The sequence below is a fragment of the Halichoerus grypus genome, chromosome 9 (assembly GCF_964656455.1).
Source record: "Halichoerus grypus chromosome 9, mHalGry1.hap1.1, whole genome shotgun sequence".
Lineage (NCBI taxonomy): Eukaryota > Metazoa > Chordata > Mammalia > Carnivora > Phocidae > Halichoerus > Halichoerus grypus.
Window position 1 is genome coordinate 144,319,921 of NC_135720.1, and position 63,620 is coordinate 144,383,540.

At 46.9% G+C, this 63,620-nt stretch overlaps 2 long non-coding RNA genes and 7 other non-coding genes across 11 annotated transcripts; 1 reads left to right on the top strand and 8 right to left on the bottom strand.

Moving 5' to 3' along the window:
- Nucleotides 1-3,708: 3,708 nt before the first annotated feature.
- TRNAF-GAA (transfer RNA phenylalanine (anticodon GAA)) lies at nucleotides 3,709-3,781 on the bottom strand. Its single transcript has one exon. It is a non-coding gene; the product is annotated as a tRNA-Phe (tRNA).
- A 6,104-nt stretch (nucleotides 3,782-9,885) lies between these two features.
- Nucleotides 9,886-9,957, bottom strand: TRNAA-AGC (transfer RNA alanine (anticodon AGC)). Its single transcript has one exon. It is a non-coding gene; the product is annotated as a tRNA-Ala (tRNA).
- Nucleotides 9,958-18,472: 8,515 nt separating this feature from the next.
- Nucleotides 18,473-18,544, bottom strand: TRNAA-AGC (transfer RNA alanine (anticodon AGC)). The gene has a single exon. It is a non-coding gene; the product is annotated as a tRNA-Ala (tRNA).
- Nucleotides 18,545-26,278: 7,734 nt separating this feature from the next.
- TRNAA-AGC (transfer RNA alanine (anticodon AGC)) lies at nucleotides 26,279-26,350 on the bottom strand. Its single transcript has one exon. It is a non-coding gene; the product is annotated as a tRNA-Ala (tRNA).
- Nucleotides 26,351-36,962: 10,612 nt separating this feature from the next.
- Nucleotides 36,963-37,035, top strand: TRNAR-CCG (transfer RNA arginine (anticodon CCG)). Its single transcript has one exon. It is a non-coding gene; the product is annotated as a tRNA-Arg (tRNA).
- A 3,569-nt stretch (nucleotides 37,036-40,604) lies between these two features.
- On the bottom strand, nucleotides 40,605-40,706 carry LOC118554904 (U6 spliceosomal RNA). Its single transcript, XR_004926716.1, has one exon. It is a non-coding gene; the product is annotated as a U6 spliceosomal RNA (small nuclear RNA).
- Nucleotides 40,707-47,993: 7,287 nt separating this feature from the next.
- LOC118554903 (uncharacterized) lies at nucleotides 47,994-54,258 on the bottom strand. The gene is made up of 2 exons (XR_013441505.1): nucleotides 52,618-54,258; nucleotides 47,994-52,444 (listed from the first exon to the last, which is right to left on the bottom strand). It is a non-coding gene; the product is annotated as an uncharacterized LOC118554903 (long non-coding RNA).
- Nucleotides 54,259-57,470: 3,212 nt separating this feature from the next.
- LOC144379146 (uncharacterized) lies at nucleotides 57,471-59,821 on the bottom strand. 3 transcript variants are annotated; one of them, XR_013441508.1, is made up of 2 exons: nucleotides 58,688-59,821; nucleotides 57,471-57,830 (listed from the first exon to the last, which is right to left on the bottom strand). It is a non-coding gene; the product is annotated as an uncharacterized LOC144379146 (long non-coding RNA). The 3 variants fall into 3 exon arrangements; XR_013441506.1 differs by having other exon boundaries at nucleotides 58,641-59,821; XR_013441507.1 differs by having other exon boundaries at nucleotides 58,091-59,821.
- TRNAL-CAA (transfer RNA leucine (anticodon CAA)) lies at nucleotides 59,438-59,543 on the bottom strand. Its single transcript has 2 exons — nucleotides 59,506-59,543; nucleotides 59,438-59,483 (listed from the first exon to the last, which is right to left on the bottom strand). It is a non-coding gene; the product is annotated as a tRNA-Leu (tRNA).
- Nucleotides 59,822-63,620: the final 3,799 nt, after the last annotated feature.

Below are 63,620 nucleotides of genomic sequence, written 5' to 3' on the forward strand. Positions count from 1 at the left end.
TCAGGTATAGGGGCGCCTGGGTGGCTCAGTTGGTTAAGCGACTGCCTTCGGCTCAGGTCATGATCCTGGAGTCCCTGGATCGAGTCCCGCATCGGGCTCCCTGCTTGGCAGGGAGTCTGCTTTGTCCTCTGACCCTATCCCCTCTCATGTGTTCTCTCTCTCTCATTCTCTCTCTCTCAAATAAATAAATAAAATCTTTTAAAATAAAATAAATAAATAAATAAATTAGTTTCAGGTGTAAATATAGTGTTCAACCCTTCCATGTATTACTCAGTGCTCATCATAAGTGTCCTCTCTTAATCCCCATCACCTACTTTACCCATCCCCCACCCACCTCCCCTCTGGAAACCATTGCTTTGTTCTCTATAATTAAGAGTCTATTTGGTTTGTCTTTTTTCCCCTATGTTCATTTGTTTTATTTCTTAAATTTCACATGTGAGTGAAATCATATGGTATTTGTCTTCCTCTGACTGACTTATTTCGCTTAGCATAATACCCTCAGATCCATCCATGTTGTTGCAAATGGCAAGATTTCATTCTTTTTGATGACTTTGATGTATATTCCATATACAATGGAATATATTGGTATATATATATACCACATCTTCTTTATCCATTCATCTGTCATTGGACACTTGGGCAGCTTCCATAATTTGGCTATTGTAAATATGCTGCAATAAACGTAAGGGTGCATATATCCCTTCAAAGTAGTGTTTTCATATTCTTTGGGTAAATATCCAGTACTGTGATTACTGGATCATAGGGTAGTTCTATTTTTTATTTTTTGAGGAACCTCCATACTGTTTTCCAGAGTGGCTGCACCAGTTTGCATTCCCACCAACAGTGCATGAGGATTCCTTTTTCTCCACATCCTCGCCAACACCTGCTGTTTCTTGTGTTTTTGATTTTAGTCATTCTGACAGGTGTGAGGTGATATCTCATAGTGGTTTTGATTTGCATTTCCCTGATGATGAGTGATGTTGAGCATCTTTCCATGTGTCTGTTGACCATCTATATGTCTTTGGAGAAATGTCTGTTCATGTCTTCTGCCCATTTTTAATTGGATTATTTGGTTTCTCGGTGTTGAGTTATATAAGTTCTTTATATATTTTGCATACTAACCCTTTATCAGATAGGTCATTTGGAATTTTTAGAATAAAACCAAACACATTAGGTGATAGGTTTTACAGAAAGAGGGACTAGAGAAGTATCAGACATAAAACTGATGGGTGTTTGTGTGAGTGTGTGTAAATAATGAAGACAATTATCTTGACTGTTTGATGTTGTAAAATATCAGGTTTATGGTGCTTTACAATATTAGGAAAGTTTGCAGAAACATTGCTTGGTCTTAATGTTGTGTTGCACTTGGAGAAAACTGGGTATCTGTCTATTGGATTCTCAGGAATTCATAATAAGAAGGTATGCTTTCTTTTTCTGTTTGCCCCATGAACAAGATGGGAATTTTAAAAAAATTAAATGTCTGTAGCCATCTTCAGACTATGGATTCATTTAATACAGAATTATTCAGAGGCATTAAACATCTAAATTTAGAGACAGAATGCACTCATGCCACATATACTCAATTCAGAAAATCTGCAAATATATAAAGTATATGTTTATCCCATCACTGTCCAAAAGGGTAGCTGGTAGCCACACTGAGAATTAGACACTTGAAATACTGAGATGTGCTGTAAGTGTAAAATATACACCGAATCTCAAAGACTTAATTCGATATTTAAAATGTAAAATATATCACTAATAATTTTAAGATTGATTGTTGAATGATGTTTTAGACATCTCAAATTATTTAAATATATTTTAAATGAATATAACTTGTTTATTTTTAATATGATTACTGGAAAATGTAAAATTACAAAAGTGGCTCTCATTTATGGCTTTATTCTATTTCCATAGGACAGCTCTGGCTACAGAAGACATTATCTGTTTAGGTGCTCTTTTGGGAGAATCCTAGAGCCAGAGAATATGAAACATGGTCTTTCATACCATGAGAGGACTTGACAGAATGCATTCATATGAATGATCTCCTTTGGTCTTTACAGACATTCCCTTTCTATGTAGACATCACGGACCTCATTTTTAAGATACTGAGTGGAAGACTCATTATGTTTGGGAATTACCCTAGACCTCCCCCCTCAATAGAAGGTAAAGGAAGCATTCATGTGCTAGGCGGTAAAACACGCAGTGATGCTGTTTGTCTGATCAAATATTTTTTAATGAGACAGATTGCCATCTTCTGAGTTGAGGAGGGGTATGTGGCTAATGGACAAAGTGTGTAATTCCAAGCTCCTGTGAAGTCAGTGTCCCTGCCCTGATGTTGATTCTCATTTTGTACCAGTTTTCCACTTGCAACTTGAGGCAGTTCTTACCGTTGGAGTACTGCAGGTTATTTTCCTGACAGTGTCCAAAGTTGTCAGGGAAAAACAGATACTGTCGTGGCGCCCGGGTGGCTCAGTTGGTTAAGCATCTGACTCTTGGTTTTGGCTCAGGTCATGATCTCATGGGTCATGGTATCGTGCCCTGTGTTGGGCTCTGTGCTCAGCCAGAGTCTGCTTGAGGTTCTCTCTGTGTGTGTCTCCCTCTGCCCCTCCCCTCCTCAAAATAAATACATCTTAAAATTAAAAAAAAAAAAAAGATATTGTGAAGCCAAGACAGTAATTTGAAAAGATAACAGTTCAAAAAGACATAAGAATGACCTAACAAATACTTTCAAGAAGTTGAAGGAAAATATGGGGTATTTGTCTCTGTGTCTTGATGACTTTACTGTCCATATGCTTTCATTTTTCTGTATTCTGGGTTCCCTTGTGAATGCTCAACAGAGTAATGCTTACTGCAATGCTTATTTTCATTCTTCCCTGAATACCAAAACAGTAATAACTTAAGGTGTGCAAATTCTAGACAGGGGTGCAAGACTGAAGGAATGTCTTGTCAACAAGAAAACTCAGAATGTTCTTATAGCCATTTATTTATTTATTTATTTATTTATTTATTTGACAGAGAGAGACACAGCGAGAGAGGGATCACAAGCAGGGGGAGTGGGAGAGGGAGAAGCAGGCTTCCCGCCGAGCAGGGAGCCCGATGCGGGGCTCGATCCCAGGACCCCGGGATCATGACCTGAGCCGAAGGCAGACGCTTAACGACTGAGCCACCCAGGCGCCCCCAGAATGTTCTTATAGCCATTTAAAAGCTCAATGATGCTCAAGAGTGTCTCTGATTCCAGAAGTTTAATAATGGTGTGGACTCAAGATACAAACCCAGATTTTCTGATTGCAAAATTGTCCTTGCATACACCACACCCACATACATACACACACCACATACATCCTACTACATACACTGTAGGGGTTCCTTTTCTAGTTTTCAGGTTTCCCCCTTACAGTTCTCCTGATTAAAAACCACACACGCACACACACACCATCAAAACAGAAATGAATCGTAAGTGGAACAGCACGTAGCATATTGGAATTTCTTAGATTTTAAAACTTTAAATAAAATATTCACTATGTCAGTTAACATTTCATAGAAGACCTCAGTGAATAGACAACCAAGAGAGGGTGATAAAAATATGAATGTACACTCCATGATCGGATTTGCAAAAAGAAGTGAAAGTTGTAGGTATAGATACACTTTTTGGAACTAGGTCCAACCCTTGCGTAAAGGAGTGAGAGCTTTACCAAAGCAAAACCGAAGTGCCGAAACCCGGGATCGAACCAGGGACCTTTAGATCTTCAGTCTAACGCTCTCCCAACTGAGCTATTTCGGCTGGTGAAGAATAGCTTTTTTAGTCATTCTTTCAAATAGTGAAGTTTCCATTTGCAGGGCCAGGGTACTCTTCAATGTCCGTTCCTATTTTATTCAATGTCACCCATTCACTCACCCCAGAAACAGGGCTGCGCAGAAATCCGTGCGTGGAAGTGAGATCTTTGGAGACGCAGGTGGGTTAGCAGAGGAGGAGGGGCGAAGGGGGAGAAACAGGTACAAACAGCCTTCGGCTGTTGCACGACTCACGGCTCAGAAAATGAGAAGAGTTCAAGGTGAAACGATGGAGCGTCTTCTTCCGGTGGTTTCTCCGTCTTGCTCTTCAGCGACCGCGCCGCAGGGAACCGAGGATGCCTGGGCTCCGGGATGCGGTGACGGGCTTCTTGCTTAGGGCTGAAGAAACCCGGGACGAGCCTCCCGCTCCCCCCGCCCCTGCCGTCCCCTGCCGTCCCCTGCCCTCCCCTGGTCTTCCCCGCGCGGGCACTGCCCGCCGTCCGGGCGCAGGCCCAGGGCGCACACGACCCGCCGGCTGGCGCGGCCCCTCCCGCGACAGCGTGCCAACCGGGTCTGTAAACGGAGAAAAGGGCAGGATCGCCCGGGACGGACGGGGAGGTGCGTACGCGTGGTTTTGAGCCCTCCCGAGGAAAGGACGCACCACCACCAGCCACACCTCTCACAACACAAAGGCCCTCAGCCGCCTGGAAGCAGGAGCCCTATTTCCTGAGGGGTCTTCAAAGACACGGAGGTTGGCTGGCTGCCAGACCCACGGTCTCAAATCCCACTATTTCTTAAACCTCCAAACTGTATCCTCTGAAACGCTGCACGAGAAGTGCAGGAGGATGACGGGTCAGATAACAGTTTCTGCTGCGGAGACTTGTGCCCAATCAGCCCCAGCAAACTGCTTGGGGTCTGTTTTCTGCAAAGGCACCGGGAAGGGGCGCCCGGGGGGCTCAGTCGGTGAAGCGTCTGCCTTCAGCTCAGATCATGATCCCGGGGTCCTGGGGTTGAGCTCCAGGTGGGGCTCTCTGCTCAGTGGGGAATCTGCTCTTCCCCCGTGCTCATGCTCTCTCTCTCTCACTCTATTTAAGGTAAGTAAATAAAATCTCATATATATATATTTAAAAAGCACCAGGAAGATCTCTGGGTGGAACTTTCTCCTGTGTCTTCAACATCTTTCCCCTTCTTTTATTTTTCCTCTTCTTAGAAAGTTTTTCAAGCCCACTCCTCCTTAAGAAAGGAAGATGAAAATAAATAAATAAATAAATAAATAAATAAATCTTTTAAAAGGGGGGCACCTGGGTGGCTTAGTCGGTTAAGCGTCTGCCTTCGGCTCAAGTCATGATCCCAGGGTCCTGGGACCGAGCCCCACATCGGGCTCCCTGCTCAGCAGGGAGTCTGCTTCCCCCCCCCCCCGCCCTCCACTGTGCTCTCTCTTGCTATCTCTGTCTCTCTCTCAAATAAATAAATAAATCTTTAAAAAAAGAAAGGAAGATGAGCCACAGTCTGAGAAGATATTTCAATACTTTAAATTACAGAAGACTCTTATTTGGGATATGTGAAGAACTTCTACAAAACTCCAAGAAAGGATTAAAATCTCAAAAAGAAAGAGCAAATTAATATGAACTTCACAAAAGGGGATGCCCAAAATATCCAATAAGCAGTTTAAAAGGTGCTCAACATCTTTTGCTAACAGGCAAATTCAAATTTAAAATCAATGAGATAATACTTCTCTTCACCAGCGTCACCAGCAGCTTAGAAGAACTGACAACATCAAGTCGTCCTGAGGATGTGGAGCTACTCGAACTCTCAGGCACTGCTGATGAGCCTGCAGACTAGCACCCACGCTGGGAAACTATTTGGAAACTTTTTTTTAAAGATTTTATATTTGAGTAATCTCTACACCCAACGTTGGGGCTCAAACTCATAACCTCAAGATCTAGAGTTGGAGGGTCCATCAACTGAGCCAGCCAGGCACCCCTAGAAATAGTCACTAAAACTAAATATACATATAACTCTGACCCTGAGACTCCGCAACTGCATTTATGGCTAAGAGAAATGCATGAGTATTTCCTTTGTGAAGGGGAGTAGAACGTGCCACCCCAAAATATGCCACTTTGACGTATTATTTTAAATTAAATGTAAATGTATTTGAGAAATAGCCAGTGCAAGAAGGACGCTCTGATTCTCTTTGGTGTCCCTGAAAGCAGGAGATAAGTCTCATGTGAAAGGCACCCTCCCTGTACCAAGAGGGTGGAAGGCACCCTTAGTACCAGAGACAGGGAATTTAGGGTAGAGAAAGCTATATAAATAAACCTTGTTGCTTCTTCACCATTTACTACCCCAAGTCCAAGCCCCTTTGTCATGTAAATTCTTTACAAATGTATGATTCCATTGTCTAAAAGCTATAGAAGCTTCCTGCTTTGGTTATTTCTTTGAGTTTCATATTTTTATGGGGCCTTAATATATATAAAATTTGTTTTTCTCCTGTTAATTGATCTTATATGAATTTATTTTTTATAGTGCTGTTGCAGTTGCCCATGAATGCTAAAATTATATATTTTTTTCTGTTAGTGCATTACTAACATCTGCCACACCTATTTTAAACCACAGATCATTAGCATGAACCCAATTACTTGAGAAACTCAGAGAACTTGAATTAAGAATAAGAATTAAGAGTACAGATGTAGAATTTAGAAACATTCCCAATTATTTTAGAACATTAATTTCATTATTAGACCAGCCAAAGAACCTAGAAGGGAAGAAGGGAAAAAATTCCCCCCTACACTTGAAAAACATGTACAGGAATGCTTGGGGTAGAGTTAGACGCATCAGCCAAAAACTCGGAGCACTCCAAATGGACTTCAAACATAAAATGAATTAATAAAATGTGATGTAGAGTTTTCATACAATGGGATGCTTACAGAGCAATGAAAACAAACTACTGCTACTAGCAACAATATGGGTGAATTTAATTTTTTAAAAAATTGAGTGAAAGAATCCTCAAATGAATACATGTATGATTCTATTTATTTTATTTCAAAACACAAGAAAAACTACTCTATGATGGTAGAGGTCAGAAAGTGATACAGCTTGTGATGAGGACCCAGGAAGCTCCTGGGCGCTGAAAAATCTTGGATCTTATCTGGGGTGTTGGTTACATGGTGCGTGTATATGTTATACTATAGAGCTCATTCATTAAGGCTTGTGCATTTTACTTTACAAGAAAAGAAGAGCGGGGAAAGAAGGATGTCCTTGAAAACTCCCCGCCTCCAGGACATACTGTCTCATTACTGCTTTTCAAACTGTGGGCTCCACACTGGTGCCTAAGAACTGGTTTTATCCATCTGTGAGCCTTTGAAACTCTTACAACAATTCGACAGTGCCGGGACTTTAGGCTCCTTTGGTTAAATAAGGTAGAAACACTTTCAGGGGTTTTCAGAATTTCAGGAACAATTTTCTCTGGACCCCGGAAATGGCAACCGCGAGGGACCCACCTCCTGGGTGAGTTTTAATGAAACCCTGACTTTGTCTGGACAGGTTCTCAAATCCCCGTCTCCAGTGGAGGCTTTTTTGCCTTTAGCCCAAATTTGGTAAGGGGGTAAATTTGGATGTGAGGTTTTGGATGATTTTCTCCAAAACTGTTTTGATTCTTTTCCAGATTCTTCCTCCCCAGCACAGGAAACGACATTCGTCTACTGAGGGTCTGCCCCGAGCCGCGCACCACGCCCCAACCAGGCCGAGCCTCTGCCTGTGCGGGGAAGAGCTGAACTGGGACGAAGGAAATTAGAAAGTGATGTGGAAAATGTCAGTGCAGAGATTAAAGTGGGCGATAAGGATCCTGGGGGTGCGCTGGGCTGCAATGGAGTCTTCGGGTGCACACAGTGGTGCGGGGAGAGGGTGTGGTGTAGGGAGGGAGGAAGGGGAGGAGGGCAAGGAAAACATCCTCGGAAGGAATAGAATCTGCGGGCAGGTGAGGCTGGCGAAGCTGCGCTCCCATCTCTCCGCGTGTTCCTGCAGGGGTGAGGCCAGAGAAGCGCTCCTTTTCTCTCCAGGGAGGCGGGCTGGTCCCACCAGAGGATCTGGCCCATTTTGCCCGGGACTGTGGTGGCTTCGGAGCCTCACGGTTCTGGACAGGCTGCGCGCTCTGGGGACGCGTGAAGCTCGTTTGAAGCTCCCGAGCTGCGGAGACTGCGCGCTTTCTGCGCGTGGACGTGGTGGGCGCAGGTCGGGAGCAGGGCGGGACTGCGGGGATGGAGCACAAGCGAGATGCTGCAAGCGCTGGATTTGATAAGGTTTTAGCTGAAATGCAAAAGAGAAGAAAGTTCTCATTTGCTCCGCTTATTTCTAACTCCTAGAAAGAAGCTCATTGAATCCCACCTTTCTCCGGAAGAGACTGTTCCCGGCATTTGCGAGGCGCTCCTTTCCTTCTCCCATCCTGCTCCTGCCTCAGCAGAAGCCCGGCTCGCCCAACAGTCGGTGACGCCCGGGGCAGCCCCCCTCCTCGGGCCCAGCAGAGTCGTGCAGACGCAATACGGCGGAGTCAGGAGGATGGTTTGTGAGCTCCGGGTGCACAGGGAGGGAAGGGGGGACACGTTATGGAAGATACCCAGGTTTCTTGGCTTCTTTAGATGGAGAGGAGGCTGCTTTTCTGCTGTCTGGATGTTTAGTACCTTGATTGCTTCTTTCCTTTGGTGACTGAAAATAAGATTAGATTTGTAAAAGCAAGATGGTGTTGAGATGCTTGCATTGCGCCCTGTGGATTTCTGTTGAGGCCCTGTGATATCAGAATCCGAAACTCTGCAAAGAACTCTGATCTGGAGATAGGTTGCTCTGAAGTTTGGAAGGAAGGTGTTCCTGGAAAATCAGTGGATTGAGGTTGAAAAGATCTACGGTGTTGGGGAGGGCAAGAGCTCATACTTGATGGGGAGACAGAGAGATGAGTCATCCCCTGGACTGATCTTGGACACGGGCGTTCAGAACACTTGCCATTTCAGACCAGAGGCACCCATAGAACACCCAGAAAAGTATGTTTCTCTCGACCTGATTTCAGCCGAGGTGACTGCCGTCTTATCCTTGTTTATCATATTTTGCCGTGTAACGGCTTTTCTGTGAGTAAGCTCCAGAGCTGAGGGTCTCTGGTGGAAAAGGTGCATTAAGTCATCCACCACCGGCAGTGAAATCTAGTGAAGTCTTTCAGTGAAAGCTACTAAGCCCTCTGCAAGCTGGGTTAGAAAGAGATAGAATAACAATAAGAATACACCATAAGAGAGTGGAAGTGTTTAACCTTCTGATCCAGGATCAGATGATTTGTCCATCAGGCCACACAGACCCACATTTCCAGATGCTTTCAGATTCCGCACAACTGGGAATTGTGCGGTTGGGAGAACTGCTTGCCACTGTTGGAGGTGGTTAGTGAGGCTCTAACGGGATGCCCAGAGGCCAGCAAGGAGGAGGCCATGGCCGGTTGTGGGGAAGGTCAGAGGCCTGTCCTGGCAGCATCCACGAGAGGCCGGATCCCACCAGACAGGCCCATGGTGGCGGTGCCACGACAGGAAAGCCCTGGTCAAATAAGGAAGAAAACCACCAAAACCCCAACTAATGAATATTCCACCCCCTCGTGAACACCTGTCAGTAAAAGATAGAAGCCCAACCCCAGGGCGCACAGCCCTGTCTCCCTTGAGCTGCCGGCTCTCACATCTTGAGATGGTACTTTCACTTTTATAAACCTTCCTGCTGGTGTCGCTCATCCACCGTGTTGTGTCCACCCTTGAGTTCTTCACCATGAGGCCAAGAACCTTCGGCGACATCTTCTCAGTGGGCGGGGTCAGGGTCTCCGGGCCTGAGGTCTCCCGCTCTCCTAACAACGCTGCTGGATTCTGCAGCCTACGGGTGGTGGCCGGCGGAGGCCCACGTGCTCGAGACGCCGACAGTGCTCGTACAGATTGGGTGAATAGCAGGATTAACACAGAACTTCAGCAAAGGAGCAAAACTACCTCCTGTGTCCCAGGGAGGTGAAGAAAGAACAGCGGCAGCCAGGACAGCTCAAGTTTGACAAGCTGTTTGGGGCAGCAGATGTTAGAAGAGCAGGTGGAGAAGGGAAGCCAAAACTGGAGGTGCTGGGGATTGAACCCAGGGCCTCATGCATGCTAAGCATGCGCTCTACCACTGAGCTACACCCCCTTGCTCTTGCTTGGGCTTTGAAGACCTTTGACGACCCTCTTGTGACTACAGCTGTCTGAGTCTCAGGACTAAGCAAAGCAGAACCGCTTTATGTTCCGTTCCGTTATTTCTAAAGTCCCGACAGTATGTCCTTTCTGAGGCACGGCTACTCGGGGAGAAAGGTGCCTCAGTGGCAGAAAAAGGCACCGGTCGGCTTCCCGTCCAGTAGGACTGCCGGGACCACACTTCCATCCCACCGCCTGTGCGCATCCCCGGAGAACAGCCTCTTGCAATTTTTCTGAGCATCACTTTTAGTATTCTTTTAACTCTTGGATCCATCAATGTTTTACATAGTGAAACAAGTTAAATTGACCCAAGTGTGTGTACAGACACTCTAAAACTGAATGTAACAGAAACAAATCGAACACAACGTAACTACATTGAAAAGGAAAAGAACAGATCCAAGTAAATGTTTTACACAGCGCTTTGTTTTAATTGTAAAGACAGGGGGAAAAGGCAAACATCTTAACCTCTACGTAGCAGGGTTTTGGGGTTGGTTTTTTGTTTGTTTTTTTTTTTTTTGGTGTTTAAGGGTATAGCAATTCTGACATTTTGTGTGAATTTATTTTCATTTGTGTGTATTTTTGTGTGATTGGAAAAACGAACGCATATTTGGTGTTGGAAACTGAGGCCCTCTCTGTTAGAGAAGGAACTAAGTAAGGGTGGCCTGTTGGCTCTGGATGGGAATTAGAGGCATCAGTGTGAAATTATACATATATAAAACTGCCATTTCCCCCCAGACTTGTCTGCTAACAAGGCCTAGAAGAAATTATACCTCTGTAACAAACAGCAATGCTAGCCCAATATCTTGATTTTTAAATACCATCCCCCCCTAAAAGGAACCAGAGATACTTTTAGAAATCACTGACTCTAGGGCTGGACCAGGGAAAGTACAAGATGAACCTAAGGTATCTTTCTGTGCTAGAATGTCGGTGCTTAAAGATGATGGGGACAACTCAGAAGGACCCAGAAGTCAACTTGAAGGACCTCTCACTGGTCAAATTGGACATGCTTTGAGCATGAATAATGACAAGTGATTATAATCCTTGGATACTTAAATAAATAAATATGGAAGAAGGGAAATTTTTCCTTATGGTGGTGTGTGAAGTAATAATAGAAGTAATAATAAGTTAGGAAATCACCCCTTGGCTGCCATCAGAACAATGATAGATTCAGGCAAAATTGATAAATCAATGCTAAAAACATAGGTAAAAAGTTCATGAGGATCAGGATTTTATATAGTCTCAGAATATTTCCTTATATGTTACTTATTAATTACAAGGGGAAATGATCATTTTAGGGGGGAAAAACCTGCTGAACACAACCGTAACCAAGTGATCAAAGCAAACATCACTAATAATGGGAAAAACTGACATCACATGCCTCCTGGCGTGATGGAGGGAAACACCACTTCTGTGATATTCCTCCCAAATATTCACAACCTGAGTCTACTCTAATCACAACATAAATTGAAGAACATTCTACAAAATCACTGGCATGCGCTGTTCAGAAACATGTCGATCTCATGAAAAACAAGAAGCTTGAGAAGCCATTCCAGATTTAAAAAGACTAAAGAGTAACTAAATTCATATGTGATGCTACAATGGGCCCTAGTTTGAGACAGAAATTTCTATAAAGGATTTTGTTAGTAAAATTAGCTACAGTTAATATAGACTGTATATTAGATAATATTATTTTACCAGCGTTAAATTTTCTGAATTTGAAATTTGTGCCATGGTAAGGAAACGTCCTTGCTCTTAAGAAATGTATGCTGACATGAATAATAAAAAGATTATGATGGAAGTTTACAGTAAAAAGATGGTGGATAAAAAGACATAATGTCCAAAAATGGGTTTCAAATAGTTTAGAAAAATAATAATGTCTCTAGGTAGGTAGGCAGGCAGGCAGGTAGGTAGAGATGCCTGGGTGGCTCAGTCAGTTAAGTGTCTGCCTTTGGCTCAGGTCATGATCCCAGGGTCCTGGGATTGAGTCCCGTATCGGGCTCCCCGCTTAGCGGGGAGTATGCTTCTCCTTCTGCTTGTGCTTTTCCTCTCTCTCTCTGACAAATAAATAAATAAAATCTTTAAGAAAAAAAAAAGGTATCTATCTAGATAGGTGATAGATTTGTTGGTTATTGAGGGCGAGGTGCATAGTGCTCTGAAATGATCTCAACCTTTGGACAGGTGGTTCCCATCCTATTTAAAATATTGCTAAGCAGAGACAAGGATGCAAATTTGCCCATTTATAATATTAGAATTTAGCAGGTCTTTTGCTCTATTTCCCTTTCACACTCCTTTCACGCTAGGGACATCTGAAAGAGATTGAATTTCTTTCTCTGAGCTGGGAAGCAAAGAGGGGCTGCCATGGTTGGGAATGAAGACGGAGCACTCTTCCCTCTCTACCATCGGCCACGATGATGGGCACAGATAGTTTGGGATTGAAACCGTAACAGCCCTTGAGTGAGGCCTTCCGTGGACTAGAAATTTTGGGGAGTGCCTGGAAAATGCAGAGCAGGAGTACGGACAAGAAGTGGTAGAGGGAATGACTGTTCTTTCACTACAGTGGAAATGTCTTAGACATCTGTGAACTATTTGTCTTCTTGTTTTGGCAGCTAATAATTCCCATTTTGACACATACCAGAAGTTTCTTTTTTTTTCTTTTTTGCCATTTCTTCATAGGAGTGTGTTTGATGTTGACTGATATTTCTGGGTATACTTTTAAAAGAAAGAATGATAAAAGAAGGGAGTGATGAAAGGAAAGGAAACTGTAGAGGGTGAAATAGCCGTTCGCACATGCAGGCTAGCTGGGTGATTTAAAGCAGTTGGTTGGTTGGTTGGTTGGTTTTTTTTTTTTTTTTTTTTATTAAAATTTTTTTTTTTTTTTAAAGATTTTATTTATTTATTCATGAGAGACAGAGAGAGAGACAGAGGCAGAGGGAGAAGCAGGCTCCCCGCGGAGCAGGGAGCCCGATGCGGGACTCGATCCCAGGACCCTGGGATCATGACCTGAGCCGAAGGCAGACGCTTAACTGACTGAGCCACCCAGGCGTCCCTGGTTGGTTGGTTTTAATGTTCGGCAGACTCTGGCCTCTCAACAGCCATCATTTTGCAGTAGCATCCCCCCACCGAGTCACCTAGTGTCCTCTGCTTGTTGTTGGACCAAAGTTTTGGTGATGGAGAGAGGAGATGAGTAGAAAAGTCAAACGGAAGACTTTTGATTCCTCCTCCTAAAAACTTCACAGAAAAGAAAGGAAACTAAGGTACTTTTCCTCAGACCTCTTCTTTTCTTCTTCCCTTTTCTGTTTTTCCTTCTCTCAATAGTAGTGGAAAACAGAGGCCAGCAGGACGGGTTTGGGGGTATGGTGGCCCACTTGTTTTGAGGCTAGGGGTTCCCAGGCTGAATAACGGCCCCAAAGGTAGCAGGCCTCAGTCCCTGGCCCCTGCGTTCCCTTACAGGGACCAAGTGTCTTTGCAGCTGTGATTACACTGGGGGTCTCCAAGTGGGGATCTTGCCTTGGGTTGTGCGGTGGGCCCCCTGTAAGCACAGGTGTCCTTCAAGAGAGAGGCAGAGGGAGGTCTCCCATGCGCAGGGGAGGGGTCAGAGCGACCCTGGAGGCCGGGGTGGGGGGCATGCAGCCGCCAGGCAAGCCTGGGGGTCCACACGTTACACCTGCCCCAGGAAACCAATAGACCGCGTGAACGTCTATCTGCCGGCTGGCTTGAGGGCTTCGAGGCTCGAGGAGTCTAAACAGGGTAGCGTCAAAATGCACGTCTTGGGTGAAGTGTTTGAATTTCCGGGGCGCAGGCAGTGAATGAGTAAGGGAAGTAAGGCAGTAGGATGGTGCAGCCGGCACCGTTTAAAGGATGAGGAGCCAGCCGGGTGGAACCCGGGGCCTCCGCCGCTGAGCCGCACCCCGCACCTCCCGGATCGGCCTCACTGCCCCCCGGGGCTCCTCTCCCCCCTCCCCCGGGCTTGCCCTCGTCTTTGCAGCAGGAGGGAAGAAGGCGCAGTGCGTGTGACTCCCGGAGGACAGAGGGCCCCGGGGGCACGGATCCTTTAGCAAACCAAGCTTGAAAGGGACACAAAATATTGAAAACATTCGTTGGAAAAGTGACCAGCTTTTCCCTGGATAAAACACTTCTTGCTATTTGTTGTTCGCTCCACGGCGATGTTAAGGGCAAGATTCTGATGGGAAAACCCCAGGTGAGAATTCAAACCACAGGCAATTCGTTCAGCGATTCGTTACCACAGCTCTCCGTGTTTATTACAGCCTGAAGGCAGCTGAGAACGCTGGAGGGGTCGTCCAGGATAATCATGTTCAAGGCCAGAATCAAACAGCGGATTCAGGGATGGAAAGAAGTGTGGAATTTCGAAAGTAAGTTAAGTAGGTAGCTAGACAGGGATGGAGAGGCCTACCCGGTTTCCAGAGCCAGAAAGAGGGGGAGACTCGTGAAAGAGACCCTGCGGTTCTCTCAAGCAGAAAAGAGAGGTTTGTTCTCAATGCTGTTCTGTGGAGGATGGAGGGGAGATGGAGAGGAAGAGAGTGTGGTTTGGGGCATGTCACATTTAACATGTCCATCTACAGGGTCCCCCAGGGGAAGCAACACAGTGAACTCTACCCAGTGCCCAGACCTGAGTACTTGGGGGTGGGTGTGACCACGAGCCACAGGTTTAGGTAATAGAGAGGGAAAACTGAAAGTGTCCTGGAAGATCTAGAGTCAGGAACCCATTTTTTGATGGTTGCAAAAACAAAAACAAAAAAACCCAGTTCTTTCCAGACTGATCTTGGACCCTAGGATTCACGCTGGTTAGCACCATGGCCTGGAAACTTCCATGGAAGACCCCCAAAGACTCATTTCCTGGTACCAGCCTCCTAGTAGGTGTTCTTTCTTCTTCATTCATCTTATGTCTTTGCTATATTAGTAAGTACATCACTGAGTCTCTTAAAATTCAAAGGACCTCGTTGACTTGGCAGAATTTCTCTCTTGGTCGGCTCACGGGGCTGGTAGAATAGATAGGAGGAAACAGACGTGGCAGGTCTCACTGGAATTGAGTGCTAGAGAAGTGGTGTCCACAGAACTCTCCAAGCTCTTGTATGTGGGTGTGGGGGTGTGTGTGTGTGTGTGTGTGTGTAAGTGTTGGGAGGATGAGTGGAATATTATCTAGGCTGATGGTGTGAAAACACAATTGTGAAAGTTGCCAGTGTCATCGAGTAATTATCCCCTAAATTGCTCCTGGAGAAACCCAGATACCAGTTAGATTACTAGAAGTTCCTCACAAAAAGGTTTGGGTTTTTTTTTTTTTTCTATTTACCCAAAGGTACACTGAATGCCATAATTGTTTATTAATTTTCTCTGACAACATTCAGACTCTCTGCCTACAGCATGATTGAAATATCTGTTCACAGGGAAATAGTAGGATGAGTTTCAAATATGATTCTTCTTATGAAATAACCATTTATCTCCTACAGTAGAATTCATCCATACTCAGGAAACCTGAAGACATATGCAGTACATTTCTAATGCATCCAGGATCGGGGGAAAAAATTATAACTGGTTGGGTGCCATTTTGAAAAAGTTGACAGACCAAAAGGAGTGGATTTTTCACGTAAGGAGCTTTTATATTGTGCTCCAGAATTTTAATCCACACTTAGGACTTTTTTCCTTGGTGTTTACAATACCTTGTTAACATGGACAGGGAGGATTAGTTATATTGCTTTAGGTCTCCCACCTTGATTGAGTGAAGGAACTGTTTCTACACTAGGCAGTAAAGGTTTAAATAGTCTTTTTTCTCCAATTAAATGTGTCTTTGAAAAAAACAAAGCACTGCCTTTTGAGTTAGAGTGACTGCATGGCCTGAGGAATCATGTCTGCTCCCACCTTACTGTGCAGCCCGTGGTCCTGCCCCCTGTGTCTTCGCGCATGTTCCCAGGGGGTCCCAATGGGCACATCTTCTTTCCTCTAAGAGTTTCTTTTTTTTTTAAGATTTTTTTTAAATGAATTTATTTGACAGAGAGATAGAGAGCACAAGTAGGCAGAGTGGCAGGCAAAGGGAGAGGGAGAAGCAGGCTCTCTGCTGAGCAGGGAGCCCAATGCGGGGCTCGATCCCAGGACCCTGGGATCATGATCTGAGCCAAAGGCAGCCGCCCAACCAACTGAGCCACCCAGGCGCCCCTCCTCTAAGAGTTTCTTAATCTTTAATTTCTCCCTGAGAAAGCTAAGCAAAAGATAAGCTTGTTGAAAAATGGAACACCCAAATAAAACATGGTTGAATTTCCAGAATTCATCTACAATGTACTTTAATTTTTTTTTTTAAGATTTTATTTATTTGGGGGCGCCTGGGTGGCTCAGTCGTTAAGCGTCTGCCTCCGGCTCAGGTCATGATCCCAGGGTCCTGGGATTGAGCCCGGTATCAGGCTCCCTGCTCAGCAGGAAGCCTGCTTCTCCCTCTCCCACTCCCCCTGCTTGTGTTCCCTCTCTCACTGTGTCTCTCTCTGTCAAATAAATAAATAAAATCTTTTAAAAAAAATAATCTTAAACCCACCTTTAAAAAAAAAAAGATTTTATTTATTTGACAGAGAGAGACGCAGCGAGAGAGGGAACACAAGTAGGGGGAGTGGGAGAGGGAGAAGCAGGCTCCCTGTGGAGCAGGGAGCCCGATGCGGGGGGGCCGATCCCAGGACCCCGGGATCACGACCCGAGCCGAAGGCAGACACTCTTATTCTGAGTCAAAGTTCGACACAACTTGTTCTCAAAGAAGCACTTAAGTCAGCACATGTTAGTTGTTTTATTGGCACATAATTTAAAAAAATTTCCATCTGATATTTCCTATAGCTTTCTCACACTAAGCCCTTGGCTTTTTCACCATATCCTCTTCCCCTTTAAATTGCAGAGGTGGGTTTCCATGGAGAAGTCTATGGTTGGAAGGAAGGAAAAAAATTTTCTTTCTATTTGGGCCTGAGCCCTAATAGAATCTAGAAAAGCAACGGTGATAATTCATGACATTCTTTCTCATATTTTGTCTTTTTTCTTTTTGCAACTGGATGAATTCCCATAGTTGGAGCATGTGAATAATTTCTCCTGACATGGTGGGTATAAGTGGCAGAAAGATATTGTGAAATTGTACTTTGAAAACAAGAAAAGGGAAAGAAAATATGTCAGCAGAACAGAGAGTGAACTATTGCTCCCATTAAAGAAAGTCTGGCTCTGGAGCACTCGTTGTGAATCTTTTATGGAAAAGTAAATCCCAAAGCCGGGACATCTTAACTGGGGAAAGAATTTCCCTTGGAACTTATTTTGTCCTTTGAAAATTCCCTAATCACTTCACAGGGAAAGAGGGGTTCGACATGACCTTTGTTCAGGGAACCAGGGTCTTCCCAATGGCTGCACAGTCCTTCAGCCCACACTTCCATCATGGTTGCCAACGGTTTTCAATCTTCAAAATCTGTCCTAGGGCTACGTACACAAAAGCGGGCTGATACCAAAGTTCCCAAAAATTTGATGAGGAAGAGGCAGTTGAGTATGGAAGTGATTACAAAATATTATCCTACTTAAAATGTCGCTGAGCAGAAACAAAGATACAAACTTCCCAGTTCATACTGGAAGTTAGTACAGTCTTGATTGCAAAACTTGCAAATTTTTATTAAAAATAAAAAGGAACTTCACATCAAATTCAGTTATGTATGTTGATTCAAAAATATTAATAAATACTATATTACTATAGGAGAGAACAAGGTCAATTATTAGGACACGGAAATGGCCCAACAATAGAAGGACATTTTTGCAATTGTTTTTCCTACATTGGAAGAGGAAATTGGAAAAAATTAAAATACAGGCATGTAAGATACACCCTCCCGAGCCGTCCCAGTGCCCAAACCAGTGCTTCTGAAAGGTTAATGTGCAAAGCAATCACTTAGGGATCAGGTTCTAGTGCAAAGGTCTGGGCTGGAGCTGACACCCTGCATTTCCAAGCAGCTCTCGGGCGCCGCCCATCCTGGGCCCGGGACCCCAGCAGACAGGGCGCACCCGCGTCGGCTAAAAGCACCCCTGTAAATCCCCTAAGCCAGGGGGTGAACTGCAGCTCTCGGGGAGGGGTTCGGCACACCCGAACTGGAGGTCAGTCTTGGGCCGTTGGGCTCTTGAGCAGACGCCCCCCGCGGCTCGCGCGCGACTGCGGAGTGACCGTGGCCACCGCGGCCGGGAAGCAAAGGAACCGGGAAGGTGGTCTGGGAGCCCGTGCGCTTCTCTCCTTAAGCCTCTCCGTCCTCACCTTCCTTTCCCGCTCTGCGAATAACCCTGCAAAATGGAGCCGAGGCGACAGCCCCCGCGCTGTTCCCGAGCCCGTCCTCCCGGCCACCTGTCCCCCTCGCCTGCGCGGCCCCTCGGCGTGGCCGAGCCCCGGGGAACCAGACGCGGCAGCACTGAGACCAGCGGCAGAGAGGACGGAGCAGGACCGCGAGGAAGCCCGGGAGCAAAAGTGGAGGTGCCGGGGATTGAACCCGGGGCCTCGTGCATGCTAAGCACGCGCTCTACCACTGAGCTACACCCCCGCGGGCAGGCCGCCTGCCCCGAGCCTATTAAAGGGGAGCGCAGGCGCTCTGGGCGGCTCTCGCCAGACACGGCCCCGGGCCCGGCCCCCCACCTCCGCCCGCTCTTTCTGGAACCTCCGATCCAGGGCCGGAACCCACGTTCTAGACCCGAGGCCCGGTGTCCCGGATGTGTCCGCGCCGGGTCGCCTCCCCGCCGCCAGCGGACCGGGGATCAAGCCTCCTCGGGTCTCCTTGCTCTCCTTTTCCCGCTTTCCGGGCTGCGGGAAAGCCGCGAAGCATAATGTGGGGACCCCGCCTGAGCCCCAGGGCAGAGGGGCGACCGCGGAGCGCAGGTGCCCCGGGCGGGGGGCCGGTTCCCCTCCCGGGGGGCGGCGGGGGGCGGCGCACCTGCCACCCACACCTGCGCCGCCCGCCCCCCGCGCGGAGCCCGCCCTTCGCAGCTCACCCCCCGCCGGCCGCCCGCTCAGGCCGCCGATGCCCTGACGCGCCTCCCAGCGCTGCTCTTAGAGCCACTGAGCAATAAACCGACCAAATGCCCGGCGGAGACGCTAGGAAATGAACAACGAAATACACCAGGGGAACCAAAATAAACTAAGAGAAGGAAGGGCTGCTAGAGACAAACGCAGAAAATAACGAGTTTTAAAAAGTGGAACTCATAAACAAAAAAGCTAGACATTTGAAAAGTCAACAAAATAGACAAACCTCTAGCTAACCTAATTAGGAGAAAGGAAAATAAGTGCAAATACATAAACTTGAACTGACCGGAGAAAGTAACTATCAAAAGAGCTTTTTAAAAAAGGGTGAGAAACATCATAGCACAACTCAGCAAATGATTTGAAAACTTAGATGAAGTGGGTTTTGTAAATATAGCTTATCCAAATTAATCCTTGTAGAGACAGGAGTAAACAGACCATTACTTTAGAAAAATAGAGAAAATAGTTGAATAGGCATGCCCCCCAAAAGGGTACCAGGCAAAAATACTTTCACAAGCAAATTCTACCAAACTGTTAAATATCAGAAAATCATGATGCTACTTAGATTATTCAAAGCATAGAAAAAGAAGAAAAATGTCCTATTCGTTACATAAAGTGAGCATAACATTTACCACAAACTTTCTCAGTTTGCACCAAAAATTAAAACTACAGGCCTATTTCACATAATACGGGATGTCCAACTGGGGTTTATTCCAGAAATGCAGAGATCACTCGTTATTAAGAAAGACATCGACAAAGATTCTCTTCTCCACCAAACTCTACTCAGGTTCCCCGGCACTCCTTTCCAACTAGGCCTGGACTCTCGGACTTCCATTTCATCTCTGCATGGTTCAGTTTTAGCAAGAATCCCATCCTCCATATCTGGTCACCCGAGATACCTAACTGGGTTCATCATCCTCTGCCCTCCCCCAGGTGATGTATGATCACCTTGGCCTGCTTCCAGCAAGGATCCTGTTAGGTCCATTTAGCCAGAATCCACCCTTCCCCCCTAATGTTTCCTCTTAGTAATATTCTATCCACCAAAGGACCCCACCCCACTCTTGGCTATAAATTGCTCCTCGCCAAATACTGTATTTGGAATTGGTCCCAGTTCTATACTGAGGCCTCTTTCCCCCTATTACAATATTCCTGAATGAAATCTATTTTTCCTGCTTTAGCTCCTATCCAGCTCTGGCTTATCTTTAGCAACATTAATATAGACCATTGACCACCATGTTGATAGAGGAAAGGAGAAAAAACATACATGATTATCTCTGTAGATTCAGAAAAAGCATTTGACAAAAGACAACATATATTTAATATTGCAGTGGGCTGCATAGTGTCCTCCAAAAATTCACATCCACTTGGCTTTATCTATGGGACCTTATTTAGAGGTCCTTATTTAGAAATATATGACCTAATTTAGAAATAGGGTCTTTGTAACCTTATTTAGAAATAGGGTGACTTTATTTGTGACCTTATTTAGAAATAGGGTCTTTGTAGATGCAATTAGTTAGGAGGAGATCATATTGAAATGTGGTGAGCCCTAAATCCACTGACTGATGTCCTTATAAGACGAGGAAAACATGTAGACACGGACACACAGAGGGAAGCAGGCCACACCACGATGCAGGCAGAGACTGGAAGTGGAACAGTGCCAGAAGCCTCCGGAAACTAAGATGAGGCAAAGAAGGAATCTTCCCTAGAGACTCAGCGGGAGCATAACCCTGCTGACACCTTGATTTTGGACTTCTGGCCTAGAGCACTCTGAGAGAATAAATTCATATTGTTTTAGGCCACCCAGTTTGTGGTAATTTGTGACAGTAGCCCTAATAAACTAACACAAATATTCCAAAAGCACTCAATAAAATAAGAATTGATGGACACTTCTCAGCATGATATTTTTGTCCCACTTTTTGGGTGTCATAATCCTCATGTATTCTACAACACCCCTCCCACTCCACTTCACATTGAATCTGTGGGGTTATGAGAAACAAAATAATGATATGGTATAGATAAGAGACATTGATAATAGGGAGAACAGAACTCCAAGGGCCTGGTTTTCTGGGTCTGAGCCTCATGTCTCTGGCCCTTTACTGAAAATCAGGAATGAGTTGGAAATAGTTTGATGGAGGAAGAGCAAACCATTGATTCTATATACTTTACTTGGTTCTATGCAGCTGTTTCAACCAAAAAATGAAAAAAAATTCATAGATGCCAGAAGTTTTGTTGCGTTACTCTTTGCTGGTAAATCAGTAAAAGGAGATTCTTTTTTTTTTAAATAATTTTTTAAAGATTTTATTTATTTATTAGAGCGTGAGACAGAGAAAGCACAAGTAGGGGGAGGGGCAGAGGGAGAGGGAGAAGCAGACTCCCCCCTGAGCAGGGAGCCCCATGCGGGACTCGCGGGGCTCAATCCAAGGACCCTTGGATCATGACCCCAGCCGAAGGCAGCCTCTCAACCGACTGAGCACCCTGAAATGAGGTTCTGATTTAAAACCCACCCAATCCTCTTTAGGCTAGTGGCCTGAAGCATGGCTTAAAGTAGATGAGGAACTGCTTTAATACGCTAGGTTCAGTCAGTAGAGCAGGTGACTCTTGATCTCAGGGTCATGAGTTCGAGCCCCATGTTGGGCATAGAGATTACTTTGAAAAATAATACAAACACAGTGATTCGAAGGGGTACATGCACCCCAATGTTTATAGCAGCAATGTCCACAATAAATTATGGAAAGAGCCCAGATGTCCATCGACAGATATATATATATATATATATAGTGGAATATTAGCCATCAAAAAGAGTGAAATCTTGCCATTTGCAAGGATGTGGATGGAACTAGAAGGTATGCTGAACGAAATAAGTCAATCAGAGAAAGACAAATACCATACGATTTCAGTCATATATGGAATTTAAGAAATAAAACAGATGAACATAGGGGAAAGGAAGGAAAAATAAAATAAGATGAAAACAGAGAGGGAGGCAAATCATAAGAGACTCTTAACTCTAGGGAACAAACTGAGGGTTGCTGGAGGGGAGGGGGGTGGGGGGATGGGGTACCCGGGTGATGGGCATTAAGGAGGGCACGGGATGTGATGAGCACTGGGTGTTACATTCAACTGATGAATCACTGACCTATACCTTTGAAACTAATAATACAGTATATGTTAACTAAATTTAATTTAAATAAAGAATTTTAAAAATTAAAAAAAAATTAAAAATCTTAAAAAAAAAACCCAAAAACCCAAACACTAGGTTCCTCTCCCTTCATTGTCCCAGAGACCAAAGCGGTCATCCTCACTTGGAGCTGGCTGCTTGTCTTAGGTTGGTGCATTCGCTCCCCTCGGCAGCTGACCTCTGGGCCGTAGCACCTGGTCCCCTTTCATGCCAGGATGGTGTATGTGGTGGTTCTCCCGAAGGAAAGCCTAGTACCCGTTAAACACAGTGCAGAAGAGAGGAGGGGGGCAATAGTGAGACAGAAAAATCTTCTCCTGATTCATGAGTTTTTGTGAGCTATGAAAAGACATGGATCATATGAGCAAGAATATTTAGAAGAAGAAGTTCTAAAATAGAATCCTGTTAGGGTCCAAGCCAGAGAGGATGTTGCTGTGCCCACTGCCAAGCTTTTCGAGGCAAAATGTCTAGTGCGGTCCGGCATGAGTGTATTTACAAGGCTGTGAAGCAGACGGAGGTGAGCAGAATTATCTGCTAATATGAGTATACTAATGAGCCTCCTTGATCTCTTTATCAGATAGAGAAAGGAGGATATCTCCTGACCGCCATGTGCTGACTGAAATGCCCCCTGAACAACTGTGATGTGTCGATGGTTCATATCTTTAAAAATTCAAGGTATACTTTTGTGCTGTAACTTCTTTAAATTCAGTAAAGGAAGCTACCTACCCCTTTGCCAACATCTACTCAGGTCACAGGACTGATAGTTCTAATGTGAGCAGGAGAACCTGCTAAAAGTTTAAGGGTTAATTAACATCTACACCGAGAGCACATGTGACTTCAGATTGTGATTCTGAAATGCTGTGATATGGGAACATGGAGATTTTTTTTAATTGAGATATAGTTAACACATGATATTACATTAGTTTCAGGTGGGCAAGAGAGTCTCCATACATTAGGCTATGCTCACCACAATGGAAACACAGATTTTTAACTGTCTTGGGAACCTCAATTTAAAATTGGAGGGGCACCTGGGTGGTTCATTGTTGAGAGTCTGACTCTTGATCTCAGCTCAGGTCTTGACCTCAGGGTCACGAGTTCAAGCCCTGTGTCGGGGTCCATGCTGGGCGTGGAGCCTACTTAAAAAAATTGGAAAATGTTAATGGTTTATTAGAGGAAAATCAACATCTGAAAAAAGTTCAATTATGGATATTGAAGCCTATTCTACAGTTAGACCTTTTGAAGCTTAAGAAAATGCCCTAGACACCTACCCTCGGTGTTGTAAAAACAGTTTCTCCATGTGACTTTGAGAATCCAGAAGGACATAATCAAAAACAACAATCTCCTGTTACAGAGTTACTGGCCATCTCAGAACGCTCATCCACAGCAAACGACTTTGAGGTTCCCACGATGGCCATTTGGTGGCGCCGGCATCACTCTCCAGGACGTGGAACTGCGTATTCCACGGTGAAAGTGCTCGTAAGGGCAATGACAAATTCCTCCAAACTTTTCAGTTATTGTTAGGAAAAGTTTATTCAAGAAGCTCTTTGGGTGGCTGAATCTTTTCTATCTCAATTTAACATAATACCTCCCCCTCAAAACAAAATTAAAGCTCTGATAAAATGCTTAAGTTTCTCCCATTAAAACATACAACTGAGAAACATACAAAAACTGGGAAAACAGTCCAAATTAAATTTATGGTTTTTTAAATCAACATTTTCAACTTTCCAGAAGAGCTTTCTTTATCCTAAAATTCTACCTTTAATCCTGTTTAAAGAGAAACTGAGGCATGTTAAAAATTTTTAAGAGTTTATTTGAGCAAAAACTGGTTCTCGGATCAGCTACTGGCGCACTGGCCTTCCCCCCGCGACACAAGGTCGGGGGACAGACCGGACACAGAGAAGCCGCAGAAGCAAAGAAGGGCAGTTATTTGGCTAGAAAGCCTCGTTGGCTGTGATTGGTTGTGCTTATTGTTTGTTTCCTCACCTTGAAGCATACCCAGGCTTCGTTTTAATCTACTTCTGCAGGCATCAGAGGCCCCTCCGTCCTCTGGCCTCCGGGTTTAGTTGATTTAAGAGTCCTAAGATGATATGACCACAAGATCCTCACAAACCCTTACTTACCATATAACATCGTTAGAGTTCAGATTGATTTCTTCCTCTGACAGGGTCTACCCTGTTACTGATGGAGTTCAGGACATGCTACTCCAAAAGATGCCACTTGGGTGTATTAGATATTTTAAGCTGAAGGAATCTGAGAAAACTGCAAAAGCAGAAATGTTGCTCTGACCTTCCCTATTGCCCTTCTTCCCTGAAGCAGGTCGTAAAAGGGGACCTGTGAGAGATGCCCTCCCTATGATGGAAAGGAGCTTCCTTCCTTCTAAAGACAAAGGGATGCCAAGAAGACCCCTAAAAAACAAACCTTGCTGAGTTCCCCCAATTTACTATAATTACCTCATACTCCCTAACCAATCCATTGTTTACAATTATACCCCTTAACCTATCATATTCCTCAATGTATTATTTTTATAATGTATTTATTTACAATTTATTTATTTGTATTTGTAATAATTTATTTTATAACTTATTTATTTTTGCAATTTATTACAATTTACTTCAATTTATTTATTTACAGTTTATTACAATTGACCTCATACTCCTTAACCTATCACAGCCCTCCATGGCTGCCCACACCGCCTCAACCCTGGCATGAAACACCCAGGGCTGTTTCTCTGGGGCTTCATTTCCTAGGGAAGGCTCTCACGTCACCGTGTCATGTAGAACTTCTATTAAATAAATGTCTATTGTTTTGTCCTGTTAATCTGTCTTTGTCGTTTTAATGTTAGACCCAGCCAAGGACCCTAAGAGGGTTGAGGAAGTCTTTTTCGTCCCCACGTAACCTTCTAATCTTGCAAGTATTGTCACAATCTAAGGGCAAGTGTACAGTCCTGTGTCCAGCAGGTATAAGGTGTATTTCCAAAAGAGACACTACCAGACACACACACATGAGTCAGGAAACTGGGTATTTGGGGGAAGACAGCCCATGAGGTTAACCTTAGAAATACATTGGAAAGGTCTGGTTAAACACAAATAGCCCCTTAAACTCTGGAGCATCCACTCGGTATCATGTTTACCCCTGGGCAACAGGTGCATAGCCCTGGGGCCTCTCCTGGCCATGTATCCTCCTATGGATATGCAGTCACACTCTATTTACTCGGGCCCCCAGAATTCTCTGCCAAAACAGCCCCATCGTCCCTCCTTCCAGGCCTCTTTTCTGAGGCCATCCTTGTGAGCGCAGCCCATGCCCTTAGCATCATGCTCCCAGGCCTCGCAGCGGGCCCTGGACTGGCTCCTTGCCAGGGGTGTGCTTGAAGCTTGGAAGTGTCTTGAGATGTTCACACACACAAGTACAAAGCCCTTCAAAACGTGGGACGGAGCCAGGAGCGGTAAGAAAAGGGAATGGGGCTGTATCTTTATTTTCTGATTTCTCTCCCTAATTTATCTTTCCAAATGAACCAAGCAGGTGTTTCCTCAAATCAGTCAGATAAGAAGGATCGAATCTATTTAACACAATAAAGAACCTTTATCTAGATCCGAAGCTTACTGTGTGCTTCAGAAGTTCCTGTAATGAAAGTCAGGAACAGCGCGTCAAAGCAGCGCACAGAAGGTGTAACCGCAGAGGGAGGGGTGGGGAGACAGATGAGGAGGGAGGACGGCGCGCGGTCCCCGGAGGAAGGTGGGGGGCTCCAGAGCAGAAAGCGGGGGCGGCGGAGGAGAATTTCCTGAGCGCCGCGCCCCTCTTCCCCTTTCTGCGCGTCTTGCTCTTCGCTAACACTGCGAGATGAAGCTCCGCGGCGCGCTAGTGAATTCGGTGCGGAGCGTGCTCTCGGGGTTGGGGGATCCGGAGCCGGAGGTGCCTGCAGACTTGGCACCCGGGGCCTGGAGCAGAGACGCGTGCGGTCTCGTTTTTCGTGTGAGTTCAAGGAACTGCAAGAGAACGAAAGAACGAGAAAAGAAGCGAGCGGCAGGTACGATTTAACAAATGATGAGGCGACCCGGCAGGGGTTCGAGCAAAAGTGAATGTTGCCAAAAGTGGAGGTGCCGGGGATTGAACCCGGGGCCTCGTGCATGCTAAGCACGCGCTCTACCACTGAGCTACACCCCCTGCGCTGGGGGAAGGCTCGGAAACGGCCCTATGGCTCCTCGCCGCCGGTGTCGGCCGCGTCCAGGCCAGCCCCGGGGCTCTGCGCCCTAGACTCTGGCTTGCGGCCGGACGCAGCGGCCACGACCGGCCCCGTCTGGTCCGCAGACCCCCCTCCGGTCGCCACCTGCCGGGAACGCGCGGCCCGGCGCGCAGGGCGAGGTCTGGGCGGGGGCCTCTCTGCCGGGAAGGGCGGCCGGAGGGGAACTGCGGGGGGGCCCGGGGCGGCCGCGCGCGGAGCACCCGCGGGGGGCGCAGCTGCCGCGGCCAGACGCGGACGGCGGGAACCCGGGCGCCGCGGGAAAGGAGCCGCCCCCGGGCGCGGCGGCCGCTGCAGCGCCCTCTCCCGGCCGGAGCCCACCGAGCGCGGAAGGCAGGCGGCCGTGCGGGGGGCTGGTCTGCAGAGCGGGCGCCTTGGCGGGCGGTTCCGGGGGGCCAGGCCGCGGGGCGCCGCTGTGCGTGGGGTTATTTCCACGGAACACAGTCGAGCCCCAACGGACTCAGAAGGACTAAGCTCTCCCCTTAGTTAACCGCCTGCGGAGTCGGACCGGGAGCCCGCGCCTGGGAGGCAGCCTCGCGCGGACGGTTTTCTAAAATATAAGAAGGACTTCTCCGCCGGCGGGCCGTCCTTCCGCGCGCACGACTCCGGCCTCTCGCTGCGAACTGCTTTCCTTCCCTGTGCAGCCCCTCCGTCTCAACAGCCCAAGAACTGCCCCTTTTCCTCCGCGGCGCGGGACGCTCTGTCACCACCCCAGCGGGGCGCGGCGGGGAAGCCAGCCGGCGGGGCGGGGCGGGGCGGGGAGGGGCGGGGCTGTGGGGCGGGACGGGGCGGGGAAGCCAGCCTGCGGGGTGGGCTGCGGGGCGGGGCGGGGCGGGGAAGCCAGCCTGCGGGGTGGGCTGCGGGGCGCGGCGGGGCGGGGAAGCCAGCCTGCGGGGTGGGCTGCGGGGCGGGGCGGGGCGGGGAAGCCAGCCTGCGGGGTCGGCTGCGGGGCGGGGCGGGGCGGGGCGGGGCGCGGCGGGGAAGCCAGCCGGCGGGGCGGGGCGGGGCGCGGCGGGGAAGCCAGCCTGCGGGGTCGGCTGCGGGGCGGGGCGCGGCGGGGAAGCCAGCCTGCGGGGTGGGCTGCGGGGCGGGGCGGGGCTGTGGGGCGGGGCGGCGCGGGGCGGGGCTGTGGGGCGGGGCGGGGCGGGGAAGCCAGCCTGCGGGGCGGGGCTGCGGGGCGGGGCGGGGAAGCCAGCCTGCGGGGTGGGCTGCGGGGTGGGCTGCGGGGTCGGCTGCGGGGTGGGCTGCGGGGCGGGCGGCGGCGGCATTCCCGAGCCCAGGCGGGCCCCGCCCCGGCAGCACCAGGAAACGGGCTCTGCGCGCTCGCTTGCCCTGTGGCGCGCTTGGTTGGCAGTCCTGGGCAGAGCATGAGAAAAGACAGTGGAGGCACATGCGCGTGCTTTACAAGATTCTCAGAAAAACAGCGAAGTTTTTGAATGTAGGTATCCAAGCATATTTTACTCACAGGTGCACGGTTCAGGTTCTATCCATGGGCATGCAAACTGCGTCTTTCTCCTCCAAGGGTAAAGCGATCGCGACCGGGCTTGGCCCCGGGGGCTCTCCTGCTAGTCGCACGCAAGTCTGAAGAGCAGAACTGGGGGTAAAGGGAGAGCCAGGATCGCCGTACGATCGCAGAGCCGACTGCTCAACGCTTTGCCAGTCACGGACGGTGGTCTGTCCCGCTCTAGGGAGGGAGGCATGCTGGGTGGTACCCGCGATGTCCGGGGGAACAACGCCTGAGGCCTAAACCAGCGGAGGCTGTAGAGATGGAAGGGGTAGGACCTTTAACAGGAGAAGGAAAGTGAGGAGGAAACAGGACTTAAGAGTCTGGATGGATCTGCAAACAGCGTGCACTCAGAATGCACACCGTAGCTTGCCTAACGTGGATGTCCTTGTCTTTCCCCAAGCTAGTAAGCTGGGAGCAGTAGAATTTCTGCTTATTTGTTTGTTTTTATTTGTGGTCAGTGGGATGGGATCCAGAAGATGAACGTAAGTTTGGTTTTGGACAAGAATTTTTAGACACGTATGGGACAGCCTCCTGGAAACCTCTGATAAGCACTGTGATCCATGGCCTTGGAAGTCTGCAGAGACCTCCGATCTAGAGATTCTGATTTTTGTATGTATGCAGAAGAGAGTGCCCGTGAAAAATAGACGGGATTTGTTGCTCTTCCAGGGCTGAATCATAAAGACATTTCTATTCTTTTCTTTATAAGATTCTGTTTATTTATTTGAGAGGGAGAGAGCAAGCACGAGTGGAGGAAGGAGCAGAGGGAGAGAAGCAGACTCCCCACTGAGCAGGGAGCCCGAGGACCCTGGAATCATGACCTGAGCTTAAGTCAAGAGTCGGTTGCTTAACCAACTGAGCCACCCAGGCACCCCATAAGGACATTTCTTAACCAATCCTCCAAGTTCTTTCTTGGTCTACTCTCCTAATGAGCAGGCCGACTTGGAACCCATGTGTTGAAGATGGTGAGCCACACACTGAAAGGAGCTGGGTCCTTGACCTGTTGATTGAAGGAACACCCCCCATTGATCAGGAACCCCATTCTCTACTGTGTGTGTACAAGAAATACATTCCTGCTTAAGTCATGACATATTTGGGGGCTGTTTTGGTTTTACAGCAGTTAGCACGATCTTAACTAATTCATCTTTAATCTGTAGATTCATGGCCCTTGATTCTAGGAACGTATTTTAAAATATTTCTTTGATAATTTTCTTTTTGTTCTTTCTTCTTCTTTTCTTCTGTCTTCTCATTCTCTTCCTTCTCTTGTTTAGAATTCCTATTAGTTGGTTGTTGAACTACCTGGAATCATCTCTGAATGTCTTCACTTTCCATTTCTGTGTCTTTTTGTTATACTGTAAGAGAAATTTCCTCAGCTTCAGAGAGCCATCCCCACGTGGAACTTGCTCACGGAAAGCTCCTTTTCCAAGGAGGAAAATAGGAGCTCATGATTCTACCCTCCCTGCCCTTCCGCTACTCCAGCTCCGAGTTAGGGGAAGAGAGAAGGGAATTCTTAGAAATCCCTGTCCAGACAACTAGGTATTTTTATTTCTGACTTGATTCATTTTGACTCTTTCTGCATCTGTGAAAGTATTCAGCAAGTACTGAAGGTACTGAGGGAATTCAGATCATTCTGGAATTCTTCCAAATAACTTCTTTATTATTTCCTTCTTCTTACATTAACACTTGTTGAAATCGCTTTCCAAGCCCAAACTGGAGCCACTCCTGCCAGGGGGTGCCACGTCAGCAAACCGAAATTTAGGTAAATTCCACATCCCTGTGGATGACCTTGATCTGCTTGGCCAGAACTGCAGAGTATCCGGTCATTCCCTACATGCCCGGCCAGCTCTGGGCCTCCTCGCCCCAAGCAAGGCTGATGTGGCCCCAGCCCATCAGCAATTTTTTTGTTTTTCTCTTCCTTGTTCTTTATTCTTTATGCTATAAAAGTTTCCTGCCTTTTAGCCCATTTTGCAGTTCTCTGAAAGGAGACTGTCCATTTCATGAAGTGTTAAAGTTCGTTTGTATCACCTAAATGGTTTTCTTTCGTCATTTTTTAAACACTAGAAAAGCAAGGATCAGCCACCATCTTGAATTCAGCAAGAGCTCCTAGGCTGCAGGCTCCCGCGAGCTTCGGGTCACAACTGCCCTCACCGGCCAAGGTTCTTTTTCACTCTTTCTTCTCACAATGCTGTGGAAGAATGAAAATGCAGTTCATATATGAAAAAACTTCAGGGGCTCCTGGGTGGCTCTGTGGGTAAGCATCTGACCCTTGGTTTCATCTCAGGTCATGATCTCAGGGTCATGAGATTAAGCCCTACGCTGAGGGCTCCCCACTCCGTGCGGCTTCCTTGGGTTCTCGCTCCCTCTCCCCTGCTCTCTGTCTCTCAAATAAATACATCTTAAAACAAAACAAAAACCTTCAAGGATTTCCCAAATGTAATAACAGTTTGAAAAATATGCTTGGCATTGCTATCAGATGTGAAGCAAAACAAACAAACAAACAAAAAACAAAAAACACTTTTCTAAACTATAGTTAAAAAATAATTTAACCATGTTAGAAGACTGAATGATCTATTTCTCTCTATAGAAAATAATGCTACAAAACTGTTATTATATGAAAGGTTATAAAAAATAATGCAGCTAAATAATGTAGAAGAAACATAGAGGTATATTAATAAGTTAACTTTTTGTGACGTTTGTGGAATTCATCAGCTTTTTAAAATTTGTAATTTGTTTCAATTTTTCTTATTCTAAATAAATATTTACTTTCATAGCTAATTTTGTATTCACGTTTTTATATTTTTTTCTTAAAGATGGCCCCAATATTATATAAGCTTTGGGTTCCGTGAGACATGGATCTGATCTGCCACTGAATTTTAAAAATCACACATCTTGGGATGTCTGGGTGGCTCAGTTGGCGTCTGCCTTCGGCTCAGGTCATGATCCCAGGGTCCTGGGACTGAGCCCCGCATCCTCCCTGCCCAGTGGGGGGCCTGCTTGTCCCTCTCCCTGCTCTTATGCTCTTGCTCTCTCTCTCCCTCTCAAATAAAATCTTTTTTAAAAAATAGAAATAAATAAAAATCACGCATGTTTACCCCAAACATTATTACCCCAAGCAAACATTATGACTGATATAGATATATCAGGAATGGAGACATTGAGCTCTGTGATGGCCGAGTGCTGAGGTGTTGGGCTTGAACTCTACTGGGGCTCCCCTCGGCAAGCTCGAGTCCTGCTCACAACAGCTTCGCTTTCTAACCTAGCTGCTGCTAAGAGTTATTCATGGCCACGGTACCACTAATTGTGTGTGTTGGAAAAGACAACATTAGTACCATGGCAGCAAGCCCCTTCCTTGTGCCCAGGACTGCTTGGCAAGATAAGGGCATATGGCCGATTTGAATCTCAGCATTCTGAGCTCAGTCTTGACTTTCTTTTCTTGCTAGAGAAGAACATTCTCCAAACTGAGGTACTCCAACTTGAAATAATTTCCTATTGGACAATTCTGTAACCCAAAAAGAAAATACGTCTGAAGTTATTTGGTTTTCAGGGAACTTGAGCTGCTCCTAATTATCCCCAACTCATTCCATCAGTTTTTGAGTGCCTTATCTGAGCAGCTTCAAATCTTGCATAGAATCCAAAACATATTCAGGATATAGTAACAATTTTCAGAAACCCTTGAGCAGCTGGCCAAAGAAAAGCAATGTGGTCACCTAAAATGATGGCAGGCTTTGAAATAACGTTATGTACACTTCCAATATCATTTAAACTGTTTTGCAGTATATTTTTAAAAATTAAGTTTTCCTCATAGGGGAAGGGAAGGAAAAATAAAATAAGATGAAAATAGAGAGGGAGACAAACCATAAGAGACTCTTAACTCTAGGAAACAAACTGAGGGTTGCTGGAGGGGAGGGTGGTGGGGGGATGGGGTAACTGGGTGATGGGCATTAAGGAGGGCACGTGATGTGATGAGCACTGGGTGTTATATGCAACTGGTGAATCACTAAACTCTACCCCTGAAACTAATAATACACTATATGTTAACTAAATTGAATTTAAATAAAAAAAATATTTTTAAATAAGTTTTCCAATTCATTTAAAGTAGCTTGTGTAAACTTGACTCCAAAGCTTTCCAAAGCTGAATGAAAAGGAAACAAAAGACCAATCTCACTCATGTGTATTGTCACAAAAATTATGAATAAAATGTTGACATGTTAAAATGAACACCATATTGGACTAGTATTTTTCTAGGAACATGAGAATGATTTGTCATCAGGAAAAAATCACTATTAAGATGAATTAATAGCTTGAAGGAGAAAAAAATGAAATCCTCTCAGTAGGTGTCAAAAGGAATTTGGAAAAATTCAAAATCCAAATTGGTGCAGCTACTATGGAAAACAGTATAGAGGGTCCTCAAAAAATTAAAAACAGAACTACCATATGATCCAACAGTTCCACTTCTGGGTATTTATCCAAAGAAAGCAAAAACATGAATTTGAAAAGATATCTGCACCCCTATATTTATTGCAGCATTACTTACAATAGCCTATGTGTCCATTGACGGATGAATGGATAAAGAAAATGTGGGGGGTGTGTGTGTGTGTGTGTGTGTGTGTGTGTGTGTGTATGAGTATTTTCCAGCCAAAAAGAGAAGGAAATCCTGCCATTTGTGAGAACATGGATGGACCCTGAGGTCTTTATGCTAAGTGGAATAAATCAGACAGACACAAATACCATTATGATCTCATTTATATGTAGAACCTAAAACAAAAAAAAACAACCCAAAACCCTCTTACATACAGAGAACAGATCAGTGGTTGCCAGAGTGGGGGCAAAATGAGCAAAGGGAATAAAAAGGTACAAACTTCCAGTTATAAGATAAATTAGTCCTGGGGATGTAATGTACAGCATGGCGACTCAAAAGGAAAAAAACTCAAAAATCAGAAACTTTCCCAGGTAGATTGGAGAAGATTGTTTCTATGCTTCCACCATATCCTAAAACTAAAAAGCAAGTGTTTTCTGAAGAGAATCAGATCGTCCATATGACTCCAAAGCCAACATCATATTTAAGGAATAATGTGGTCAGTCTAGTCTAACCAAGTACAAGAACAATGAAGGGAAGAAATCAGACAGAGAGACACAAATACTGTTATGATCTCATTTATATGTAGAACCTAAAACAAAACAAAACAACCCCAAACCCTCTTACATATAGAGAACAGATCAGTGTTCTACACCTACCCTACAAAATTGGGTTAGGGGAGATGTTAATGATGTCAAGATAGAAATCCAAGAGAATCCACTAAAGAGCTTAGACTTCAGAAGTTCAACGTGATATGATGAGCACTGGGTGTTATACTCAACTAATGAATCCTTGAACATTATATCAAAAACGATGATGTACTATACCTTGGCTAATTGAATGTAAATAAAAAAATAAATAATTTTTTTTAAAAGTTCAATATTATCGCCTAAAGAACATGACCACCTGTTTCTAAAGAGTGCTACTTAATTGTCATGCAAAACTTCCCAGCTTGGATCTGCAAACCACCTTCAAATTTCTAAATTTGTTTGTTAGGGGGTATTAAGAGTCTTTCTGTCTGTATTTTCACTCTTTGACCAAAAGATTATTAATAAAATCACAAACTCTAGCATGTTCTTTGTCTTAGAATTATGTGTCAAATGGTTTTGTTTCTGCCTTTTGGGCCATAACAGATCTAGCAGGTCTATAGTTTGCTGAGCTGTACGTCAGCCCTTCTCCCCGCCCCCTACCCTCTCTACTCCCCCCATCACCCTTTCAGAGAAAAGCTCCCAGATTTGGAACCATAGGTTTCTGTTTCAGTGGAAAACAGAATTCCCTTGCCTCCCTAAGGACAGAGGGGCATGTCTTGGTCAACAAAAATGCAGAAACTTTTGTAGCCATGTGATTTATGAAATTGGGATTAGACAGAAAGATAGCTATAGATGTAAATATTATAATGTAGGGATGTTTTCCCCTTTTTTCCCCTTCCTTTTCATTTCCTTGTTTTCTCTCTGAAGTGTAAATTCTTTTTTTTTTTTTAAAGATTTTATTTTTTTATTTGAGAGAGAGAATGAGATAGAGAGAGCATGAGAAGGGGGAAGGTCAGAGGGAGAAGCAGACTCCCCGCCGAGCAGGGAGCCCGATGCGGGACCCGGGACTCCAGGATCATGACCTGAGCCGAAGGCAGTCGCTTAACCAACTGAGCCACCCAGGTGCCCTTGAAGTGTAAATTCTAAGATTTTAGCCCTAAAGTTACTTTTAAGACAGTGCAAATATGTTGATTTCTCATTATGAATGGGGGAAGGGAAATTTGTTAATCAGGCAAAGGAGGGGAAGGGGAGAGACAGAGAGACGTTAGGGCCGAATGTGAAGCTTTTTTTTCAGTGAGGTTTGTGGCAAGTGGGCCCAACCATTACTTTGGTCGCTGAAAACAGAGGACGCATTCCTCTTCTCTGTCCATCCAGCCCTCCCCAGGGCTCAGGCACCTTACCCTGATCAATGCTAGCAGTCTGGGAAGCCCATCTGCTGAAAGATCGCCTTATGCAAAGAATCCACATAATGTTGAGTCACTGAAATAGTTCGGTTTGCAGGGCATTAGACTGAGGCTTGAAGTTCCATGGTCAGATCTTGCATTTCACTGAAATTATTTTCTCGTGGCCCTATTCCAAAAGTAATTGACTGAGGGTCCCCACTCCTTGCAGAAATAAATATTTTAGAGTGACAACATAAATTTTTCACGTTTTACCCAAGGGAAATTCAGGGCACTACCCCAAAAAATGGCAGAAGTGGGAAGGTCACTCTGACCTTCCTCCCACCCCTGAATTAGGTCATAAAACCACCAAGTGAGAGGCCCCTTCTCTATACTGAGAGGAAAGGAGCGTCCTTATCTCAAGAAAACCAAGGGAAATCAAGAAGAATCCTAACAAACAGGCCTTGCTAAGCTTTGCCCAATTTACTACACTTACCTCATAATTTCTGACCTATACTATTTCTCTCTGGCTGCCCACTCTTCATCAAACCCAGCATAAAAATACTCAGATTAAACCGTTTCTTATGGTCGTCATTTCCTCATGAAGGCTTCCACATCACGCAAGACTTACATCTAATAAATTTGTATGCTTTCTTCCTGTTAATCTCTTTGTCCTTTTAATTTCTGGACACAGCCAGAGACCCAAAGAGGGTCATTTTTTCCTCCCCTACACTGCCTTCCTAAAAGAGACAAAATATATTGTGTGTGTGTGTGTGTGTGTGTGTGTGTGCGCAGCCGTTTCTATAATCCACGAGCTACTACGCCCGCCTTGCGCTCCTTCTGGGACACCCTCCGCGCCGCCGCGCATCTCTCCCTGGCCGGTGAGCTGGACCCCAGCCCTCCACAGCAGGCGCTCCAAAAATGCTAAGCCAAGGACTGGGCCAGAATGTGGGTTTTGCCTTAACCCCCAGGGAAGATACTGCTGGAGAAAACTGGGAGACATGGGAGACGTTGGCGAGAGAGACCCTCTCCGTGGGAGGGTGTGAGAGTGGAGGGGAGAATTCTGCTTTGACTTGGGTTTGCTTCAAACAACTCGTCATTCTCAAGGGACCCAAGCCATCGAGTCCGTGGACAGACGGGGGTTACTGCTTTACTTCTAGAGTTGGACGATTCACACCTCCCCTGTTCCACCCACTCCTGGTGGCTGTGAAGCTCTTCTCAAACCCCTGCTGCTCTGTGGACTAACCCGCAAACGAGCCAGGGGACACCGCCGCGTCGAGGACAGGGGACACTCCTTCTCCCGGGAGCTCACAGACGCGGAGTGGCCGGCCTTCCTCCGGGCTTGTGCGGCCTCCCGGGCCCTCAGCGTCCTCGAGGCCTCCAGGCAGCCCCGGGCCGGCCCCGGGCAGGTGGCAGCATCAGCCCCGCACCTGCGCCACCTCTCCGAGCATCCGTCAACGCCTCGGTGGTGCTCCCCTCCAGCAGCCAGCCTCCCCTCTCTGACGTGCAGCTGGGCGTCCTCGCGGGCTGCGGGTCCGTGGCTCAGCTGGGCGTCCTCGCGGGCTCTGCAGGGTCCGTGGCTCAGCTGTGCGTCCTCGGGGGCTGAGGGTCCGTGGCTCAGCTGGGCGTCCTCGCGGGCTCTGCGGGTCCGTGGCTCAGCTGGGCGTCCTCGCGGGCTCTGCGGGTCCGTGGCTCAGCTGGGCGTCCTCGCGGGCTCTGCGGGTCCGTGGCTCAGCTGGGCGTCCTCGCGGGCTCTGCGGGTCCGTGGCTCAGCTGGGCGTCCTCGCGGGCTCCGAGGGTCCGTGGCTCAGCTGTGCGTCCTCGCGGGCTCCGAGGGTCCGTGGCTCAGCTGGGCGTCCTCGCGGGCTCTGCGGGTCCGTGGCTCAGCTGGGCGTCCTCGCGGGCTCTGCAGGGTCCGTGGCTCAGCTGGGCGTCCTCGCGGGCTCTGAGGGTCCGTGGCTCAGCTGGGCGTCCTCGCGGGCTCTGCGGGTCCGTGGCTCAGCTGGGCGTCCTCGCGGGCTCTGAGGGTCCGTGGCTCAGCTGGGCGTCCTCGCGGGCTCTGCAGGGTCCGTGGCTCAGCTGGGCGTCCTCGCGGGCTCTGCGGGTCCGTGGCTCAGCTGTGCGTCCTCGCGGGCTCTGAGGGTCCGTGGCTCAGCTGGGCGTCCTCGCGGGCTCTGCGGGTCCGTGGCTCAGCTGGGCGTCCTCGCGGGCTCTGAGGGTCCGTGGCTCAGCTGGGCGTCCTCGCGGGCTCTGCGGGTCCGTGGCTCAGCTGGGCGTCCTCGCGGGCTCTGCGGGTCCGTGGCTCAGCTGGGCGTCCTCGCGGGCTGAGGGTCCGTGGCTCAGCTGGGCGTCCTCGCGGGCTGAGGGTCCGTGGCTCAGCTGGGCGTCCTCGCCGGCTCTGCGGGTCCGTGGCTCAGCTGTCGGTGAGCTAACCTCGAGCGAGGAGCTCTGTGGGAGCAGCATCCCCAGCACCCGCCGCGGGAAGGACCCCTCCCCACCGCGCTACACACTCCTTGCACACAGCGTAGCGAAGCTGACCTGCCAGCCGGCCGCGTGGCCTAATGGATAAGGCGTCTGATTCCGGATCAGAAGATTGAGGGTTCGAGTCCCTTCGTGGTCGTTGCCGTTATTTTCCTCCCCTGCCGGAGGGTAAGGCGCGCACGACCCCTCCCGTCTGCTGGGCAGCCTTTCCTTCTCATTTAACACGCGCGCGCTGCCCTGCGCTGTGCCACACTTGATTCACCAACGGACAAGCCGCAAGCAGCAGGTGTGTCCTCAAGGCGCTTCCTTTCTAGTAGACCCGACAGATGACGTCAAGTAAACAGAAACACAACGACTGAAATTTGTTGGAAGTCCTAGGAAGGAGATAAGCGACGGGCTGAGATCAAGAACAGAGTATTGCTGGCAGAAGGAAAAACTGCTAACTCGTGGACAACCTGGAAACACCTGCTCTTCCCAAAGCTCAGATCACTAAACTTTTGTTTTGGGGGGCGGGGGCGGTGGGGAGGAAGAGTTCACTAAAAAAAAAAAAAAAAATCAGTGAAAGGGGGGTAAGGGTTAGTTGAATTTCTAGGAACAAGATCCCTGACTAGGATTCCCTATGACTGTGGCTTTGTACTTGGTCTGAAATTGGTGTTCTCCAGATTTTCATTAGTTACCATAAATACAACACTACCTCCCAAACAGTGATCTCAGAAGCCACCCAAGGCTTTTTTATCCTAAACTGAACTGTCCTCCTGAGCAACTTCTATTAGTTGAGTCATGATGGGTTCAGTTTTACCAAGGGTGCAAATGCCATAAATGGATCTGAACAGCAGGGAGGTGCCTCCAACAATTAAAAATAGTACCACTAAAAAAAAAAAAAAAAGATCCAGCAATTCCACTTCTGGTTATATATCCAGAAGAATTGAAAGCAGTGTCTCAAAGATGTATTTGCACACCCATGTTCCCAGCAGCATTATTCACAATAGTCAAGAGGTGAAAGACGCCCACATATCCTTGGAAGGATAAATGGATAAACAAAATGTGGCACATACATACAGCGGAATATTACTTTGTCTTTAAAAAGGAAGGAAATCCCGTCACATGCTACAGCTTGGAACCTTGAGCTTGTTAGTTAAGTGAAATAAGCCAGTCACAAAAAGACAAATACTGTATGATTCCACTTATACAAATTTCTAAAATAGTCCAATTCATAGAAACAAAGTAGAATGGTGGTTACCATTCTGTGGGGGAAAGGAAACTGGGGAATCGTTTAATGGGTATAAAGTTTCAATTTTGCAAGATAAAGAGTTCTGGCGATCTAGTCCACAATATGAATATACTTAACACTACTTACCACACTTAAAAATGGTTAAGATGGAAAATTTTATGGGTTTTTAAATCACAACTAAAAATACACATAAATAAATATGTATCTTTTTTTAAAAATCACTTGGTCATAAACATATGGGTTTGTTCCTGAACTCTCAATTCTTTTTTTAATTAAGTTTTTAAAATTTAATTCCAGTATAGTTAACATACAGCGTTATATTAGTTTCAGGTGTACAATGTAATGATTCAACAATTCCATACATTACTCAGTGCTCACCATGATAAGTGTACTCTTAATCCCCATCACCCATTTCCCCTTTCCCCCACCTCCTCCCTTCTGGTAATCATCAGTTTGTTCTCTATAGTTAAGAGTCTATTTCTTGGTTTCTCTCTCTCTCCTTTGTTCATTTGTTTTGTTTCTTAAATTCCACATATGAGTGATAGCATATGATAATTTTCTTTCTCTGACTTATTTCACTTAGCATTATACTCTCTAGAGTGAGCCTTGTTATTGCAAATGGCAAGATTTCATTATTTTTGATGGCTGACTAATACTCCATTTGTATATATATCATGTCTTCTTTATCCATTCATCAGTGGATGGACACTTGGGCTGCTTCCATAATTTGGCTATTGTAAATAATGTGGCAATAAACATCAGGGTGCATGTATCCCTTCAAATTAGTGTTTTCATATTCTTTGGGTAAATATCCAGTACTGCAATTAATGGATCATAGGGGAGCTCTATTTTTAACTTCTTGAGGAGCCTCCATATTGTTTTCCAGAGTGGCTGCACCAGCTTGCATTCCCACCAACAGTGCACAAGAGTTCCTTTTTCTCCACATCCTCACCAACAGGTGTTATTTCTGTGTTTTTGATTTTAGTCGTTCTGACCGGTGTGAGGTGATATCTCATTGTGGTTTTGATTTGCATTTCCCTGATGATGAGCATCTTTTCATGTGTCTCTTAGCCATCTGTATGTCTTCTTTGGAGAATGTTCAGGTCTTCTGCCCATTTTTTAAATTGGATTATTTGTTTTTTGGTGGACTCCCAATTCTATTCCATTGGTCTGTATGTCTGTCCTTACGTCAGTACCACACAGTTTTGGTTACCTTAGTTTTCACTAAGCTTTGAAATCAGAAAGTGTGAGCCCTCCACTTTTGTTCTTCTTTCTCAAGATTGCTTCAGCAATTCATATTGAAATTTAATATGGATTGGAGGAATGGCTTTTTCTTTTCTGCAAAAAAAGGTTGTTGGAATCTTGATAGGGATTATATTGATCTGTAGACCACTTTGGGTAGTTTTAACACCTTAACAACATTTGTCTTCCTATTTAGGAACACAGGATGTCCTTTTTGGGTCCTCTTTAATTTCTTTCGGGAATGCCAGTATACCAGTCTTTCACCTCCTTGGCTGAATTCATTCCCAGGTATTTTATTCTTTAAATGCTATTATAATTTGGGATTGCTTTCTTAATTTTCTTTATGGATTGCTGTTCATTGCTGGTAGATAGAAACAGAACTAATTTTTGTGTGAGTGTCTTGTACTCTGCAACTTTCCTGAGTTCATTTGTTAGCTCCTGTGGGTTCTTTGGGATCATGTCTTCTGTGAATAGAGACAATATTATTATTTCTTTCCAATTCAGGTGCCTTAGATGGATTTTTCTTGTCTAATTGCTCTGGTTGGAACATTCAGTACAATGTGAACGGCATAGTGGTGAGAGAGGCATCCTTGTCTCATTCTTGATCTTAGGGAGATTCAACATTGAGGATGATGTTCACTGTGGGCTTTTCATAAATGCCCTTTATGATGTTGAGGAAGGGCATGCTCTTTTAAGTGGTGAATCACAGTCTCTTTTTATCTCATGTTCCAAGAAAGGGGGATATCCGTAATAAAATTGGATGAAATGTAGTTAAAATAGGAATACTGTGTCATTTCAACAAATTCTACATCAAATTTATTAAAAAATTGAAGGATCCCAGAGCAAAGAACTAGCTGAATTCTCTACTAGAGAAATCCAGTTTGGATACTTGTCCTGGGACATTCTTAGGAGCCTTCTGCTGCTGGTGAGCTCATTTACGCTCACTCGAGGATGGAGGTAGCAGGTACTTCGGTCACCGGTCCTCCGCACCTACTTTCTATGCTGAACATTCTGCCTCTTTTAAAAATGTATCTTCATTTTTAGTGAAGCAGGAGGTATCCACAATTCAGTTGAATTTTAACTTGACTTTTCAAATCTTAGACACGCTTTACCCTGGGGAATATTGGCTTCACAATGATATGAACTCAATTGTTAGGATGAAATCTACCAGTCCAAGGATAGCTTAGTCAAACCCGCATTTCCTGCTTGATTTAATTTTTAATTTTTTTTCTTTTAAAAATATGGAATGCTTCATGAATTTGCATGTCATCCTTGTGCGGGGCCCATGCTAATCTCTGTTCACTTTAACTCTGGTATGTGTGTGCCCAAACCAGCACTATTCTGTATTATTTTACTCACACATTAAAAGCCAAAGTCAGGTGCTGACCTTCTATTATCCTCCGAACAGTCTTAGTGAGTACACAACCATGTGGCCTGGCCTACGTCCATCAGATTCACTTACAAGCAAGGTGCTCTGTGCAAAGACCCAAGGAAAGAAGGAGAACTGATCTGGGAATTGAATGCTGGGGGCAGGCAAGTGATGACCCCCAGAGAGAACCGCTACTATTTCTCTCACAATCCATGGGTTGTCCTAAAGCACTGTCCACCTAAATTCTTATTCTGCTAAGAGCTCTATGCTTCTAAAGGATGAAGAAGAGGGGCACCTGGCTGGTCAGTTGGAAGAGTGTGTTACTCTTGATCTTGGGGTCATGAGTTCAAGCCTCATGTTGGGTGTAGAAATTACTAAACAGAAAAAGAAAGAAAGAAAGAAAGAAACTTTAAAAAAGAGAGTGAGGAAGTGAGATGGAGGGAAGCCTGAAAGGCTGTCGGCAGGGGACACTGGTTTTTAACAGCAAACACCAAAAACTCATTTGGTAATGTATTCACACACCTACAGGGAAAGAAGAAAAAGGAGACCATGCAATGAGTTGCCACAAAATTACATTTACTTAACTTAAGGATTTTTATACTTTGGGCATGTGCTTTTCAGTTCTGATATTTAAAATGCTTTTCCTAGAACCATGAGAGACGATGGACTCTGAAAAACAAACTGAGGGTTCTAGAGGGGAGGGGGGTGGGGGGATGGGTTAGCCTGGTGATGGGTATTGAGGAGGGCACGTTCTGCATGGAGCACTGGGTGTTATGCACAAACAATGAATCATGGAACACTATATCTAAAACTAATGATGTAATGTATGGGGATTAACATAAAAATAAAAAAATTTTTAAAAAAAAGTAAAAAAATAAAATAAAATGCTTTTCCTTTTGATTTGACACTTTAGAAATTAATGATTAATAAAAGTTGTAGTTTCAGACTGGACGGCTTTATATTTATCTAAACATATCAAGTCCAAATTCGAAATAACTGGTTGCAAAATAGTTTCATATCAGATTACACAGGACAAAAGACATTCAAAACAAAGGTCATTTGGGATAAAAAGGAAGGGCCCAGCTTTCTGCCTTTTTTGGAGCTTCTCACCATATAAAATGATTTCAAGGACTGTCCAATATTTGGCTTTTCAATAGCCACACACAGTAAATAAAATAAAATATTATATGTAACTGCATTTCGCTACTTACACAGCCGAATCTGCAAGTAGACTGAGCTTTCCTGTGGGCAGCTAAGTTTTATTGTAGTAAGTTTGTACTGAATGAAATTGTAATTAAGCTGGGAAAGGTCAGATTTCAAATAAGCAGGTTAGAATAGCTTCCAGCGGTTTAGAGTAAGTGTCTAAGGGGACCACAATCTCACAACGTGCTGGCTTTGTGCAGACGCTCAGAGGGCAATAAGGTGCAGGAGCTGAGAGGAATCACCACGATGAGCAGAGCTAAACAGGGCTTGTGACCCAGCGCAATTCCAGAAGGACAAGACGCAAGGGATACAGAAGGAGAAAGCGCGCAGAACACCCAGAGGAGAGTAAACCCCAGGACGCTACAGTTAGATGCAGAGCAATAAATGTGAACGTTCATTGGTACGATTTTCCGGGTAGTATGCTTCGTGCTGGTCATTTGATGGTGAATGAAAGACACAACTTCTTCCTCAAGGAGATGAACCTAGAGAGCAAGAGAGCCAAAGAGACAACGAAACTTATGATAGCAGCATCTGCAGGGTGGTTTGGGGGCCACACAGAGGAGGGTGTGGAAGAGGCCTGAGGACCAGGGGAGTGTGTGAGACAGACAGACAGACAGACACTCAGCAGCAGCATGCTGTGGTCTGGCTGGTGCACGCACACACACACACACGAGGTCGGGGCGTGCAGAAGGCAGACTTTCCACACGGAAACTCACACACGGTTCTGACGCCCTTGCAGGTCAAGCACAGGAGAATCACTCTCCCCTCTTTCCACGTCTGCCGAGGCTTCACTCTGCCCACAGCCCAGGGTAAGCAGAGCCTGGCTGCTTGGCGGTGAGGGGACCAAGAAAGTGTCACAGGGATGACAGGATAATGAGTTAGGAACAACGCTGTGCTTGGCGGCGAGCGAGTTCTGAGTTCTGTCCTGAGCACTTGTGTTTCCGGCACCGCAGGGGCTCATGCAGCTGTTTCTCACGCCAGAAGTTCTACTGTCGGGAAATGATGTGGTAAAACAATGAAAGTAGCTTTTGCCTGGAAAACAATTTGAGCTACCTCAGTAAATTCATTTTAAGTTGAGTTTCATCAGAAGAGAAAAATAGTGTTAATGATCACTGATCACTAACAATCACACGATGAATAATGACCTGCACGGAGGCAAGCTTTCACTTTCCACAGTTATTGCAAATCATGACCGCTATAGAGACAGGACTGTTTTACATTTCAGGTGGAGAAAACATGTAATATTATCTCTTCACATGGATAAAAGATAAACCGAGGCATATTAAACACTTTAAGAGTTTATTTGGGCAAAAAGTGATTTGGATCAGGGAGCACCAGGCCTGAAGTGCTTAGGAATGTTGCACCGACAGCTCAAGGAGAGACCCTTAAGAAAGCAGAAGCAGGGGCACCTGGGTGGCTCAGCTGATCTCAGCTCAGGTCTTGATCTCAGGGTCCTGGGTTCAAGCCCCACATTGGGCTCCATGCTGGGTGTGGAGCCTACTTAAAAAAAAAACAAGATAAAGCCTCCTTGGCTGTTTGCAACTATTGAATATAATTTCATAACCTTGAAGCATTGATAGGCTTAGACTTTGGCCTACTTACATAAGCCACCAGAGCGTCAGACCCCTCAGTCTAATGGCCTCCTTCTTTAATTCACTTATCACTACATGGCATTAAGATAAAAGAAATTCATCACTTTTTTTTTTAAAGATTTTATTTATTTATTTGACAGAGACAGCAAGAGAGGGAACACAAGCAGGGGGAGTGGGAGAGGGAGAAGCAGGCTTCCCGCTGAGCAGGGAGCCCGATGCGGGGCTCGATCCCAGGACCCTGGGATCACGACCTGAGCCGAAGGCAGACGCCCAACAACTGAGCCACCCAGGTGCCCCAAATGCATCACTTTTGATAAAGAAGAGAGCACAGTTAAGTTCAGTCTTACTTGCAACTTGAGTCTAATTCAATTAACAAACCTTTGTTTAACTCCCTGGGTTGGAAATACTCCCTATTCTTCAGTGTTTTCCAAAAGGAGTATTACTAGCATTTTGGATGGAAAAACTCTTTCTTTATACTCCACTGCGGTACACTCTCCTCTATACAATTGTCTGTAGAACAGATGATAATATGTACTATGTAATACACTATGTTTAGAATTTCTGGACCCCACCCACAAAAATAAGTAGCACATCCCAGTCATTGTGACAACCAAAAAAAATATCCCCAAATATATTTCCAAATGTAGATCAGAAGGTAGCAATGCTCTGGCTTGAGGACCAGGGAATATTAGCACAGATAGTTTCTTTACTGCTTGAATAAACAAAGTATTTTGTTTTACGTGATTTGCTCTATAGCATCCTTTTAATTAAAAGTTGATTCCTTTTTGGAAGGGAGATTCATATTCCTTAGCTTCTTCTAAAAGAAGAAGCATATATTTGTTTCCACAGCAGCAAGTGAAGAAAGGCCATTTCACAGGTAAGTGGAGAGCACATGGACTGTGTCTCCCAGAGAGAGGAAACCTTGAGAAAGTTAACACTGTATCATAGTTTTAGATAGAATGGAATAGTTACATTAACAAGTATATTGTACTTAATAAATGTGTTACCTTTTTTAAGTGCATAACTTAAAAAAGAGTCCCACTTGGTCAGAGGTATGGTCCTCCCAGCCCAGAGTGCATGATTCTAGAATTGTGGGGTGCAATAATGCTCTCCTAGACGTCTACTCGTGAGTTACATACGTAGTCACGTAAATATGACGAGTATGGGAAAGCTTTCCATGATAAAGCAAGCCTTTCGAGGCATTTAAGGAAACATATCAGAGAGAGAAAAAGACAGAACTCTGCTTTAGGCTTCCCCCAGCCTAAAGGCTGACCTTTACAGGCACTGAGGGGAAAAACCAGGACATAATTATGCGAGGTTTCAATAGCAGCTCCTTCCCTCGCTCCAGTGTTTGCTTCAACACCACCAAGCAGCCGAATCCTGATGCTACCTGCCTGGGGATGTAAGCAAAATGTTAATGATTAAGAAACCTTACTTGTTATTTCTAGAAACCTATCTTTTTAGGATGCCACTCTCGTTGGATTATTTGTGCTACACATGAAGAGTGGCTTGGGCCAAGCCTTGTGTACGGTTCCTTGCTTCTACCTGGCGTAAAGATGAGTAAGATGCTCTCGGGCACAATCTAGAGACGAGGCACACAGGTGAGTGTGCAGCTACAAAGCAACGTGGCGAGTGCTCTCACGAAGGGGAAGCGCAGAGCTGCTGGGGCATCTGACCCTAAGACGGTCAAGCAGAAAGTTCCACGGGCGATAGGCTGATGGGGCTCTTATCACGCGAGTACAGATGGCCAGACAGGGCAAGGGAGGCAGATAAGAACTTTTCAGACAGCATCCGTGTACAAAGTCATGGAGGCAGTCTTTAAATGGTGCCGTTGGACCACAGAAGTGCGGATTGGGTAGGAAGGGAAAAGGAAACGGGGCTGGAGAAGCAGGTGAGGCCCTGGAGAGTCCTGTCGCCAGGCTGACGAGCTGAGCCGTCAGCAGGTGCTAAGCAGGCACGTGACGCTGGCTTTGGGTTTCAGGACCGTCACTGTGGTGACTGTGTGCACGACGGGAACCGCTGGAGGCTCGGAGACCACATGAACCGTCCAGGGCAGCTCTCAGGAGGCAGGTGGGACTTGCTGGCCGGCTACGGGACCCAACGGGCGGAAGAAGCGCCCTGAAGTGACTCGCATGCTTCTGACCGGAGGGCTGCTTTCTGCTTCCCTCTCATCTCTCTCGTCTTCCCCTGACTTTTCCGGTGTTCTCAGAGCTTACTCCACTACCAGCTCCACTTTTCTTCCCGAAAACTTGGCTGGCTCACAAATCTTACCGTTTAATCTTTCTTGCTTATATATATATGTTCACTTATACATTCATAAATATACATTGCTAGTCCTCATGTTGCCTAAGCTCAAGTTTTTTATTTTGGCAAAGAAGGTCTAAAGCCTCATTTCACTTGGATATTCCATTTCCTTTGCACTGTTCAAAATGATCATATTCTGCCAAATCAGCTTCTTTTCTCAATGTTTCCTTTCAAGATGGAACTAGCTTTTCCCGCAACTTACAGGCTGGAAATACTTGGTTTGGTTCTCTCCTAGGTTCAAACTCTTGGACGTACACAAAGATCACAAAATGAGCCTATAGTAGGGACAAAAGGGGAAGATGAGGCAGCCGTCCGAGGAAGCCCGGGTTGCTTGGGCATCTCATCTCTAAGAGTAACGTGTGCAGGAATCGTATTACAGAGACAAAGCAAGACTTATCTAAGATGGTAGGAGGGTGATTACAGAATAAGACAGTAAGATTTTTGTTACTAAACTTGCCACTCTGCCCAACCTGTGGTTAGCTGCAATGCATTTTCTTCAAACATCTATCTCCCTTGAGGACCTCTGTGGCTCTATGGGCTTTCTTTTTTCTTTTATTTTTTAAAGATTTTATTTATTTATTTGACACAGAAGAGAGAGAGCATGAGCAGGGGGAGCTGCAGGAAAAGGGAGAAGCAGGCTCCTCACTAAGTAGGGAGCCCTATGCGGGACTTGATCCCAGGACCCTGAGATCATGACCTGAGCCAAAGGCAGAGGCTTAACCGACTGAGCCTCCCAGGCGCCCCTCTACGGGCTCTCTGCCCACCTTTCTACTCTAAGTAACAACCAGTGTCCCCTGCCTCCAAGTCACATGCCGCTCTTCAGGTCGCAGTGATCCCTACAGACCGCGCCTGTCTTTCTTCTCTGCAGCATGAGCACGTACTACCCCCACATTTCTTCCCCCACCCAGCCCGGAGGCCACTGTACTGAATACAGCTCTTGCACAGGTATTTCTCACGACTTCTTTGAGGGCAGCAAAACTGAAGAATAAAGTTGGAAGACCTTTCGAAACTCTTTGACTTCAAAACTGGCCAGAAAGTTACAGAAATCAAGACAGTATTGTATTGGTGAGAGAACAGATCAAAAGAACAGAATAAAAGAGCACAGAAATAGAACCACAAAAATATAGGCGGCAATCTTCGATAAAAACACAAAGGCAATTTTTTTTTTTTTTTTAGATTTTATTTTTTTATGTAATCTCTACCCCCACTGTAGGGCTCAAACTCATGACCCAGAGATCAAGAATCACACGCTCTCTTGACAGAGACAGCCAGGCACCCCCCAAAACAGAGGCAATTCAGTGGAGAAAGAAGAGTCTTTTCAACCAGTGGTGCTGGTACAACTAGGTATCCACATGCAAAAAACAAAACAAAAATAAGAAGGAAGGAAGGAGGGAAGGAAGGAAGGAGAAAGAAAGAAAGAGAAAGAAAAAGAAAAAAGGAATCTAGACACAGACTTTATAACTAGCACAAAAATTAACTCAAAATGCATCACAGACTTAAATGTAAAACACAAAACTATAAAACTTCTAGAAGATAGTAGAGGGGGAAATCTAGGTGAGCTTGGCTTTGGTGATAACTTTTTAGATACAACACCAAAAGCATGATCTGAGAAAGGAAGAAATTGGTAAGCTGGCTTCATTAAAACTAGTAACTCTCACTCTGCAGAAGTCACTACTAAGAGAATGAAAAGACAAGCTTAGCCTGGGAGAAAATATTTACAGAACATGTATCTGACAAAGGACTTGTATCCAAAATATACTTAAAACTCAACAATCAGAAGACAAACAACCCAACTTAAAAAATCAGGATAAGATCTAAACAGACACTTCACCACATAAGATACACAGATGGCAAGTAAGCATATGGAAAAATGCTCGACATCATAGGTCATTTGGGAATTGCAAATTACAACAATGAGATACCACCATATATCTATTAGAATGGCTAAAATCCAAAAAAACCCAATACCAAATGGTATTAAGGATGTGGAGCAAAAGGAACCTTCATTCACTGTTTGTGGAAATGCAAAATGGTACAGCCACTTTGGAAGAGAGTTTGGAAGTTTCTTACAAAGTTAAATACAATGTTACATATGATCCAGCAATTGTATTCCAGATATTTACCCAAATGAGTTGAAAACATAAAGCTTGCACATAAATATTTATAGCAACTTTATTCAGAATAAAGTTGCCAAAACCTGGAAGCAACCAAGACGTGCGTCAAAAGGGGAATGGATCAGCAAACTGTTATATGCATCAAATGGAATATTATTCAGTGATTTAAAAAAGCTATCAAGCCACAAAAAGGCAGGGAGGAACCTTAAATGCATACTTCTAAGTGAAAGAAGGCAGCCTGAGAGGCTACATACTGTGTGACTCCAACTACATGACAGCCTGGGAAAAGCTAGAGACAGTAACAGGAACAGTGCCGCCTTGGGCTCAGCTGAGAACGGGAGGAGTGACCCCCAGGGCGGTGACACTGCCTTGATGGATTCAGGACATCGTGCCTTTGTCAAAATCTACAGAATTGTACAGCACAAAGGGTTGAGCCCTGATGTACACTATGAGCTTCATTAGTCATGTATCAACATCAGCATCCATTGTAACAATGTGCCACGCTAATGCAAGGTGTTAATAAGGGAAATCGTACTGGGAAGAGGAGGGGGTATATGGGAACTCTGCACAGTGATCCACTGTGCAGCCCCCCACTGCCCATAAAGTCGCCTCATCCCATTTCAGCATGGCACTCCTCTCCTCTCCTGCGCTGAACACCTAGAGAACAATCTCCAGTACCCCACTGTGGTAGAGAGGCAATCATATCCAGCAGGGAGGAATGGGCCGGAGACCCCAGAATCTAAGTGCTTCTTAAACTACTTTAACTTTCCTTGTTTTAGCAGCCTGCTGCGCTCTCATTCCCAGACATAGCTGCTATTGTCTTAGGGGATCCCATTGTATGAATTGAGTTTTGTCACCGACAGAGAGTTCGCAAAATCAATTAGCCTTAGTCAATATGCTTTCCTGCTTCTAAAACTGTAAATTGCCCTTCCATTTTTCCTTACCATTGTGAGTTTGTGCATTTTTAAAAATCTGTTTTAGTCTTGCCTGGGAGGGAATTAAATTAGTTGCTCTAGTTATCGTTATCTTTACTCATATGTTCACATCTCTGGTAATAAATAGTACAAAGTGCATTTTAAAACTTTACAGGAACAATACCACCTTGGGTATAGCGCTTACTTAAAATAAATAAACTTTAAGGATTGGGAAAACAAATAAACTCAAATTGCACTAAATACAATATGGTTTAGTCAAAAGGAATAATTCTCACAAGACCATAAGCATTCTGTAATAACAAAACATTATCGTGAAGGCAGTTACATTCATTTTTCATCAAACAAGCTGACCAAACCTGGAATCCAGTCTGATCCCTGTTTGTCTCTTTAAGTCATTAATATGAACAATTTCCTTTCCTCTTGAAGAGTCCTGTTAGAGCAAGAGGACCCCACCCGAGGGGAATGCAGACCCTGCAAGGGGGGCCTTAAGCTCCCTTCAGATCCCCTATCAGAGCAAAGTGCACAGCCGCTGGGCATTCTGGTGGTTGCTCCATGAACAGAGCTGCTCGGCATGAGGATCAGGGAGCTCTTCTGCTTTCAGCAGGCACGGGACGTCCCCCCAGCCTCATTCCATGGTAATGCGGACACACTCAGCAAACGTGTGATCGCCCCCCCGCGGGCAGCAAGGATGTCACGGTCACCTGGTGTCCCGTGATCAGACATTCAGTACCCATGAGAAGGGGCCCCGAAAGAGAGTATCTACAGGAAATATACAGGAATTGTAACTGAATTCTCCCGTATGACATGCTCCTATGTGAGAATTTTAAAAGTAGACAATGAAAGGAAAACACTGAACTGTGATCCCTCATTGAAATTTGAAGGATTACAAAAAAGCTTAGAAAATCTACCCCTTCCCCACACAATTATTATTATCTGTGCTTCCAAATGTTACCCAGGAAAATCACTTCTCTGATAAAGCCTGGCTTAAAAAAAAAAAAAAAATTGGGCGCCTGGGTGGCTCAGTTGGTTAAGCGACTGCCTTCGGCTCAGGCCATGATCCTGGAGACCCTGGATTAGCACGGGTTCTGCTTCTCCCTCTGACCCTCCCCCCTCTCGTGCTCTATCTCTCTCATTCTCTCTCAAAATAAATAAAATCTTAAAAAAAAAAAACACCTAAAATTAAAATAAAAAGGGAACTCTAAACTTTGCAATCTCTGAATTTGGGCATAATATAAACCATGGGATACGAATTTCTGAAATCTTTCTGCTGCCAGTGTTGCATCTACAATGGCTGATCGGGTGGTCGTTACTTTCTTGCATTTTTCTGTATAACATCATTCATGATGGACACCAAAGTCAAAATTCATGCAGATCACTTAGTTTGCTGACAGTACTTAAAGATGTTAGAACATGTAATGGGAAAAGGATCCCTATTATAACAATAAATTCAAAAAACAAAAACTTAAGAAATGTGGAGGGTCTCTATTGGGAATTTTTTTAAAAAACCGCTGCCTTATAAGAAGGAAGCCTTTAATAAATAGAAATATATGCCTTGCTCTTAATCTAGCAATTCAATGTAATCCAAATATAAACACAAAAAAATAGTGGAGGAAATGAAGGAGGGAGATAATAGAACGATATTAATGTTCATCTGGAAAAACAAACACATACTAATCAGAAAAACACTGTTAGAGAGCAGTGATGAGGACGAGCCTTACAAGATACTAAAAATACAGCTTATAAAATAAGATGAAAAAGAGGGAGGCAAACCACAGGAGACTCTTAACTCTAGGAAACAAACTGAGGGTTGCTGGAGGGGAGGTCGGTGGGCGGATGGGGTAACTGGGTGATGTAATGAGCACTGGGTGTTATACTCAACTGATGAATCACTGAATTCTACCCCTGAAACTAATAATAATACACTTTATATTAAGTAACTTGAAGTTAAATAAAAAAAATAAAAATTTAAAGAATTTTTAAAAATGTATTTTAAAGCTACGATGATCACAACGCATTAGTCCTGGAGAGGAAATGGACCAACAGGAGGAAGTGGAGTCCACCTGCCCCCACTCCTCGCTACCGGCCTAGAATCACAGCGCCCTGTGGCCTGGCTGGCTATGGTCGTCCAGGGTCGACTTGTTACAGTTACGGTTTGGTCTGCCCGGACTTGTATCAGCCGCCTCGCCTCCTGCCTCCTGGAGGGGTCCTTGAAGTCACCACGATCTCACTGATCTAACTTCATCAGTCCAGGACTGTATAGATTTTCCTGTGATTAAGAAAATTCAGTTACAATTACTTTATATCTTCTATAGATAAAGCTTATCTTTCCTTGCAATATGTATTTACGAGTGAGATAAAATCATTCGGGGGACACCTGGGTGGCTCAGCCGGTGAGGCGCTTGCCTTCCGCTCAGGTCATGAGCCAGGACCAAGCCCCCCTGGGGCTCCCTGCTCAGCGGGGGGCCTGCTGCTCCCTCTCCCTCTGCCGCTCCCCCTGCTTGTGCTCTCTCGCTCTGTCTCTCTGTCAAATAAATAAATAAAATCTTAAAAAAAAAGATAAAATCATTCAGACTAACTTTTTAAAGCTGAAGAGCCAGATATGTCACTATATTTATGCGAACCCTTAATGAATATTTAGGGTCATGTTTTCTTGATAAAAAGCAAATACTAAAGGCAACGCAAAATAACACAACTAGTGTGGAAATCGGTTTGGCAGTCGTCCTGTAACGTTGAAGTACACGTACCACCCAACCCAGCAATACTGCCCCTAAGTATACTTACCCAAGAGAAGGGAAAGCGTATTTTCAGACAAAGACTAGACCCAACCCAGACGTCTATTAACTGGCAAATGAATTTGCTATACCCACACACTGACATTCTACCATCAATGAGAGGAAGAATTACACACACAGCAACACGGCAGTACACAGCACGACCTCCGAAGCATCGCTGTTCAATAAAAAAAAGTGATTCTGTGAAATTCTAGATAAGTAAACTGAAGTGACCTATAGTGAGAGAAAGCAGACTGATGTTTGCCAGTGGTCTGAGAATGGGAAGGACCGACTTAGAGGAGCATGAAGGGACATTTCTAGACTATGAAAACATTGTGTGGATAGTTTTATGGCCGTTGATTTATTTGTCAAAGCTCATTAAATTGTACTCTTAAAACTGCTGAGTTTTACCGTATATCTCAGTCGAGCCGATTAAAACAACAGCACCAGGAACAGGCCACCATCTATGCCGCCAACTTCTCTGGGCAGGACGTCCTAGCTGGGCTTTGTACGGCTGTGCTTCTGGTTGCACCAAATGTGAGTCTCGTCCCTGCACACGTTCTAGGAGTTACCAGAACACCCTGTCCGGAAAGCTGACCTTGAGCCGAGTGACAGGAAATGGCACAACAGCAAGAGAGGTTCGTTTCCATGCGGAAAAGGTCATTTTCTGTATTCATTTTAGTAGCTGGGTATTTGTTCAAGCAATGTTCCACTATTTGCTTCTCTTCCTCAGGGCTTCAATTAGAGTGAAGAACGTCGGATGTAAGAGAAAAATCCCTGAAAAATCCTAACAGGACAAAAACAAAATCTGAAGCTAGTAGCTCTATGTTTGTTCAGAGAAAACTGAGAGTTGCCCACTGTGCAACTGCTGGGTAGATCCCCCCCCCCCCCCCCCCCCCCCCCGCCCCGCAGAGCAGAGATCTAAGCCCCTCCCCGAGGACAGCTCCCATCCTCTCCCACCTGTTCTCCTGGCTCATCCCGCACAGCCACCGCCTGCTCCCCGCTCTCCGGGCGCCGCTCCCGCACCCGGGCCTGCAGCTCCTCGGGCAGGATGGTCAGGATCTGCTCCTTGCTGTGCGTCTCGGGCCGCAGCCAGCGTCGGTAGAGCTCCCCGAGCCCGGTGCGAGTCTGAGCCTCGAGGGGTCCAGGTGTCTCTGGAGAGCAAAACTGAAGCACCTGCAAAAGATCTCCCTGGTATGCGGTTTCTCCCTTCGAATGCTGGAGTCTCCTTTCCAAGTATGTTCCTCTTTCTCCACCTTCAGGGTCACAAGCCCCACCGCGCCCTCTGGAACTCGGAGGGTCCAAGGTCCAGCTTCGCTTGCTTCCTGGTCTGCTGGATTGAAATAACCCGACAGAGTGTATCACACGCTCTCCGTTGAGATTCCCCTCGAGGTTCTTCAGGGTGGCAAAGAATAGGAAACCCCACGAAGAGCAGGACAACCTAGATGCCAGACACATTCTGACTCACGAAACAGTAAGGAAATACTATTAGGGGAAAAAATGCTAAAATTATTTACACGCTACCGAAAGACAATTTCCACAGTAGTTGTCCATAAGCAAAGAAAACTTAAGAGACAAGAGCTCACCAACTCGAATTCGCAGGTAATGAAAGATCCTCGCTTTTCCTGCTTCCCAGCGAACGGGCGGCCCCTTCCTCCGTGACCGACAACAAGCAGTTGGGGGCTCACCTGCTGCGTGCTGACCAGGCGACGTTACTAATCGTTCACACGTCCCTCTCCATCCCTGGAGCCGAGGTCCCCGTCTACACGTCACATGTACACTGATGAGTCCCTTGGGGTTTCTGAAGCGCGGCTGACACCCAGCAGGGCCCCGGGCTCGCCAGGCAGCGGAGATGGACGGGAGGCCTCGTGGGAGTCCCAGCAAGGCGTCACAGGGACTCCTGCCCCGCAGCACGGAGGCCGCCGGAAGGAAGGCATTCTCGGGCTGGCTCCCCAGGGGAGGTCAGGGAGGGGTTTTACGGAGACTTAGGTGGGGCAAGGGGTCAGCACGAGCAGGTGGAGGCGGGGGTGTATCCGCACCTGCGCGCGTAAAGATCGCGCTCCTGCCCGTGTGGCAGGTCTACTTCACACGTTAAATCTGCACCCCAGGTGCGACTTCCAACGTCACCAGGAGGGAGAGTCCGCGGAAGTGCAGCGCTGGGGCCCGTCCCGGTGCAGACTGGTTTGGTCCGGCGCTCGCCAGCCGGGGGGCAGCACCCTCGCCCGCAGTCCTGCAGGGTAGCTGCTCCGGACGCGCAGAGGTTTGTGCTAATGGAGACAGCTGCGGAAGGCGGGGTTTGCGCTCGGGGTCGCGAGGACCCCAGTCCGGTCCCTGCTCCCTTCCACCAACATCCTCTTCATGTCACAACCAGTCAGGATGAACGCTAAAAACACAAATACTCTGTAATTCCGAGTAACTCCAGGGCTCCGAAAAGGAAGCCCCAGGAAGGTCCCGAGTTCAAACGTCTTCCTGCGATTCTTCGCGCCCCGCGCAGCGCGCGTGGCCCCGCGGGAGCTCCGGCGGCCAGCCTGGAGGAGGCGGCGTGCGCGGGGCCGCGGGGAGGCCGCGTTCCGAGCCGAAGGGCGCGCCCGAGGGGCCCAATCAGGCTGGGGCGCCCCCGCCAGCCGCCCCCCTGCGGGCTCGCCGCGCCCCCCTTCCGCCTCCCCCGCAGGCTCGCTCACCCCTCTCTCCGCCCCCCCCGCCCCCCCCGGCTGGCTCGCTCTCCCCTCTCCGCCCCCTCCGCCCCCCCCCGCAGGCTCGCTCTCCCCTCCCTCCGCCCCCTTCGGCCCCCACCCCTGCAGGTTCGCCGCGCCGCCCCCCCGCAGGCTCGCTCTCCCCTCCCTCCGCCCCCTCCGGCCCCCACCCCCGCAGGCTCGCTCTCCCCTCCCTCCGTCCCCTCCGGCCCCCACCCCTGCAGGTTCGCTCTCCCCTCCCTCCGCCCCCTCCGGCCCCCACCCCTGCAGGTTCGCCGCCCCCCCCACCCCCGCAGGCTCGCTCTCCCCTCCCTCCGTCCCCTCCGGCCCCCACCCCTGCAGGTTCGCTCTCCCCTCCCTCCGCCCCCTCCGGCCCCCCCCACCCCCGCAGGCTCGCTCTCCCCTCCCTCCGTCCCCTCCGGCCCCCACCCCTGCAGGTTCGCTCTCCCCTCCCTCCGCCCCCTCCGGCCCCCCCCCTGCAGGTTCGCCGCCCCCCCCCCACCCCTGCAGGCTCGCTCTCCCCTCCCTCCGCCCCCTCCGGCCCCCACCCCTGCAGGTTCACCGCCCCCGCTGAGGGCTGGGCAGGCCTCCCCAGGAAGCCGGGGCCGCGCGCGCCGCGGGAGCGGAAGTAAAGGTGGGCTCCCACGGACCTTGAAGAGGCGGGTCCTGGAGCAGCCGGCGGGGGAAACCAAGGTCTCTCTGGAGGGCTCTCTAGGACGCGGGCGGTCTCGCGCTCTCGGTGGTGCCCCGGTCTCCGTTGGCCGCCCCAGAGGGCTTCCAGGCTGTCCAGCCAGGAACACTGTGCCCGTCCTTCAGAGTTAAGTTCGCTTCTCCCACCAACACTACCCATAGCACCCGCAGACCCCTTTCTTTGTGCTGGGAAGAGGTGTGCACGTTGCACACATTATCTCATTTGATCCTGGAAATAAGGCACGAAGTTAAATGGTTTACTGATAGTCAAAGAACTTTAAACTCTGTGGTGGCCTTTTGCCACAGATCTTCACGATTTTACTGAGCTGCAGGGCTTTCGCCCCACCCCTATGATAGCCGAATTCCGCGGTTTGACACCTTTGAAAAGCCATCACTTGATTGTCTAACTCATATTCCACAACCTCTCTAGACTCACCTGGGCTCTAAAATCTGAACAAATGTTAATTGCTTCCCCTAACTTTAAGTAGATGAAGCAATGGATGAGACTCCCAGAAAAGGCTTTTGTAGAATTTTGAAACTTGTAAGAGAGGAAAAAAGAATTTTCCCTCTGCCCTTCTAAGTTCTTAGCTGGGGTCCTGGTAACAAAAGAGATGAATGAGAGAAAAACACAAGCAAGTTTATTAACGTGTATATCTCATGTACACATGGCAGAGACCCAAGGAAAAAATGAGTGACTCGCCAAGGTGGCTTAGAATTCAGGCTTGAATACCATCTTCAGCTAAAGACAAAACAAAGAGGGTGTCAGGGAGGTCAGTTACGGGAGCTGACCAGGAAAAGTATAAACAGGAGTTAGCTCTGTTAGTACCTTCTTGTTTCTTGTGATTCGGGGTCATCCTTCTCTTCCTCAGAGAGGGAGACACCATTACAAAAGGGTAACTTGTACTCTGTTTTTAGAGCTTCTCCTGAGCCTGCTGTTTCTCAAAATAATCCTTATGCCAAAAAAAAAAGCCTATTTTGCTGCCCTTGAAACTCATGTCTTATTCTGATCCCTTTTCTTATTATAATCTCTTGATTTGTGACCAGATTTTGAAAGGAGGGAATAATAATCTTATACCCTTTCCCTTCATAACATGTAAGGACATCTTCCAACTTCCTTGAGATGTCCAGATCAACTCCCCTCTCTAACAGGTTTCTCCAGGTCAAGACTACATATATACTTTACTTCTGATTTCACTCTTTCAACTGATACAGGCTGTAGACACAGGTGACCTCACCCAGCCCCGGAATGAAGACTGAGCTCCTCAGTATTACAAAGTCAAGATTACAAAATCAAGAGTTTGTAGGGGCACCTGGCTGGCTCAGTTAGTAGAGCATGGGACTCTTGATCTTATCAGTTTGAGCCCCATGTTGAGTGTAGAGATTACTTAAAAATAAAACCTTCAAAAAAAAAAAAAGGCTATTGGTTGACTAGAGAATTACTGCAAATTGGAGGGTGCTTGCCAGGATGTGGTGAGATAAATGCCTATTCTCCACTTTTTAACAAATTCAGATCTAAAACCCAATTCTATAGGAGTGTACTAGTGAAATAAGGAAGATGTTTCGGTTTTGAAGGTTGTGATCACATCCACCTCCACTGTGACTTCTGTCAGGAAAAATTTTCAAGGAGTTTGAAATGGATGGCACAAAGTTTCTAAGGTACCTTGAGTAGGACGACTGTCTTAGTTAGTGTGGCTGCCGTAGCAAAATGCCGCAAACCAGGTGGCTTAACTACAGAAGTTTATACCTTAGAGTGCCAGAAGGTGTAAAGTCCCAGATCAGGGTGGTCCACGAGGTCGGGTTCTCGTGAGGGCCCTTCTCTGTTTCAAAGGGTGTCTTCTTGCTGTGTTCTCACATGGCTCAAGAGCACAGTGAGGAAGCAAGGTCCCTCAGGATTTTTTACAATGACCCTAATCCTATTTTGGAGGGCTCTACCCTCATGACATCTAAACCCTACTTACCCTCCACAGATCCCATCTCCTAATACCATGACATAAGGGGGTAGGGTTTCAACATGAATTTTGGAGGGACACATTCAGTCCATAACAGCGATTTTCACTGGTTTTGAGCGATCTCACAACTCTGAGTTGTAGGAAACTGGTAACAGTGCAAATAATTTTCATCCACAGAAATGCAAATGAAATTGTGTCCAGTGGAATGTGAATGATCATTGTCCTGGAAATTGACAGTTAAAAACAAATCTATTTGTAAATTTGCTTCAGCATTCCAGATTGTCTATAAATATGTAATACTTTGAATTTTCTTTTTTTAAATTTATTTGTTAACTTATTTTTTAACATTTTTTTCTTTAAATTTAATTAATTAATGTATAATGTATTATTGGTTTCAGAGGTACAGGCCGGTGATTCATCCTGAGTTTTCTGAGCCAGTTGTAACATCTTACTGGTTGTTAAATTATCCGACACATAATCATTTTCATTTGTATGAGAGTCATCGATTTACTTTTTTTTTTTTTTAACACAGTCTTTTAACCATTTGAAAACTAGGGGTATACACCAGTGGCAGAAACAAAATACGAACTTGTGGCTGGCAAATGCACATGGAAGAACACGGTTTGGATCTGAAACTAAAATGGGCCATCTCTACCCCTTCGCCCCATGTCTATACCGGGAACCCAGCGGACACGCCGGCCCAGCAGCTCTGGGAAGGCTCACGTACTCTGTTAAACACGAGCGCAGAAGCTGAGACCACAGGAGCACAGCTGGGCATCAGGGTCGCCCAAAAATGTGGGTCAAAGAAGGAAAACTGTTACTCTTCCTCAGACTCTTCTTCCTAGGGGGAGGATAAACGAAAGGGTAAAGCAAGTTAAGTCTCTTCCCACTAATTCCAAGAGGCATTAGCGAGTAAAACAGAAAGGGGAAAGTTCCTCTTAAGAGGTGGTTTTGTAAAAATTCTGTAGTCATGTTTTTTTGGCATTTGTTTTAAAACCAAAAAAGCCAATATGCTAGCTGGACCTAAAAGTTGGAGCATCCTCACGTCTTCCTTCTAGAATTTTCCGGGGGAACCCGCCTCCTCTCCCTCCCATGACGTGCCTTTCTCTAACTCAGCCGGGTCTCCCGAAGCAGCGACGCGCTCCTCCGGCGTCTGCAGGAGCCCCCGCCCGCTCCGCTCCCAGCGGCGTCGGGGGGACAGGGGCCCCACGCGCAGCAGCTCGGCTCTGCGTCGCCCGCGCGGGTTTAACGGCCGCAGAGACGCCGTCCGCCCGTCTCCCCGCGTCTGTCCGTCGCGCCCGCCGGAGCGCGCGGACGGAAGTAGCGCCGGGCGGGCCGTCGGGCGGCGCACACACCCGTCGGTGCCCGCATCTGAGTTCAGACCGGGGCCCTCGTCCCGACAGCGGCCCCGAGAAGCCCGTCGGGGCACCAGGCCGCCTCCCCCGGCCCGCGGCGTCCCTCGCGTCGGGCGGACCCGCAGGGACTCGGCAGCGAGCGCGCTCCCGCGCCGTCGGGAGCCGGGCCCCCCGGGCGGGCGGCGAACGTCGAGCCCCGGCATTCGGGCTGCCGTGCTCTGGAGCCGGAGCCGGAGCCGAGTCCGAGGCAGCAGCGGGCGTGCAGCCGCAAGACGAGCGCTCGGGCGGAACCTTACTTCGCTCCTCCCTGAAGTACCTTCTCTGCCCCAGGTTGTGTTCTTACCGCCACCGCCCGGCTGCACCGTCGGCACCGTCCGGCACGCGGCAACACCCACTGCGTGAGCAGTGATTACAGCTCAACATCAGGCAAAGTCCGTGTTTAACCGCAGTGCGCCGGGTAAGGGGCGTGAGGCCACGCGGCCAGGAGCCCGGCGGACCGCGTGGGAGCCAGGTGGCGGACCGCGTGGGAGCCAGGTCGCAGGCGGGCACAGCGGACTAACAGGAGGCTGCGCAGGAGGGCCGGGCGGCCGGTCCCGCTCCGTCAGGACCAGGAGGCGCGGCACGGACGAAACGCTCGGCAGCGGCGCCGCGGCCGCTGAAAACGCGGGGCAGCACGGACGGTCCGCGCGGGCCTCCCTTCGGGCGCGGCGGCGGGACCTGCCGCAGGGCTGTGCGGGGCGGGGACGCGGTCTGGGCCGAGCCGGCCGCCGGAGGCCGCGAGCAGGGACCCGCCACCTCTCCGCCCCGCCCCGCCGCGGCGCCGCCGGCCGCGGCGAGCCCCAAGTCTCGCGCTTTCCAGACGTCTCGCGATGCCATCGGCCCGTCGTCTCGGCTCCCGTTTGAGTCTGCGCCAGATCGCTCGGCTTTTAGAATGTATCGCGATATTTTCGCTTTTGATATTGTCGGTGTTTTAACAGCCCCTGTAAGAAAATTTTAAGTCAGGTTTTAATACTGTAGGTTGGTAAGACCTCTCTTCGTGCTGCTCCGATCGGTCTAGTTGTGTAGGAAATTAGGGGGAGGAAGAAAAACGATGTGTCAGAAGTGGGATTCGAACCCACGCCTCCATTCGGAGACCAGAATCCCCAGCGCGGGGAAGCGAAGCTTGAGTCTGGCGCCTTAGACCACTCGGCCATCCTGACACCCTGCGGAAGGGGGAGATTTTCCGCTGAAGTAGATGTGGAGGAGTGGCGCGTCTGTGACGTGCGCGCCGGCCGGAGCGCTGACGACGGAGGCGCCGCCGGAGGAGCACGGAGCCCCTGTGGATCGGACAGGAACCCCGGCGGAGGAGCGCGAGTGCTGGGGCGCGAACGCGGACACGGCTTCCCGCGGCCGCACAGCGGCGGGCGCGCCTCGAGGACCGAGCGCCGGCTTCCCCAGCCCTCCGCTCGGCTCCCAGCCTCTTGCCCTCACCCGCGTCCCGGCGCGCCGGTGGTTTTCTTTTGACGAGAGAGGAACGACAGCACACGGAACAGAAGCCCCCAATTCCGTGGCACGGCCCCCGCCTCCCCACGAGTGCCCCGCACTGGTCGGGGAGTTTGTTGGGCTCCGAAGGCGCCTGCGCCCGGGCTCACGTCTGCAGGAGCAGGGGCAGGGGCAGGGGCAGCGGTAGGGGCAGGGGCAGGTGCAGCGGCAGGGGCAGGTGCAGCGGCAGGGGCAGCGGCAGGGGCGCGGCGGGACAGGGGCAGGGCAGGGGCAGCGGCAGGGCAGGGGCAGCGGCAGGGGCAAGGGCAGGGGCAGGGCAGGGGCAGGGCAGGGGCAGGGGCAGCGGCAGGGGCGGGGCAGGGCAGGGCAGGGCAGCGGCAGGGCAGGGGCAGCGGCAGGGGCAGGTGCAGGGGCGGGGCAGCGGCAGGGCAGGGGCAGCGGCAGCGGCAGGGCAGGGGCAGCGGCAGGGGCAGGGCAGGGGCAGGGGCAGGGCAGGGGCAGCGGAAGGTACAGGAGCGGGAGGAGGGGCAGCGGCAGGGGCAGGGCAGGGGCAGCGGCAGGGGCAGGGCAGGGGCAGGGGCAGGGCAGGGGCAGCGGCAGGGGCAGCGGCAGCGGCAGGGCAGGGGCAGCGGCAGGGGCAGGGCAGGGGCAGCGGCAGGGGCAGCGGCAGCGGCAGGGCAGGGGCAGCGGCAGGGCAGGGGCAGCGGCAGGGGCAGCGGCAGCGGCAGGGCAGGGGCAGCGGCAGCGGCAGGGGCAGCGGAAGGTACAGGAGCGGGAGGAGGGGCAGCGGCAGGGGCCCTACTCCCGGTCCTGGGGCCGCTCTCGGGCGCTCGCAGCCGAGCCCTACGCGTCCGCTGTCAGGTCTGGGACACCGGTGGCCCCGCGCCACACCTCCCGACGCAGCGGGACGGAGAGCCCCTGGGGGTCCGGGAAACTCCGCCGAAGAAAGCCCCGCAGGCCTGCTGCCGGCCCAGGACACGGCCTGCGTGCAAGGCAGGGGCTCAATGGATGGGTCCGACCACTTGTTCCGGCCGCTCTGCTTGGGGCTAAGCTCAGGGAGTAGAGACGGATTTGAGAATTTTAAGTACATTTTGTCCCAATGGGTTATTTTTTGTATTGACACAAAAACTGTAAGGCAAAGGTTAGGTCTCTTTTCTTCATGAAAAGAGAAATAATTGGAGTTTTGGTAGCCCTATCTTAGATTTCCAGACTCCCCTGGGTGTGAAACTCCCTTTTTGATAGTGAAAGAGAAAATGGCTTGGTACTAACCCTACGATATTCCTTATTCACCTACATTACAAGTCTAAGACCACGTGATAAGCGTGACTGGAGAGGTTTCATTTTTATAAACAAAAATAGCCATAAAATACAAAGCTGCTGTTCCATGCGATCTTACTGCAATCAGTATATCATTCCTGTGGCATTTTCTGTCACATTATATTGTGAATAAAATTTTTCTATAGAAATTAAATGATTTAAAATTTCACATATAAGAAACATTTAATGCTTTTCAGCCTACTTTGTGGCTGATTTTGTTACTTGATGTGCTAATTTGGGCAACTTAATTTACATTTTAGCAATCTGTGTAGATAACTAAAAGCCCAGTTACGTATTTTATAATTTTAGGCTACTTACGCCATGCTTGGGATGTTGTTTGAAAGAAAGAAAAATACACTTCACATATTTCGGCACCTTCACCTTTACTCCTAAATAAACCTGCGGATGATCTGATGAGGGGTAAACGGACATATTTCGTGTACACACATACCAAGGACATACTTGTGGCTGAAGTGAGTTGATAATGTTGTGCAAAGGATAGTTGTCACCAACTCATTTCTTTATGGTCCTTAATGAAATAAACATCTTGTATACTGTTAATTCTGTAAGCAGATGCATGTTCAAAATCTCCATCATGATCTTGTAATCTTAATATATTTTAGATATTTTAATTTTTTCCCTCTTCAGGAATACATTCAGTATAGTGTAGAAAGGACTTAATGACATTTTCCTACATAAACATGAAATTTATTGTAGAAAATTCTTTAAACCAAACATTTTAATCTAGGACTTCAGTTTAATCTGTTCCTTGAATCTATTTTTATGTAGCCCTTAAAAACATATCCAAAAGCCCATTGCTAATATAGCGATAAAAATACTTTGGGTATTGGAGTGTTTATATATAAAACTACAAACTTGAATTGATATTCTTTACTGTGATATGTTGTACTAAAATCAAAATGCTTTTGCACCATTTTTTAAAACAGTATTTTCTTTTGATGTTGGTACCAGATTTACTGTAAATGACGCTGCTTTGGAAGTTAAACATTTTGTTAGTGAAGATACAACCAGAACACTAAATTATGGGTAAAAAATTCAGACTAGGTGGCATAGGCAAATATTTTTAGGCTTCATTCAGAATTTGTTAATTATCAAACGATGCCATTTTTTTCTGGAAAGGAAAAAACATGGTGTGTTTTTCATCGTTAGGTTATATTTTTCTGTAGGAAAGAGGAAATTTTTTGGTCCATGTTGTAAGCCTCATTCATACTTCAATTTTAAAGTTGTCTTATGTGTATTTATAGCAAATAGATGACTTTGAGATTCAAGGCTCCTAAGAGTTTGATTTGCTCATTTTCCCCTAGAATAAATACTGTCTTTCAAAAAGAAGAGAAGGAAGGAAGGAAGGAAGAAAAAAGAAAGAAAATGGTAGTGAGGAGGACAGGAAACAATGGTTTCCTAATGTCCCTCCCTCAAAGATGTGAGATTTGCTGTACTTTCTTCCATAAGCTATAGTTCTGTGGGAAGGAAGTTACCCCGAAGTGATTCCAGAGGTGGCCGTGGTAATCTCTTAAAAGTGTGTAATTACTATGCTTTTCCAGTTGCAAGCTGCTGCAGAGACCCCGCATCAAACCCGCACAGCTGAACACTGCATTATTTCTAATTTCTCTCTTGTCAGCAACACTCTAAAGAACATTCTTATGTAATTATTTTCAAATACCTATAATTATTTCCTTAAAAATTTCTAGAAGTAGAATCCCTAAAGTTTATCCAGTTTTAAAAGCTTTTGATACTTCGTGTCCAACTGCCTACCAGAAAATCTGAAGCAATCTAGATATCGCAAACCTGACCAACAAAGGATACTACGACTAAACAACAAAACATTTTAATGGGTGAAAGTTGGCAAGGCATTGTCCCATAGCTTTATTAGTGAGGTTCAACACTCGTGTTTGCGGTTAATTGCTTATTAAATTTTTATTGAGGTGTTCATCTTTCCTTATTCATTTGTGAAACTCATTATATGAAAGATAAACCCTTGTGATAGTTTCTATTTACCACAAACCCAGGCAGAAATTCCTTTTGCTATATCTTTTAACCTCATTGTCCCTTATTTACTCAATTTTCATCTCATAGAAACTATAAGCTATAAAATTAACAAGGTTCCCTTAACAATCTTTAAAAAGAAGATGTGGATCATATTTGTTTCTCGTTATCATGCTATACATTTACTTGTATTCCTGGTCACTTCTGTCCCATCCTTATTTCTCTTTCTTCTTTTATGGCATGTCAAACTCCTGCTCCTTTCTGGAATAAGGTGAGATATAATTAAATATGTAAATATTTGTACTATTTACTAGCATTTATTGTGCAATAGGAGTCCCCATCCTACGTTTTTATGAAAACATCTTCCACAAGAGGGACTTTGAAGGACCTGAAAATTTTAAAGGGTAGAGGGAACTAAAAAGAAAACAAGCTGACAGTGGTAGTCTATACCAATTCAAAAAAAAGAATTTAAT